At 45.2% G+C, this 62,609-nt stretch overlaps 1 long non-coding RNA gene across 1 annotated transcript; it reads right to left on the bottom strand.

The window, feature by feature from the left end:
* Positions 1-3,648: 3,648 nt before the first annotated feature.
* LOC145864069 (uncharacterized) lies at positions 3,649-18,729 on the bottom strand. The gene is made up of 2 exons (XR_014382642.1): positions 18,171-18,729; positions 3,649-5,768 (listed from the first exon to the last, which is right to left on the bottom strand). It is a non-coding gene; the product is annotated as an uncharacterized LOC145864069 (long non-coding RNA).
* Between the last annotated feature and the right edge of the window lie 43,880 nt (positions 18,730-62,609).

Here is a 62,609-nt window from a genome sequence, read left to right as displayed (position 1 = left end):
TTAGTATGGTGTGGACACCAGGTGAGGCCACACACAGATTCCTGTTGAACACTGTCGCTTTAACTACCTTATTTTCTCAATAACAGTCTCTCTCCTTCACTTCATCCCTCTCTCCCCTTCTCCCTAAATCCTCTAGGTTATATCAGCTGTGTCGGTGAACCCCTCCTGCATCTGAACTGGCTACATAGAGGGCACAGCATGATCAGAGGTGAGAGGTCACTTGGTCAGGTCAACAGGAAGTATTGTTAAAGAGATGCTTTACATTGAAATACATAAAGAGATGCAGTAGTCCCAGAGTTAATGATCCCAGGTCAGTTGATATTATACAGGAAGTATTATTAAAGAGATGCTTTACATTGAAATACAGACAGAGATGCAGTAGTCCCAGAGTTAATGATCCCAGGTCAGTTTATATTATACAGGAAGTATTATTAAAGAGATGCTTTACATTGAAATACAGATAGAGATGTAGTAGTCCCAGAGTTAATGATCCAAGGTCAGTTTTGCATTTCACCTCCTGATTGATGACTAACAATGTCAGAATAAAAAATAATAACACAAGGCTTAAACATGTTCTCTCTCTCCATCTGTCTCTTGTCTGCAGATATGTTTTGATGTGAGAGGATGCCAACCCCCAGTCCCATCATCGCCACCTCACCTGCTTTTAAGATAACCTTTCTGTCCATACACAGATCGGCTAGATAGCTAGCTACACATCCATAGGCATACAGGGATTTTAATCATCCACTGCACAATAAGCAAGAACATAGCTAGCTACGTTATTTCATCTATCTGCATGGCAAATATCAGCAAGGCAAGCTTACAAAATTGTACATTCAATTTGCAGTAAATTCTTCAGCTAGCTAGATTCTATACATCCACTGTTTCACAAAATGACAGCCTGGTTTGCTGGTTGTTTCAGGAGTCCCTAAAACAACCAGAATTACAATTACATACTCATGTCACAACACCCATAAAGCTAGTCAGCCAGCTGGCTAATGTTAGCTAGTCAGCCAGCTGGCTAATGTTAGCTAGTCAGCCAGCTGGCTAATGTTAGCTAGTTGGTTAATGTTAGCTAGTCAGCTAGCTGGTTAATGTTAGCTAGTCAGCTAGCTCGTTAATGTTAGCTAGTCAGCTAGCTTGCTAAATCGCGATTTTCGTGAATGAACTAAATGATAAAAAAAAGCATAATCGTTTGTCTCTACATTAACTAACATTCCTGTCAACTGTACATGTTTTTGGCATGATTCGTTATGACATTATAATCCCTTACATTTGCTTCCATCCTAGTATTTCTGTCCGCCATCTTTGATCCAGTTCAGTTCTGTGTAGGGGTACCCCTCTCTCCTAGTATTTCTGTCTGCCATCTTTGATCCAGTTCAGTTCTGTGTAGGGGTACCCCTCTCTCCTAGTATTTCAGTCCTCCATCTTTGATTCAGTTCTGTGTAGGGGTACCCCTCTCTGCTAGTATTTCTGTCCGCCATCTTTGATCCAGATCAGTTCTGTGTAGGGGTACCCCTCTCTCCTAGTATTTCTGTCCGCCATCTTTGATCCAGATCAGTTCTGTGTAGGGGTACCCCTCTCTGCTAGTATTTCTGTCCGCCATCTTTGATCCAGTTCAGTTCTGTGTTGGGGTACCCCTCTCTCCTAGTATTTCTGTCCGCCATCTTTGATCCAGTTCAGTTCTGTGTAGGGGTACCCCTCTCTCCTAGTATTTCTGTCCGCCATCTTTGATCCAGATCAGTTCTGTGTAGGGGTACCCCTCTCTGCTAGTATTTCTGTCCGCCATCTTTGATCCAGTTCAGTTCTGTGTTGGGGTACCCCTCTCTCCTAGTATTTCTGTCCGCCATCTTTGATCCAGATCAGTTCTGTGTAGGGGTACCCCTCTCTCCTAGTATTTCTGTCCGCCATCTTTGATCCAGTTCAGTTCTGTGTAGGGGTACCCCTCTCTCCTAGTATTTCTGTCTGCCATCTTTGATCCAGTTCAGTTCTGTGTAGGGGTACCCCTCTCTCCTAGTATTTCTGTCCGCCATCTTTGCTGAAGAAAGTCTGTCAGTCACTAGTGCAGCAGCAGCCTCCCCCGGTCCTCGTGCGGCCCGGCAAGAAGTTTAAGATGCGATGGAACGGTTGACGAAAAAAAGAAATCACAGAAAAAATATATTGACTGATTTTGATTTATATCAAAATATTTAGAATATTTTAGGCCTAGCGACGTCTCTGATTCCTACCCTTTAACTTTTTGTCTGAAAATAAAATAAACATTTTTTGGACTAACAGTCTGAAGGACACATCTCGTGTTATTCTGGTTAAACAGTGAGAGACTAGTTGATGAAGGATATGTCATGTTTTACTCGTACCTCAGCCAGCATTGTGAATGGTTAGGAAATAATGTCATGTTTTACTCGTACCTCAGCCAGCATTGTGAATGGTTATGAAATAACATGTCATGTTTTACTCGTACCTCAGCCAGCATTGTGAATGGTTATGAAATAACATGTCATGTTTTACTCGTACCTCAGCCAGCATTGTGAATGGTTATGAAATAACATGTCATGTTTTACTCGTACCTCAGCCAGCATTGTGAATGGTTATGAAATAACATGTCATGTTTTACTCGTACCTCAGCCAGCATTGTGAATGGTTAGGAAATAATATGTCATGTTTTACTCGTACCTCAGCCAGCATTGTGAATGGTTAGGAAATAATATGTCATGTTTTACGAGTACCTCAGTCAGCATTGTGAATGGTTAGGAAATAATATGTCATGTTTTACGAGTACCTCAGCCAGCATTGTGAATGGTTATGAAATAATATGTCATGTTTTACTCGTACCTCAGCCAGCATTGTGAATGGTTAGGAAATAATATGTCATGTTTTACTCGTACCTCAGCCAGCATTGTGAATGGTTAGGAAATAATATGTCATGTTTTACTAGTACCTCAGTCAGCATTGTGAATGGTTAGGAAATAATATGTCATGTTTTACTCGTACCTCAGCCAGCATTGTGAATGGTTAGGAAATAATATGTCATGTTTTACTCGTACCTCAGCCAGCATTGTGAATGGTTAGGAAATAATATGTCATGTTTTACTCGTACCTCAGCCAGCATTGTGAATGGTTATGAAATAATATGTCATGTTTTACTCGTACCTCAGCCAGCATTGTGAATGGTTAGGAAATAATATGTCATGTTTTACTCGTACCTCAGCCAGCATTGTGAATTGTGTCTGAGGCGGTGACATACTAGACCATGGCAGTAAATCTAATACTTAGGTGTTTTTAGTCATGCATGAAAGGTCTGTGTTGGTTCTGTGGTTATAAGTTACATCTGTGGCCATGCTGGCAGGGTCTGAATGAAACCTAATGTCCAGTGGGATTGATCTGTTTGATCCAATTGTTTGTTTCAGTTTTCAGTAGTTGAATCCTTTGACGTATTGTTGATTTCAAAATGTTTAATCTTCAACAAATGAACTGGGTTGGTTGAAAAGTGATACTAAACTTACATACCACAGTGGAAGATATCTTGAATTTATACTGTTTTTCATACTAAGATGGACAAAGATATGTGTTGCTTTTGCACATATTTGTTCAATGGTTTGACAAGAGTCTTGATTGGTCGGTCATTGGGTTCATTTGTTTCACAATATGTTCAAATCAAATCAAGCTTTATTTATACAGCACATTTCAGACATGGATGCAACACAATGGCTTCATAGGAAAAAACAAATAAACAATGAAAATATACAATTATTTACTTCAACAAACATAAGAGGATAAAAAACAGAAGATTAACAACTGAAAGACTAATGAACATTCTAAGGAAAATGACATTGATTAAAATATTAACAATTGGATGCAACATCCAACCCAAAATATCAGCTTGTTTTACTACACTGTATGTTGTTACGTTCCCCAGCAAGAAAACATAAATGGAAAAACCAAAGCCTGTAACACCTTCCCCCTTAATAAGGCTAGGCCTCCCGCTAGCGGGACACCAGTCAACAACATCCGGTGAAATTGGAGGGCGCGCAATTCAAATAAATAATCGTAATATTAAACATTTATGAACATACAAGTATCATTTAAAAGCTTAAATTATTGTTTATCTAGGAAGTAAGGAAGTATGTTCAATAGAAAAGTAAAATTAGCAAGCGCGTGTCCTCTTCATCGCACGCCAACAGACTGATATTGTACCGGGACTCTTTGTACAAAAACTTCAAATCTTGCTAGCTTTTGAAGAAACAAGCCTGAAACAATGAACAAAAACTGTTGACATCTAGTGGAAGCCATAGGAATTGCAATCTGGAAGCTGGAATTACATAGATACATAGAACCCATAGCTTTCTATTATAAGAGCCTAGGAGCTCCGAAAAATTCTGGTTGGATTTTCTCCTGCCATATCAATTGTGTTATAGTCTCATACATTATTTTAACATTTCTACAAACTTCAAAGTGTTACCTATCCAATGCTACCAATTATATGTATATCCTGGCTGGGCCTGAGTAACTTTGGGCACGTCAGTCAGGCGGAGAAAAATTGAGATAAATAGACCCTATCCCTAACTTAAGACAACAAATATATCCTATATTTTTTTCCCCCCACTAGCTTCTAGAACTCTCGTCCCATTGGAACGAGCCCAAACAAAACAAAACTAATCTCCAAAACAGAAAAACGTTAGGCCAAAATCAATTGTGATACTGTTAAAATGAACAGCTCAAAAACCACATGGAATCTGGGAATAATGTGTACATCACTGGTTAGAGGACCATTTGTAGAAAACAGCTAGCTAAATTTTGATTCCAGTGGGTCACCAATGCTGTAAGTGTAACACAGCTCTTGTTTTGTTAGTCACTTTTTGTTAAATCTCATAAATAGTACTCTTTAATTTCAGAGCCTGGATTTTCCCCCTGAGGCTAATATCCATATCATGCTGAAATCAATAGAACAGGGGACAAATGTTTAGGGTTCTACATTGTGACATCATTAAAATACTCCTACTACAATGTTTAAACATTCTACATTGTGAGATTTATTTTCATTGATATGAAACAACTCCTTCATGTATGTTTTTTCTGATGTTTGATCAGAGATCTTTTACTAGAGTATCTCTTGTCACATTGATCACAGCTATAAGGTTTCTCTCCTGTGTGTGTTCTCTGGTGTATAGTCAGACTGCTAGAAGTAACAAAACTCTTCCCACATCGATCACAGCTATAAGGTTTCTCTCCTGTGTGTGTTCTCTGGTGTGATATCAGGCTGAATGACTGACTAAAAGTCTTCCCACATTGTTTACAGTTATATGGTTTCTCTCCTGTGTGTGTTCTCTGGTGTTTAGTCAGACTGCTAGAGGTAACATATCTCTTCCCACATTGATCACAGCTATAAGGTTTCTCTCCTGTGTGTGTTCTCTGGTGTGATTCTAAACATCCTGAAGAAACAAAACTCTTTCCACAGTCAGAGCAGCTTAAAAGTTTCTCTCCTGTGTGTGTTCTCTGGTGTTTAGTCAGACTGCTACATGTAAGATATCTCTTCCCACATTGATCACAGCCAAAAGGTTTCTCTCCTGTGTGGATTCTCTGATGAATTGTAATGCCTGCTGAGGAGGTGAATCTCTTCCCACAGTCAGAGCAGCAGTGAGATTTTTTCCCTGTGGGTCTCTGCAGGTGTTTCTTGAGGTGTTCTGATCTGAAGAGACTCTTCTCTGCCTCGTCAGCATCATGATGTTGTTGATGCTCCCCAGAGGATCCACGACTGTCCCGCCTCTCTCCTGTGTGAACAGAGTCAGACAGATGGTTAAAGGCCCACAACAGCAGTAATCCACTGTAAAAGGTGATGCCAACAGCGTAGCCATGATGTTGTAAAACAATTGACGTCTGTAATGAATGTTAAAATTATTTGACAATTGTCTTAAGACAGTCAAGTGAGAAAGTTCTATTTTGTCTTGTTTTCACATTAGTAGTAACATCGATGATTGTAGGCTAGACATAAGTTAATACAGTTATTGAAATCCTAAGCACTGTGCCAGTCGACTTTTGGTCTCCAATATAGGCCCCTTTCTGTGTTTGGACTATAAGTGCGATGCACACACAATTTGGTTGCAGAAACTCCTCCCTGCTAATGAGGAAACCACTAGTTTTCGATGTAGTATATCTGGTAATGAGGAAACCACTAGTTATGGATGTAGTATATCTGGTAATGAGGAAACCGATAGTTATGGATGTAGTATATCTGCATGGAGCAAAAATGGTGAGCAAAGATTTTAGTTTTTCACAAGGTATTCTGAATATTACAGCGCATTATCAGCGCAAGATCAGGAGTGCTACTCAAGGAAACTCACATTAAGTTCTGTGTCTATTCACTAATTCACCACCGTGGGGGAAAACTCAGGGGAGTTCTCATAGGCTGACAGCAAAAATAGCCTCCATTTATATGTTGCTTATGAGTGCATTTCACACAAGGTGTGGATAATAATTGTAAGGGTCGTTTGAATGTCCTGTGTGTTATTGTGTTATTGTTGCAAATCAACTGCTTTATACTTAAAAAAACACTTCAACCAGTAAAATGCTCTTTGGCTAGCTTTCCCATCAGCCTGAAACTTAGGGTTGGTATACTAAGTGTTTGCCAAATTGGCGCATAACTTCACCAAACAATAACATAGACCTATAGGACCCATAACTTCACCTAACAATAACATAGACCTATAGGACCCATAACTTCACCTAACAATAACATAGACCTGCTGTAGGACCATAACTTCACCTAACAATAACATGACCTACTGTAGGACCAATAACTGCACCTAACAACAACATAGACCTACTGTAGGACCCATAACTTCACCTAACAACAACATAGACCTACTGTAGGACACATAATTTCACCTAACAATAACATGACCTACTGTAGGACCCATAACTTCACCTAACAATAACATAGACCTACTGTAGGACCCATAACTTCACCTAACAACAACATAGACCTACTGTAGGACCCATAACTTCACCTAACAATAACATAGACCTACCGTAGGACCCATAACTTCACCTAACAATAACATAGACCTACTGTAGGACCCACAATAATACAGAACTTGTTTTTTAATAATTAAGAAAAAAAGGCCAATTTTATTGCTTCTTTAATCAGCACAACAGTTTTAAACATAATTGCAAAAGGGTTTTCTAATGATTAATTAGCCTTTTAAAATGATAAACTTGGATTAGCTAACACAACGTGCCATTGGAACACAGGAGTGACGGTTGCTGATAATGGGCCTCTGGTATGTAGATATTCCATAAAAAAATCTGCCATTTCCAGCTACAATAGTCATTTATATACAGTTGAAGTCGTACATTTACATACACTTCAGCCAAATACATTTAAACTCAGTTTTTCACAATTCTTGACATTTAATCCTCGTTAAAATTCCCTGTCTTAGGTCAGTTAGGATCACCACTTTATTTTAAGAATGTGAAATGTCAGAATAATAGTAGAGAGAATGATTTATTTCAGCTTTAATTTCTTTCATCACATTTCCAGTTGAGTCAGAAGTTTACATACACAATTAGTATTTGGTAGCATTGCCTTTAAATTGTTTAACTTGGGTCAAACGTTTCGTGCAGCTTTCCACAAGCTTCCCAAAATAAGTTGGGTGAATTTTGGCCCATTCCTCCTGACATAGCTGGTGTAACTGAGTCAGGTTTGTATGCCTCCTTGCTCGCACACACTTTTTCAGTTCTGCCCACAAATTTTCTATATCATGTAGCTGTATATAATGAACAGACTAGGTCTATACTGATCCTACATGATGTAACAACACAGTGCATTCGGAAAGTATTCAAACCCCTTCACTTTTTCCACATTGTTACGTTACAGCCTTATTCTAAAATGGATTAAAAAATACTCAACGCATACCCCATAATGACATCACAATACCCCATAATGACATCACAATACCCCATAATGACAAACCAAAAACACGGTTTTAGATTTTTTTTTGCAAATGTATTAAAATAAACTGAAGTATTCAGACCCTTTACTACGTACTTTGTTGAAACACCTTTGGCATCGATTACAGCCTCCAGTCTTCTGGAGTATGATGCTACAAGCTTGGCACACCTGTATTTTGGGAGTTTCTCCCATTCTTCTCTGCAGATCCTCTCAAGCTTTGTCAGGTTGGATGGGGAGCGTCGCTGCACAGCTATTTTCAGGTCTCCGATCGGGTTCAAGTCCGGGCTCTGGCTGGGCCACTCAAGGTTATTCAGAGACTTGTCCCGAAGCAACTCTTGCGTTGTCTAGGCTGTGGGCTTAAGGTCATTGTCCTTTTGGTAGGTGAACCTTCACCCCAGTCTGAGGTCCTGAGCTCTCTGTAGCAGGTTTTCATCAAAGATCTCTCTGCACTCTGTTCATCTTTCCCTCGATCCTGACTAGTCTCCCAGTCCCTGCCGCTGAAAAACATCCCCAGAGCATGATGCTGCCACCACCAGGCGAGCCGCTTTGCATTCAGGCCAAAGAGTTCAATCTGGGTTTCATCAGACCAGAGAATCATGTTTCTCATGGTCTGAGAGTCTTTAGGTGCCTTTTGGCAAACTCCAAGCAGGCTGTCATGTGCCTTTTACTGAGGAGTGGCCTCCGTCTGGCCACTCTACCATAAAGGCCTGATTGGTGTAGTGCTGCAGAGATGGTTGTCCTTCTGGAAGGTTCTCCCATCTCCACAGAGGAACTCTGGAACTCTGTCAGAGTGAACATCGGGTTCTTGGTCACCTCCCTGACCAAGGTCCTTCTCCCCCAATTGCTCAGTTTGGCCATGCGGCCAGCTCTAGGAAGAGTCTTGGTGGTTCCAAACTTCTTCCATTTAAGAATGATGGCGGCCACTGTGTTTTTGGGGACCTTCAAATTTGCAGCCATTTTAAGGTACCCTTCCATAGATCTGTGCCTCGACACAATCCTGTCTCTGAGCTGTATGGACAATTTCTTCGACCTTATGGCTTGGAATTTGCTCTAACATGCATTGACAACTGTGGGACCTTATATAGACAGGTATAATCATAAACAATATGATTTCATGTGGCACAAAACAAAAACACAAATTCTCTGTCAAAAATATAAGTCAGAATAAAGCCTTTCTATTCCCTCGTGATTTCAGGTTCTCTGAATGGGAAAATGTCCTTCCACACAGAGAGAGCAGTGGTTGGACTTTTATCGTGTGTGTCCTCTTATGCTCCTTCAGGCTCCTTAACCAGGTAAAACTCTTTCCACACTGGAAACATTGGAAAGACTTTTCTCCTGTGTGTCGACTCATGCTCATTCAGGCTTCCCAACTGAATAAAACTCATTCCACAGTGGGAACAGTGATAAGTTTGATCCCTCTCCTACCAAAGAAAGAGTATTTAGTTAAATACGAAAAAGAGAACTGAATTAAACCTCCATAAAATAAAACTTTCTTCCTGCGAGGCTAGATTCCTCAAAAACCTGAAGTCAGGTCTCAGAACATACCATAATTTTCATAACTTGGTGGCTGCCCTAATAATAATAATAATAATGTAGAACATTAAATATAACCTTGCTTTCATGTTTACAGGCTGAGCAGAGCTCTATAATAGGGAATGGGAAAGGAGGATACCTTGTCAGTTGTACAACTGAATGCATTCAACTGAAATGTGTCTTGCGCATTTAACCCAATCAGAGAGGTGCAGGGGGCTGCCTTAATCGCCATCCACGCCGTCAGTGCTCGGCTTTTCTTCAGTGTGTTTTCTCTCATGCCTTTTCAGGGTAGCTAACACAGTAAAACTCTTTCTACACTGGGAACATTGGAAAGGCTTTTCTCCTGTGTGTATTCTCTCATGCCTTTTTAGGTTACTTAACACGATAAAACTCTTTCCACACTGGGAACATTGGAAAGGCTTTTCTCCTGTGTGTGTCCTCTCATGAGCTTTTAGGTCCCCTACTCAGGAAAATCTATTTTTACACTGGGAGCAGTGTTAAGGCTTTTCTCCTGTGTGTATTCTCTCATGCTCTTTTAGGTGCCCTCTCTGAGTAAAACTGTTTCCACAATGGGAACATTGGAATGGCTTTTCTCCTGTGTGTATTCTCTCATGCCTTTTTAGGTTACTTAACACGATAAAAAACTCTTTCCACACTGGGAACATTGGAAAGGCTTTTCTCCTGTGTGTGTCCTCTCATGAGCTTTTAGGTCCCCTACTCGGGAAAATCTATTTTTACACTGGGAGCAGTGGTAAGGCTTTTCTCCTGTGTGTATTCTCTCATGCCTTTTCAGATTAGCTAACACAGTAAAACTCTTTTAACACTGGGAGCATTGAAAAGGCTTTTCTCCTGTGTGTGTCCTCTCATGAGCTTTTAGGTCCCCTGATCGGGAAAATCTCTTTTCACATTGGAAGCAGTGGTAAGGCTTTAATCCTGTGTGTGTATTTTCATGAGCTTTTAGGTCCCCTACTCGTGAAAACCTATTTTTACACTGGGAGCAGTGGTAAGGCTTTTCTCCTGTGTGTATTCTCTCATGCTCTTGTAGGTGCCCCCTCTGAGTAAAACGCTTTCCACAATGGGAACATTGGAATGGCTGAGAAAAGGACTCTTCCTGCTGTCATAGCGAGAGTCTGGTCTCTCTCCTGCCAAAGACAAACAGTATCTAGTTAAACAGAGACCTGAATGAAACCTCCACATGATAAAACTGTCTTCCTATGAGGTTTAATTTAGACTAGATCCCTCAATAAAAGAGCAGAACTGGTCATCACAGAGTGGCTGTAGTGCTTTGTAGGCTGGGTAAATCCATTTGAATTCAATACATTTTTGACAGCATCCCTTTTGATTTAAAAAAAGCTATCCTTACATGTTGGACTATGGAAGAAGTGGTAAGAAAGGGACTTTGTAAGTGAATGTAAAAACATTCATGAGATATACAGTACCAGTCAAAAGTTTGGACACACCTACTCATTCCAGGGTTTGTCTTTATTTTTTTACTATTTTCTACATTGTAGAATAATAGTGAAGACATGAAAACTATGAAAACACATATGGAATCATGTGGTAAACAAATCAAAAAATATTTTGGATTCTTCAAAATAGCCACCCTTTGCCTTGATGACAGCTTCACACACTCTTGGCATTCTCTCAACCAGCTTCACCTGGAATGCTTTTCCAACAGTCTTGAAGGAGTTCCCACATATGCTGAGCACTTGTTGGCTGCTTCTCCTTCACTCTGCGGTCCAATTCATCCCAAACCATCTCAATTGGGTTGAGGTCGGGTGATTGTCGAAGCCAGGTCATCTGATGCAGCATTCCATCACTCTCCTTTTTGGTCAAATAGCCCTTACACAGCCTGGAGGTGCGTTGGGTCATTGTCCTGTTGAAAAACAAATGATAGTCCCACTAAGCGCAAACCAGATGGGATGGCGTATCGCTTCAGAATGCTGTGGTAGCCAGACAGGTGTGTGCCTTTCCAAATCATCTCCAATCAATTGAATTTACCACAGGTGGACTCCAATCAAGTTGTAGAAACATCTCAACGATGATCAATGGAAACAGTATGCACCTGAGCTCAATTTCAAGTCTCAAAGCAAACGGTCTGAATACTTACGTAAATAAGGTATTTGTTTTATCTTTATAATAAATGTGAATTTTTTTCTAAAAACCTATTTTCGCTTTGTCATTATGGGGTATTGTGATGTCATTATGGGGTATTGTGCGTAGATTGATGAGGATTTGTATTTATTTAATCCATTGTAGAATAAGGCTGTAACGTAACAAAATGTGGAAAGTCTTTAGTGAGATAAATAAGGGGTTAAAAACATTTTTTTTAATATCTCTTAGATACAGGACAGACACTTCAGAACAAATTTCCTTTCGATTTTTTGGTGGAAACAATGTTACTATGGTTACTGTTGTTCCATGTTGTGAATGTTATCCAATGTGTTACTATGGTTACTGTTGTTCCATGTTGTGAATGTTATCTAATGGGTTACAGCTGTATGGACTAATAATTTTGTCTTACAATTCAAAATCAGAAAGACAAATTATCCTTTAATTTAACCTTAAAACCTGTTAGGGCTAGGGGGCAGCATTGACACGGCTGGATAAAAAACATACCCGATTTAATCTGGTTACCACTCCTACTCAGTAACTAGAATATGCATATACTTATTACATATGGATAGAAAACACCCTAAATTTTCTAAAACTGTTTGAATGGTGTCTGTGAGTATAACAGAACTCAAATGGCAGGTCAAAACCTGAGAGATTCCTTTACAGGAAGTGGCCTGTCTGACCATTTCTGGAACTTCTTTGCCATCTCTATCATTTACTAAGGATCTCTGCTCTAACGTGACACTTCCCACGTCGTCCATAGGCTCTCAGAGCCCGGGAAAAAACAGAATGTCGTCATTCCAGCCCCAGGCTGAAACACATTATCGCCTTTCTCAAGTGGCCCATCAAGAGACACTAGCTTATGCGCGTGACCCCGACCGCCCCCGCCTTTGGGATTTTTTCCTCTGTTTGCCGAAAAGGAGATTCCCTGTCGGAATATTATCGCTTTTCTACGAGAAAAATGACGTAAAAATTGATTTTAAACAGCGGTTGACATGCTTCGACGTACGGCAATGGAATACTTTGAATTTTATGGTCAGGAATTGCGCCAAGCGCGCGACACTTCTTTACTATTTCGGATAGTGTCTGGAACGCACGAACAAAACGCCGCTATTCGGATATAACGATGGATTATTTTGGACCAAACCAAAATTTGTTATTGAAGTAGACGTCCTGGGTGTGCATTCTGACGAAGACAACAAAAGGTAATGACATTTTTATAATAGTAAATATGATTATGGTGAGTGCTAAACTTGCCGGGTGTCTAAATAGCGAGCCCGTGATGCCTGGGCTATGTACTTAGAATATTGCAAAATGTGCTTTCACCAAAAAGCTATTTTAAAATCGGACATATCGAGTGCATAGAGGAGGTCTGTATCTATAATTCTTAAAATAATTGTTATGCTTTTTGTGAACGTTTATCGTGAGTAATTTAGTAAAATGTTAGCGAATTCCCCGTAAGTTTGCGGGGGGTATGCTAGTTCTGAACGTCACATGCTAATGTAAAAAGCTGGTTTTTGATATAAATATGAACTTGATTGAACAAAACATGCATGTATTGTATAACATAATGTCCTAGGGTTGTCATCTGATGAAGATCATCAAAGGTGAGTGCTGCATTTAGCTGTCTTCTGGGTTTTGGTGACATTATATGCTGGCTTGAAAAATGGGTGTCTGATTATTTCTGGCTTGGTACTCTGCTGACATAATCTAATGTTTTGCTTTCGTTGTAAAGCCTTTTTGAAATCGGACAGTGTGGTTAGATTAACGAGAGTCTTATCTTTAAATGGCTGTAAAATAGTCATATGTTTGAGAAATTGAAGTAATAGGATTTTGAAGATTTTGAAAATCGCGCCACAGGCTGGCAGTGGCTGTTACGTAGGTGGGACGAATTCGTCCCGCCGGTCCCATAGAGGTTAAAAGCCCTTCATGTCGGAGTGTGTTTCTACAGTACTATACCGGGGAAGCCCTTCATGTTGGAGGGTGTTTCTACAGTACTATACTGGGGAAGCCCTTCATGTTGGAGTGTGTTTCTACAGTACTATACCGGGGAAGCCCTTCATGTTGGAGGGTGTTTCTACAGTACTATACTGGGGAAGCCCTTCATGTCGGAGGGTGTTTCTACAGTACTATACTGGGGAAGCCCTTCATGTCGGAGGGTGTTTCTACAGTACTATACTGGGGAAGCCCTTCATGTCGGAGGGGGTTTCTACAGTACTATACTGGGGAAGCCCTTCATGTTGGAGGGTGTTTCTACAGTACTATACTGGGGAAGCCCTTCATGTTGGAGGGTGTTTCTACAGTACTATACTGGGGAAGCCCTTCATGTCGGAGGGTGTTTCTACAGTACTATACCGGGGAAGCCCTTCATGTCGGAGGGTGTTTCTACAGTACTATACCGGGGAAGCCCTTCATGTCGGAGGGTGTTTCTACAGTACTATACTGGGGAAGCCCTTCATGTTGGAGGGTGTTTCTACAGTACTATACTGGGGAAGCCCTTCATGTTGGAGGGTGTTTCTACAGTACTATACTGGGGAAGCCCTTCATGTTGGAGGGTGTTTCTACAGTACTATACTGGGGAAGCCCTTCATGTTGGAGGGTGTTTCTACAGTACTATATGGTTCCAGTGTGTTAGTACGAGGCGACTGGTTCCAGTGTGTTAGTACGAGGCGACTGGTTCCAGTGTGTTAGTACGAGACGACTGGTTCCAACCGTTACACGTGCTCTGTCTAAGAAAGTCACCGGGAGCAAGTCTAGTGTTGAGGATGTCAGCGATCCCACCATGGTCCATCTGTCTGAGACATTTAGATACTTTTCTAATGAGGAAACGGTGTCCTGATTTCGGTAAACCTCCTGAGTTGACCTCTCCTTTGAAAACCCCAAAGGTGAGAGTTTGTAGAACCTCTGAATGAAGAGAGGATCCCTACAGTTGACACTTGGATGAACAGAGTCAAGAAGCAGCTGATTGATAAACAGAATAAAGATGTGATCCTCGCCCCTCTTTTTGCTGAGATACATCCAGAAGAGGAGTTTGATGAAGTTTGTGTTGGTAATTTTGACAGAGATGGTGTTCTAACGAGGACATGGTGTTCTCGCGCCACTTCTGGACAAGATGATTGGCCCAGTTTATCTCAAATTGTTGCTCCAGGTGCGCTTCGACAAGAGATACTGAGGTTGGCTCACGATGGTAGTATGGCAGGCCATCTTAGGGTCAACAAGATGTCTGACACAGGATGTTGTGGCTCACGATGGTAGTATGGCAGGCCATCTTGGGGTCAACAAGACGTCTGACACAGGATGTTGTGGCTCACGATGGTAGTATGGCAGGCCATCTTAGGGTCAACAAGATGTCTGACACAGGATGTTGTGGCTCACGATGGTAGTATGGCAGGCCATCTTAGGGTCAACAAGATGTCTGAAACAGGATGTTGTGTCTCACTGTAAATCCTGTGGCGTTTGTCAGCGGACAGGTAAACCGAACTAAGCTGTACCGGTTGCACCTTTGCAGCCTATTACTGCTTTAGACAAACCTTGCAGCGGGGTTCTGGTGGACTGTGTTGGTCCTTTGCAGCCTATTACTGCTTTAGACAAACCTTTCAGCAGGGTTCTGGTGGACTGTGTTGGTCCTTTGCAGCCTATTACTGCTTTAGACAAACCTTTCAGCAGGGTTCTGATGGACTGTGTTGGTCCTTTGCAGCCTATTACTGCTTTAGACAAACCTTTCAGCTGGGTTCTGGTGGACTGTGTTGGTCCTTTGCAGCCTATTACTGCTTTAGACAAACCTTTCAGCAGGGTTCTGGTGGACTGTGTTGGTCCTTTGCAGCCTATTACTGCTTTTGACAAACCTTTCAGCTGGGTTCTGATGGACTGTGTTGGTCCTTTGCCCAGCAGGCTAAGTAGTTCTATGCTCAGGTGGGCGCTGCCTCAACATTATCAGAACAGAGAAACCAGACACGCGCCCCCTCAACATGATCAGGACAGAGAAACCAGACACGCGCTCCCTCAACATGATCAGGACAGAGAAACCAGACACGCGCTCCCTCAACATGATCAGGACAGAGAAACCAGACACGCGCTCCCTCAACATGATCAGGACAGAGAAACCAAACACGCCTCCCTCAACATGATCATGACAGAGAAACCAGACACGCCTCCCTAAACATGATCAGGACAGAGAAACCAGACACGCCTCCCTAAACATGATCAGGACAGAGAAACCAGACACGCGCTCCCTCAACATTATCAGGACAGAGAAACCAGACATGCTCATTGCTCACATGGAGCACCCCAAACAAAAAGACAATGGAAAAAAAATGGACAAATCTTGTAAATGATGGTTCTGAAATAAACCAAAACTGGTTTCTCACAAGTGCAGCAGCTTTTGAACAGACAACGTTTTCACTCCGAGAATGACAACGGTAAATGACTGTAATTAATACATTAACAGAAATGAATGTAACCAAATGACAGGAAGTAACAGTACATTTACTACTGGTGACATTTGTTAACTGAAACACAGCTATTTTTTTTCTTCACTCCAGTGTTAACTGCTAAACTGTAATTACCTCTGTAATTACCCATTTATTGCCTTCCCTCCTTACTTCATTTGCACATGACGGCGATGATAGAATTAGCTATTGTGTTATTGACTGTACGTTTGTTTATCACACGTGTAACTCTGTGTTGTTTTTGTCGCACTGCTTTGCTTTATCTTGGCCAGGTCGCAGTTGTAAATGAGAACTTGTTCTCAACTGGCCACCTGGTTAAATAAAGGTGAAATAAATAAATAAACCCTGATTCCATCCCAAATAGGAATAAGCCTACAAGCTTGTGATTTGAAACCAAACACAGCTAAAGAAAAATTATTAAGAAGCTAATGATCCCTGATTCCTCTGTGGCAACATCATGCTTTCTGGTGAAGTATTTTATTTATTTCTGTATAGACAGGAGGAATTATATCATTTGGGACAATTTATTTCAATTTATTTACCTGTTGGACCCACCACTATGTCATTTCTCTCCTGTTCTATTAGACCCACCACTATGTCATTTCTCTCCTGTTCTATTAGACCCACCACTATGTCATTTCTCTCCTGTTCTATTAGACCCACCACTATGTCATTTCCCTCCTGTTCTATTAGACCCACCACTATGTCATTTCCCTCCTGTTCTATTAGACCCACCACTATGTAATTTCTCTCCTGTTCTATTGGACTCACCACTATGTCATTTCTCTCCTGTTCTATTGGACCCACCACTATGTCATTTCTCTCCTGTTCTATAGGACCCACCACTATGTCATTTCTCTCCTGTTCAATAGGACCCACCACTATGTCATTTCTCTCCTGTTCTATTAGACCCACCACTATGTCATTTCTCTCCTGTTCTATTAGACCCACCACTATGTCATTTCTCTCCTGTTCTATTAGACCCACCACTATGTCATTTCTCTCCTGTTCTATTAGACCCACCACTATGTCATTTCTCTCCTGTTCTATTAGCCCCACCACTATGTCATTTCTCTCCTGTTCTATTAGACCCACCACTATGTCATTTCTCTCCTGTTCTATTAGACCCACCACTATGTCATTTCTCAACTGTTCTATTAGACCCACCACTATGTCATTTCTCTCCTGTTCTATTAGACCCACCACTATGTCATTTCTCTCCTGTTCTATTAGACCCACCACTATGTCATTTCTCTCCTGTTCTATTAGACCCACCACTATGTCATTTCTCTCCTGTTCTATTAGACCCACCACTATGTCATTTCTCTCCTGTTCTATTAGACCCACCACTATGTCATTTCCCTCCTGTTCTATTAGACCCACCACTATGTCATTTCTCTCCTGTTCTATTGGTTTTCATATCAACATTATTTTGTTGTTCAGAAGCCAAAGACACAATCCTAGTTGTTGCAGCTTTAGACTCTCCCTCTTTCTAAGTTTCTAACAGAGATTTTCATCTCTGTCAGATATGAACCTCTACCAGGTGGACTGTATAGAACGGTGTGTTCATCTCTGTCAGATATGAACCTCTACCAGGTGGACTGTATAGAACGGTGTGTTCATCTCTGTCAGATATGAACCTCTACCAGGTGGACTGTATAGAACGGTGTGTTCTAATAAAACACTATAGGAGTTGTCTCCAGATCGCTATGCATATTCATGCTAGTAGCTTAGCATCTCTCTCCATTGAATACAGGCGGTTGACAACAACACTCATAGAATATAAACAATAGATTACAATAATAAGATGTATCCACCAATCCAAAGACAGGATATGTGGGGGCGAGACAACCCACAGTGCCGCTTTGTGGACAACGACTCCCCTTGTTAGGGCAGAGAGACATCTTGTCAGTATATCCATAATCTTTGGTGTAGCCAACCCAACTCTCACATGGCTCTATTGGGGGGAACGGTGTGTAGTAAAACATCACTACATTAAAATCACTACATGCCGTGGCCCCCCAGTCTGCGGTCAGCAGATAGACCCTTCTCAAATATATATGTTAAGTCACTTTTTGGAAACGGAACGAATATCCAAAGTTAAACACATTTAAGGAGGTACTTACTGGTGTTAATCAGATCTCCTATCTCTTCATCGTCCAATGTGACAGTAATCTCCCCTTCCTTCTTCACTCCAAAAACGTCATCCTCCTCTTTCACTCTGAAACGTCTTCCTCTTCTTTCACTGTAACAGCCTCACCCTCTACTTCTTGTTTTACTGTAACATCCTCCTCTTCCTTCTCCTCTTTCACGACAATGTTCAGCCCCAGAGCTTCTTTCTCCGTCCAGCAGACCTCCTCTTCTTTAACAGGAGGGGAGTAGTTTAGGGAGCTCATGTTCGGGGATGTTAGCTAGCTAGCTATCATTAGCGACTAGGCTAATGCTAACTTAACCAGCCAGCTACTATAGCTGACTAATAAAAAAATAACGTAATATTAAATTAAATAGGTTAACAAGTTGATACGACAGAAGTGTGTCTAAAACACAGTAGGTAATATAGACCGAAAGCGTATAAACAGCTTGAATCTTTCGGCTATGTTGGCTAGCAAGCTACCGAGGTGGTTGACGAGCTGTTTATGAAGAACCGTCCACTAGATTATACGTCACGCTGGCAGCATCGCCTGAAAGACGCACATCGCCGTCTGCTGACTGGAGGGAAACGCAGTTGAGGATCAGATTTTATTTTCAGACAAAGATTATTTTAAATGTATTTAATTAACTTTTTTAAACTTTAGTTTATACCGTATTCGGAAAGTATTCAGACTCTTTACTTTTTCCAAAAATGTTTACGCTTTATTCTAAAATGGATTTAATAGAAAATGTTCCTCATCAATCTACACACAATACCCCATAATGACAAAGTGAAAGCAGATTTTTAGAAATTATCGGAAATGTATTACAAATAAAAAACAAAAATACCTTATTTACATAATTATTCAGACCCTTTGCTATGAGACATATTACAGACATATTCAATCTCTCCCTATCCCAGTCTACTGTCCCCACATGCTTCAAGATGTCCACCATTGTTCCTGTAACCAATATATATATATATTTTATTTTATTTAACTCGGGCAAGTCAGTTAAGAACAAATTCTTTATTTACAATGATGGCCTACCCTGGCCAAACCCGGATGACGCTGTGACTCCCAATCACAGCCGGATGTGATTCAGCCTGGATTCAAACCAGGGACTGTAGTGACGCCTCTTGCACTGAGATGCAGTGCTGTAAACCGTTGCGCCACTTGGGAGCCCAGAAAGCAAAGGTAACTGAACTAAATGACTATCGCCCCGTAGCACTCACTTCCATCATCATGAAGTGCTTTGAGAGACTAGTCAAGGATCATATCACCTCTACCTTACCTGATACCCTAGACCCACTTCAATTTGCTTACCGCCTCAATAATCCACAGATGATGCAATCACCATTGCACTGCCCTATCCCATCTGGACAAGAGGAATGCCTATGTAAGAATGCTGTTCATTGACTATAGCTCAGCATTCAACACCATAGTACCGTCCAAGCTCTTCATTAAGCTTGAGGCCCTGGGTCTGAAACCCTGCCATGTGTAACTGGGTCCTGGACTTCCTGACGGGCCGCCCTCAGGTGGTGAAGATAGGAGAAAACACCTCCACGTCACTGATACCCACAAGGATGGGTGCTCAGCCCCCTCCTGTACTTCCTGTTCACCATGACTGCGTGGCCACGCACGCCTCAATCATCAAGTTAGCAGAAGACACAACAGTAGTAGGCCTGATTACCAGCAATGATGAGACAGCCTACGGGGTGGAGGTGAGGGCCCTGGGAGTGTGGTGCCAGAAAAATAACCTCTCACCAAACGTCAACAAAACAAAGGAGATGATAGTGGACTTCAGGAAACAGCAGAGGGAGCACCCCCCTATCCACATCGATGGGACGCAGTGGAGAAGGTTGAAAGTTTAAAAATTCTTCGTCGTACACATCACTGACAAACTGAAATGGTCCACCCACACAGAAACGTGGTGAAGAAGGCGCAACAGCGACTCTTCAACCACAGGAGGCTGAAGAAATTTGGCTTGGCACCTAAAACCCTCACAAACTTTTACAGATGCACAATTGAGAGCATCCTGTCAGGCTGTATCACCGCCTGGTACGGCAACTGATACCGCCTGCAACTGCACTATTAGATTCTTTATAGAGGAAAGTATGGAATGGAACACTATTAGATTCTAAATAGAGGAAAGTATGGAATGGAACACTATTAGATTCTAAATAGAGGAAAGGATGGAATGGAACACTATTAGATTCTAAATAGAGGAAAGGATGGAATGGAACACTATTAGATTCTAAATAGAGGAAAGGATGGAATGGAACACTATTAGATTCTAAATAGAGGAAAGGATGGAATGGAACACTATTAGATTCTAAATAGAGGAAAGGATGGAATGGAACACTCAGATTGGAAATAGCAGTGATGTCACAAATATGTCCCATCCTCAAGTCTCTCTCTTTGAAGTGAGTTTGGAAAATCAATATGCAGCATCTTAAAAATAGTTTTCCAAACACACTTTATATGTCCGAACTTAGAATCAAAAAGACTTCCCCAAAAATAGTATGGCATTTACTTTATTTCACTTTTATTTAATCAGATATGTCAATTGAGAACCAATTCACATTTACAATGACAATCTGAATGAAGAAATACTAATATTAATCTATTTAATAATTAACATGTTTGAAATATCCCAATTATATAGTGAACAACATGTAGGGGTTTACACTTGCATTCAATCAATCTTAAATTCATAATCAAAACATAATATCTTTTAAACTATTTTAATCCGATTTTCGACATGATCATTTCTTGAGATGGGAAAAAAATGTTGACCTATTTTTCAGTATGTTTTCATTCATACAATATGATTTAATGTAGCATGAACAAAAACACAATTTCTCAATCAAAAACATAAGTCAGAACACAGCCTCTCTATTCTCTCATGTGATTTCAGGTCCTCTGACTGGGAAAATGTATTTTCACAATGAGAGCAGTGGTATGTCTTCTCCTCCTGTGTATTAGTATGTTGGAAAGGCTTTTCTCCTGCGTGTGTTCTCTCATGCATTTTCAAGCTGAGCAGAGCTCTATAATAATAGATAATGTCATGTTTACAGGCTGATCAGAGCTCTATAATAATAGATAATGTCATGTTTACAGGCTGATCAGAGCTCTATAATAATAGATCATGTCATGTTTACAGGCTGATCAGAGCTCTATAATAATATATATTACTATTCCAGGCTGCAGTTGATCCATTGTTAATAACGTGTTGTTGGTGTCACACTTCATCTCTAAAGTAATAATGGACATTACTATCTTCTCTAAATTATAGTTTTTTGTTTATACACACACCTTTCCTTCAAAATTGTTATTTTGTTTTGAAGAGTTACAAACTCACAGACGTTTGCTAATATGTTCAGTCTCCCCAAAAACCACTGTCCATTTCATGTCAATAATGCTTCTTATTTTATGTATTTCTCCAACATTATTTAGAAATCTGCGTTTTGCGAGTATACACACTCTAAGCAAGGCCTAAAATAGACACACATCAAAAGTTTCATTTATAACTTCTTTGCCATTTTGTGAGACAATTAAGTTGTGATTTTGTGGTGGGAGGGACTCTGATGGTATACACATGTTACAGTTAAGCAATAAGGCCAGAGGAAGTGTGGTATATGGCCAATATAGCACGGTTAAAGACTGTTCTTATGCACAACACAACACAGAGTTCCTGGGTACAGCCCTTAGCCGTGGTATATTGGCCATCTATCACTGAGGTGTCTTATTGCCATTATAAACTGGTTACCAACGTAATTAGAACAGTAAAAATACATGTCATACCCATGGTATACGGCCTGATATACCACGGCTGTCAGCCAATCAGCATTCAGGGCTTTAACCACCCATTTTAAAATGTAGCTTTAACATTATAACATAAACTCCTAGAGTACAGAACAACATTTTCAAGTATAGAATTTCAGTATGCTGCTTTAAAACAACACATTCGTTCAAAACCTTTGGACAGTTAGAGCCCGTTTTTAAGACAGTACTTACTGATGGTAATCAGATCTCCTGCCTCCTCTGTCAATATGACCGTTCTCTCCCTCTTTCTCCTCTTCTTTTACTGTAACATCCTCCTCCTCCTCTTTCACTCTGAACGCATCTTCCTCTTCTTTCACTGAAACGTCTTTCTCTTCTTCTTTCACGGTAACAGCCTCACCCTCTACTTCTTGTTTTACTGTAACATCCGCCTCTTCCTTCTCCTCTTTCACGACAATGTTCAGCCCCAGAGCTTCTTTCTCCGTCCAACAGACCTCTTCTTTAGCAGGCGAGGAATACATCAGTGAGCTCATGGTCAGGGATGTTGGCATGAGCGACTAGTTTAGTGCTACGCTAACTTATCAAGCCAGCTAGTTGACTAACAATGTACCTATAACATTTAAATGGGGGCAATTAACTAGACGTCAGAAGTATATTTAAAACACAGAGGCAAATATGCACAGAAAAAGTCTAAATGTTTCGGCTGTTGGCTACCAAGGTGGCTGACTCGTTGTTGTTGATCCGTTCCGTCCACTAGATTATACGTCACGCTGCAGAATCGCCTGACAGACGCACATCGCCGTCTGCTGACTGGAGAGAAACGCAGTTATGATACGTTTTTTTTTGTTGGACAAAAATGTATTTTTCATTCCTTTCATTAAATAATAATATTATATTGAGACGTTCAAATAGAGCAGTGCATATTTTAATTGAGAATGTAAAACATACTGTCCTTCACATCTGTATTTAAGGCAGTTTCATATTCATTCATTTAAAGAAACCCACTGGTCACACTGGTTGAATTATCTGTCAAACTAGGAACTCTGCAGCCTAGTTTAACAGTGATCTATGTTCTATGAACGCTGCTGGGAGCAAACTGGAGAATAGCTAGAGGAAAACAAACCTAACTACATCCCCAGGCCCTGGTATATCACCAGACTACATACAAACCTAACTGCATCCCCAGTCCCTGGTATATCACCATACTACATACAAACCTAAATGCATCCCCAGTCCCTGGTATATCATCAGACTGCATACAAACCTAACTGCATCCCCAGTCCCTGGTATATCACCATACTACATACAAACCTAACTGCATCCCCAGTCCCTGGTATATCACCAGACTGTATACAAAGCTAACTACTTCCCCAGTCCCTGGTATATCACCAGACTGTATACAAACCTAACTACATCCCCAGTCCCTGGTATATCACCAGACTGTATACATACCTAACTGCGTCCCCAGGCCCTGGTATATCACCAGACTGTACAAACCTAACTGCATCCCCAGTCCCTGGTATATCACCAGACTGCATACAAACCTAACTGCATCCCCAGTCCCTGGTATATCACCAGACTACATACAAACCTAACTGCATCCCCAGTCCCTGGTATATCACCATACTACATACAAACCTAACTGCATCCCCAGTCCCTGGTATATCACCAGACTGCATACAAACCTAACTGCATCCCCAGTCCCTGCTATATCATCAGACTGTATACAAACCTAACTGCATCCCCAGTCCCTGGTATATCACCATACTACATACAAACCTAACTGCATCCCCAGTCCCTGGTATATCATCAGACTGCATACAAACCTAACTGCATCCCCAGTCCCTGGTATATCACCAGACTGTATACAAAGCTAACTACATCCCCAGTCCCTGGTATATCACTTGACTGTATACAAACCTAACTACATCCCCAGTCCCTGGTATATCACCAGACTGTATACATACCTAACTGCGTCCCCAGGCCCTGGTCTATCACCAGACTGTACAAACCTAACTGCATCCCCAGTCCCTGGTATATCATCAGACTGTATACAAACCGAACTGCATCCCATGTCCCTGGTATATCATCAGACTGCATACATACCTAACTGCGTCCCCAGGCCCTGGTATATCACCAGACTGCATACAAACCTAACTGCATCCCCAGGCCCTGGTATATCACCAGACTACATACAAACCTAACTACATCCCCAGTCCCTGGTATATCACCAGACTGCATACAAACCTAACTGCATCCCCAGTCCCTGGTATATCACCAGACTACATACAAACCTAACTACATCCCCAGTCCCTGGTATATCACCAGACTGCATACAAACCTAACTACATCCCCAGTCCCTGGTATATCACCAGACTGCATACAAACCTAACTGCATCCCCAGTCCCTGGTATATCACCAGACTGCATACAAACCTAACTACATCCCCAGTCCCTGGTACATCACCAGACTGCATACAAACCTAACTACATCCCCAGTCCCTGGTAGATCACCAGACTGTACAAACCTAACTACATCCCCAGTCCCTGGTATATCACCAGACTGCATACAAACCTAACTGCATCCCCAGTCCCTGGTATATCACCAGACTGCATACAAACCTAAATACATCCCCAGTCCCTGGTATATCACCAGACTGTATACAAACTTAACTGCATCCCCAGTCCCTGGTATATCATCAGGCTGTACAAACCTAACTACATCCCCAGTCCCTGGTATATCACCAGACTGTATACAAACCTAACTGCATCCCCAGTCCCTGGTATATCACCAGACTGTACAAACCTAACTGCATCCCCAGGCCCTGGTATATCACCAGACTGCATACAAACCTAATTGCGTCCCCAGTCCCTGGTATATCATCAGACTGTACAAACCTAACTACATCCCCAGTCTCTGGTATATCACCAGACTGTATACAAACATAACTGCATCCCCAGTCCCTGGTAGATCATCAGACTACATACAAACCTAACTGCGTCCCCAGTCCCTGGTATATCACCAGACTACATACAAACCTAACTGCGTCCCCAGTCCCTGGTATATCACCATACTACATACAAACCTAACTGCATCCCCAGTCCCTGGTATATCACCAGACTGTATACAAACCTAACTGCATCCCCAGTCCCTGGTATATCACCATACTACATACAAACCTAACTGCATACCCAGTCCCTGGTATATCACCATACTACATACAAACCTAACAGCATCCCCAGTCCCTGGTATATCATCGGACTGCATACAAACCTTACTGCATCCCCAGTCCCTGGTATATCATCAGACTGTATACAAACCTAACTGCATCCCCAGAACCTGGTATATCACCAGACTGTACAAACCTAACTGCATCCCCAGGCCCTGGTATATCACCAGACTGCATACAAACCTAACTGCGTCCCCAGTCCCTGGTATATCACCAGACTGTACAAACCTAACTGCGTCCCCAGAACCTGGTATATCACCAGACTGTACAAACCTAACTGCATCCCCAGGCCCTGGTATATCACCAGACTGCATACAAACCTAACTGCGTCCCCAGAACCTGGTATATCACCAGACTGTACAAACCTAACTGCATCCCCAGGCCCTGGTATATCACCAGACTGCATACAAACCTAACTGCGTCCCCAGTCCCTGGTATATCACCAGACTGTACAAACCTAACTGCGTCCCCAGGCCCTGGTATATCACCAGACTGTACAAACCTAACTGCATCCCCAGGCCCTGGTATATCACCAGACTGCATACAAACCTAACTGCGTCCCCAGTTCCTGGTATATCATCAGGCTGTACAAACCTAACTACATCCCCAGTCCCTGGTATATCACCAGACTGTATACAAACCTAACTGCATCCCCAGTCCCTGGTATATCACCAGACTGTACAAAACTAACTGCATCCCCAGGCCCTGGTATATCACCAGACTGCATACAAACCTAATTGCGTCCCCAGTCCCTGGTATATCATCAGACTGTACAAACCTAACTACATCCCCAGTCCCTGGTATATCACCAGACTGTATACAAACCTAACTGCATCCCCAGTCCCTGGTATATCAACAGACTACATACAAACCTAACTACATCCCCAGTCCCTGGTATATCACCAGACTGCATACAAACCTAACTACATCCCCAGTCCCTGGTATATCACCAGACTGCATACAAACTTAACTACATCCCCAGTCCCTGGTATATCACCAGACTGCATACAAACCTAACTACATCCCCAGTCCCTGGTAGATCACCAGACTGTACAAACCTAACTACATCCTCAGTCCCTGGTATATCACCAGACTGCATACAAACCTAACTGCATCCCCAGTCCCTGGTATATCACCAGACTGCATACATACCTAACTGCCTCCCCAGGCCCTGGTATATCACCAGACTACATACAAAACTAACTACATCCCCAGTCCCTCGTATATCAACAGACTGCATACAAACCTAACTGCATACCCAGTCCCTGGTATATCACCAGACTGTACAAACCTAACTACATCCCCAGTCCCTGGTATATCAACAGACTGCATACAAACCTAACTGCATCCCCAGGCCCTGGTATATCACCAGACTACATACAAACACAACTACATCCCCAGTCCCTGGTATATCACCAGACTGCATACAAACCTAACTACATCCCCAGTCCCTGGTATATCACCAGACTGCATACAAACCTAACTACATCCCCAGCCCCTGGTAGATCACCAGACTGTACAAACCTAACTACATCCCCAGTCCCTGGTATATCACCAGACTGCTTTCAAACCTAACTGCATCCCCAGGCCCTGGTATATCACCATACTACATACAAACCTAACTGCATCCCCAGTCCCTGGTATATCATCGGACTGCATACAAACCTAACTGCATCCCCAGTCCCTGGTATATCATCAGACTGTATACAAACCTAACTGCATCCCCAGTCCCTGGTATATCACCAGACAGTATACAAACATAACTACATCCCCAGTCCCTGGTATATCACCAGACTGTATACAAACCTAACTGCGTCCCCAGGCCCTGGTATATCACCAGACTGTACAAACCTAAGTGCATCCCCAGTCCCTGGTATATCACCAGACTGTATACAAACCTAACTACATCCCCAGTCCCTGGTATATCACCAGACTGTATACAAACCTAACTGCGTCTCCAGTACCTAGTATATCACCAGACTGTACAAACCTAACTGCATCCCCAGTCCCTGGTATATCACCAGACTGTACAAACCTAACTGCGTCCCCAGGCCCTGGTATATCACCAGACTGTACAAACCTAACTGCATCCCCAGGCCCTGGCATATCACCAGACTGCATACAAACCTAACTGCGTCCCCAGTCCCTGGTATATCACCAGACTACATACAAACCTAACTGCGTCCCCAGTCCCTGGTATATCACCAGACTGTATACAAACCTAACTGCATCCCCAGTCCCTGGTATATCACCAGACTGTATACAAACCTAACTACAACCCCAGTCCCTGGTATATCACCAGACTGTACAACCCTAACTGCGTCCCCAGGCCCTGGTATATCACCAGACTGTACAAACCTAACTGCATCCCCAGGCCCTGGTATATCACCAGACTGTACAAACCTAACTGCATCCCCAGTCCCTGGTATATCATCGGACTGCATACAAACCTAACTGCATCCCCAGTCCCTGGTATATCATCAGACTGTATACAAACCTAACTACATCCCCAGTCCCTGGTATATCATAAGACTGTACAAACCTAACTACATCCCCAGTCCCTGGTATATCATCAGACTGTATACAAACCTAACTGCATCCCCAGTCCCTGGTATATCACCATACTACATACAAACCTAACTGCATCCCCAGTCCCTGGTATATCACCAGACTGTATACAAAGCTAACTACATCCCCAGTCCCTGGTATATCACTTGACTGTATACAAACCTAACTACATCCCCAGTCCCTGGTATATCACCAGACTGTATACATACCTAACTGCGTCCCCAGGCCCTGGTCTATCACCAGACTGTACAAACCTAACTGCATCCCCAGGCCCTGGTATATCACCAGACTACATACAAACCTAACTGCATCCCCAGTCCCTGGTATATCACCAGACTGCATACAAACCTAACTGCATCCCCAGTCCCTGGTATATCACCAGACTACATACAAACCTAACTACATCCCCAGTCCCTGGTATATCACCAGACTGCATACAAACCTAACTACATCCCCAGTCCCTGGTATATCACCAGACTGCATACAAACCTAACTGCATCCCCAGTCCCTGGTATATCACCAGACTGCATACAAACCTAACTACATCCCCAGTCCCTGGTACATCACCAGACTGCATACAAACCTAACTACATCCCCAGTCCCTGGTAGATCACCAGACTGTACAAACCTAACTACATCCCCAGTCCCTGGTAGATCACCAGACTGTACAAACCTAACTACATCCCCAGTCCCTGGTATATCACCAGACTGCTTTCAAACCTAACTGCATCCCCAGGCCCTGGTATATCACCATACTACATACAAACCTAACTGCATCCCCAGTCCCTGGTATATCATCGGACTGCATACAAACCTAACTGCATCCCCAGTCCCTGGTATATCATCAGACTGTATACAAACCTAACTGCATCCCCAGTCCCTGGTATATCACCAGACAGTATACAAACATAACTACATCCCCAGTCCCTGGTATATCACCAGACTGTATACAAACCTAACTGCGTCCCCAGGCCCTGGTATATCACCAGACTGTACAAACCTAACTGCATCCCCAGTCCCTGGTATATCACCAGACTGTATACAAACCTAACTACATCCCCAGTCCCTGGTATATCACCAGACTGTATACAAACCTAACTGCGTCTCCAGTACCTAGTATATCACCAGACTGTACAAACCTAACTGCATCCCCAGTCCCTGGTATATCACCAGACTGTACAAACCTAACTGCGTCCCCAGGCCCTGGTATATCACCAGACTGTACAAACCTAACTGCGTCCCCAGTCCCTGGTATATCACCAGACTACATACAAACCTAACTGCGTCCCCAGTCCCTGGTATATCACCAGACTGTATACAAACCTAACTGCATCCCCAGTCCCTGGTATATCACCAGACTGTATACAAACCTAACTACAACCCCAGTCCCTGGTATATCACCAGACTGTACAACCCTAACTGCGTCCCCAGGCCCTGGTATATCACCAGACTGTACAAACCTAACTGCATCCCCAGGCCCTGGTATATCACCAGACTGTACAAACCTAACTGCATCCCCAATCCCTGGTATATCATCGGACTGCATACAAACCTAACTGCATCCCCAGTACCTGGTATATCATCAGACTGTATACAAACCTAACTACATCCCCAGTCCCTGGTATATCATAAGACTGTACAAACCTAACTACATCCCCAGTCCCTGGTATATCATCAGACTGTATACAAACCTAACTGCATCCCCAGTCCCTGGTATATCACCATACTACATACAAACCTAACTGCATCCCCAGTCCCTGGTATATCACCAGACTGTATACAAAGCTAACTACATCCCCAGTCCCTGGTATATCACTTGACTGTATACAAACCTAACTACATCCCCAGTCCCTGGTATATCACCAGACTGTATACATACCTAACTGCGTCCCCAGGCCCTGGTCTATCACCAGACTGTACAAACCTAACTGCATCCCCAGGCCCTGGTATATCACCAGACTGCATACAAACCTAACTGCATCCCCAGTCCCTGGTATATCACCATACTACATACAAACCTAATTGCATCCCCAGTCCCTGGTATATCATCAGACTGTATACAAACCTAACTGCATCCCCAGTCCCTGGTATATCATCAGACTGCATACATACCTAACTGCGTCCCCAGGCCCTGGTATATCACCAGACTGCATACAAACCTAACTGCATCCCCAGGCCCTGGTATATCACCAGACTACATACAAACCTAACTGCATCCCCAGTCCCTGGTATATCACCAGACTGCATACAAACCTAACTGCATCCCCAGTCCCTGGTATGTCACCAGACTACATACAAACCTAACTACATCCCCAGTCCCTGGTATATCACCAGACTGCATACAAACCTAACTACATCCCCAGTCCCTGGTATATCACCAGACTGCATACAAACCTAACTGCATCCCCAGTCCCTGGTATATCACCAGACTGCATACAAACCTAACTACATCCCCAGTCCCTGGTACATCACCAGACTGCATACAAACCTAACTACATCCCCAGTCCCTGGTAGATCACCAGACTGTACAAACCTAACTACATCCCCAGTCCCTGGTATATCACCAGACTGCATACAAACCTAACTGCATCCCCAGTCCCTGGTATATCACAAGACTGCATACAAACCTAAATACATCCCCAGTCCCTGGTATATCATCGGACTGCATACAAACCTAACTGCATCCCCAATCCCTGGTATATCATCAGAGTGTATACAAACCTAACTGCATCCCCAGTCCCTGGTATATCACCAGACTGTATACAAACCTAACTACATCCCCAGTCCCTGGTATATCACCAGACTGCATACAAACTTAACTGCGTCCCCAGTCCCTGGTATATCACCAGACTGTACAAACCTAACTGCATCCCCAGGCCCTGGTATATCACCAGACTGTACAAACCTAACTGCATCCCCAGTCCCTGGTATATCACCATACTACATACAAACCTAACTGCATCCCCAGTCCCTGGTATATCATCGGACTGCATACAAACCTAACTGCATCCCCAGTCCCTGGTATATCATCAGACTGTATACAAACCTAACTGCATCCCCAGTCCCTGGTATATCACCAGACTGTATACAAACCTAACTACATCCCCAGTCCCTGGTATATCACCAGACTGTATACAAACCTAACTGCGTCCCCAGGCCCTGGTAAATCACCAGACTGTACAAACCTAACTGCATCCCCAGTCCCTGGTATATCACCAGACTGTATACAAACCTAACTACATCCCCAGTCCCTGGTATATCACCCGACTGTATACAAACCTAACTGCGTCTCCAGTACCTAGTATATCACCAGACTGTACAAACCTAACTGCGTCCCCAGTTCCTGGTATATCACCAGACTGTATACAAACCTAACTGCATCCCCAGGCCCTGGTATATCACCAGACTACATACAAACCTAACTGCATCCCCAGTCCCTGGTATATCACCAGACTGCATACAAACCTAACTTCATCCCCAGTCCCTGGTATATCACCAGACTACATACAAACCTAACTACATCCCCAGTCCCTGGTATATCACCAGACTGCATACAAACCTAACTGCATCCCCAGTCCCTGGTATATCACCAGACTGCATACAAACCTAACTGCATCCCCAGGCCCTGGTATATCACCAGACTACATACAAACCTAACTACATCCCCAGTCCCTGGTATATCACCAGACTGCATAGAAACCTAACTTCATCCCCAGTCCCTGGTATATCACCAGACTACATACAAACCTAACTACATCCCCAGTCCCTGGTATATCACCGGACTGCATACAAACCTAACTGCATCCCCAATCCCTGGTATATCACCAGACTGCATACAAAGCTAACTGCATCCCCAGTCCCTGGTAGATCACCAGACTGTACAAACCTAACTGCATCCCCAGGCCCTGGTATATCACCAGACTACATACAAACCTAACCACATCCCCAGTCCCTGGTATATCACCAGACTGCATACAAACCTAACTGCATCCCCAGTCCCTGGTATATCACCATACGACATACAAACCTAACTGCATCCCCAGTCCCTGGTATATCACCAGACTGTACAAACCTAACTGCGTCCCCAGTTCCTGGTATATCACCAGACTGTATACAAACCTAACTGCATCCCCAGGCCCTGGTATATCACCAGACTACATACAAACCTAACTGCATCCCCAGTCCCTGGTATATCACCAGACTGCATACAAACCTAACTTCATCCCCAGTCCCTGGTATATCACCAGACTACATACAAACCTAACTACATCCCCAGTCCCTGGTATATCACCAGACTGCATACAAACCTAACTGCATCCCCAGTCCCTGGTATATCACCAGACTGCATACAAACCTAACTGCATCCCCAGGCCCTGGTATATCACCAGACTACATACAAACCTAACTACATCCCCAGTCCCTGGTATATCACCAGACTGCATAGAAACCTAACTTCATCCCCAGTCCCTGGTATATCACCAGACTACATACAAACCTAACTACATCCCCAGTCCCTGGTATATCACCGGACTGCATACAAACCTAACTGCATCCCCAGTCCCTGGTATATCACCAGACTGCATACAAAGCTAACTGCATCCCCAGTCCCTGGTATATCACCAGACTGTACAAACCTAACTGCATCCCCAGTCCCTGGTATATCACCAGACTGTACAAACCTAACTACATCCCCAGTCCCTGGTATATCACCAGACTGTATACAAACCTAACTGCATCCCCAGTCCCTGGTATATCACCAGACTGTACAAACCTAACTGCATCCCCAGGCCCTGGTATATCACCAGAGTGCATACAAACCTAATTGTGTCCCCAGTCCCTGGTATATCATCAGACTGTACAAACCTAACTACATCCCCAGTCCCTGGTATATCACCAGACTGTATACAAACCTAACTGCATCCCCAGTCCCTGGTATATCACCAGACTGTACAAACCTAACTACATCCCCATTCCCTGGTGTTTAACCAGACTGCATACAAACCCAACTGCATCCCCAGGCCCTGGTATATCACCAGACTACATACAAACCTAACTACATCCCCAGTCCCTGGTATATCACCAGACTGCATACAAACCTAACTACATCCCCAGTCCCTGGTATATCAACAGACTGCACACAAACCTAACTACATCCCCAGTCCCTGGTATATCACCAGACTGCATACAAACCTAACTACATCCCCAGTCCCTGGTAGATCACCAGACTGTACAAACCTAACTACATCCCCAGTCCCTGGTATATCACCAGACTGCATACAAACCTAACTGCATCCCCAGTCCCTGGTATATCACCAGACTGCATACAAACCTAACTGCATCCCCAGTCCCTGGTATATCACCAGACTACATACAAACCTAACTACATCCCCAGTCCCTGGTATATCACCAGACTGCATACAAACCTAACTGCATCCCCAGTCCCTGGTAGATCATCAGACTACATACAAACCTAACTGCGTCCCCAGTCCCTGGTAAATCACCAGACTACATACAAACCTAACTGCATCACCAGTCCCTGGTATATCACCATACTACATACAAACCTAACTGCATCCCCAGTCCCTGGTATATCATCGGACTGCATACAAACCTAACTGCATCCCCAGTCCCTGGGATATCATCAGACTGTATACAAACCTAACTGCATCCCCAATCCCTGGTATATCACCAGATTGCATACAAACCTAACTGCATCCCCAGGCCCTGGTATATCACCAGACTACATACAAACCTAACTACATCCCCAGTCCCTGGTATATCACCAGACTGCATACAAACCTAACTGCATCCCCAGTCCCTGGTATATCACCATACTACATACAAACCTAACTGCATCCCCAGTCCCTGGTCTATCACCAGACTGTATATAAACCTAACTACATCCTCAGTCCCTGGTATATCACCAGACTGCATACAAACCTAACTGCATCCCCAGTCCCTGGTATATCACCAGACTACATACAAACCTAACTACGTCCCCAGTCCCTCGTATATCAACAGACTGCATACAAACCTAACTGCGTCCCCAGTCCCTGGTATATCACCAGACTGTACAAACCTAACTGCGTCCCCAGGCCCTGGTATATCACCAGACTGTACAAACCTAACTGCATCCCCAAGCCCTGGTATATCACCAGACTGTACAACCCTAACTACATCCCCAGGCACTGGTATATCACCAGACTGCATACAAACCTAACTGCGTCCCCAGTTCCTGGTATATCATCAGGCTGTACAAACCTAACTACATCCCCAGTCCTGGTATATCACCAGACTGTATACAAACCTAACTGCATCCCCAGTCCCTGGTATATCACCAGACTGTACAAACCTAACTGCATCCCCAGGCCCTGGTATATCACCAGACTGCATACAAACCTAATTGCTTCCCCAGTCCCTGGTATATCATCAGACTGTACAAACGTAACTACATCCCCAGTCCCTGGTATATCACCAGACTGTATACAAACCTAACTGCATCCCCAGGCCCTGGTATATCACCAGACTACATACAAACCTAACTACATCCCCAGTCCCTGGTATATCACCAGACTGCATACAAACCTATCTACATCCCCAGTCCCTGGTATATCACCAGACTGCATACAAACCTAACTACATCCCCAGTCCCTGGTAGATCACCAGACTGTACAAACCTAACTACATCCCCAGTCCCAGGTATATCACCAGACTGCTTTCAAACCTAACTACATCCCCAGTCCCTGGTATATCATCGGACTGCATACAAACCTAACTGCATCCCCAGTCCCTGGTATATCATCAGACTGTATACAAACCTAACTGCATCCCCAGTCCCTGGTATATCACCAGACTGTATACAAACCTAACTACATCCCCAGTCCCTGGTATATCACCAGACTGTATACAAACCTAACTGCGTCCCCAGGCCATGGTATATCACCAGACTATACAAACCTAACTGCATCCCCAGGCCCTGGTATATCACCAGACTGCATACAAACCTAACTGCGTCTCCAGTCCCTGGTATATCACCAGACTGTACAAACCTAACTGCGTCCCCAGGCCCTGGTATATCACCAGACTGTACAAACCTAACTGCATCCCCAGGCCCTGGTATATCACCAGACTGCATACAAACCTAACTACATCCCCAGTCCCTGGTATATCACCAGACTGCATACAAACCTAACTACATCCCCAGTCCCTGGTATATCATAAGACTGAACAAACCTAACTATATCCCCAGTCCCTGGTATATCACCAGACTGCATACAAACCTAACTACATCCCCAGTCCCTGGTATATCATCAGACTGTATACAAACCTAACTGCATCCCCAGTCCCTGGTATATCACCATACTACATACAAACCTAACTGCATCCCCAGTCCCTGGTATATCACCAGACTGTATACAAAGCTAACTACATCCCCAGTCCCTGGTATATCACTTGACTGTATACAAACCTAACTACATCCCCAGTCCCTGGTATATCACCAGACTGTATACATACCTAACTGCGTCCCCAGGCCCTGGTCTATCACCAGACTGTACAAACCTAACTGCATCCCCAGGCCCTGGTATATCACCAGACTGCATACAAACCTAACTGCATCCCCAGTCCCTGGTATATCACCATACTACATACAAACCTAATTGCATCCCCAGTCCCTGGTATATCGTCAGACTGTATACAAACCTAACTGCATCCCCAGTCCCTGGTATATCATCAGACTGCATACATACCTAACTGCGTCCCCAGGCCCTGGTATATCACCAGACTGCATACAAACCTAACTGCATCCCCAGGCCCTGGTATATCACCAGACTACATACAAACCTAACTGCATCCCCAGTCCCTGGTATATCACCAGACTGCATACAAACCTAACTGCATCCCCAGTCCCTGGTATATCACCAGACTACATACAAACCTAACTACATCCCCAGTCCCTGGTATATCACCAGACTGCATACAAACCTAACTACATCCCCAGTCCCTGGTATATCACCAGACTGCATACAAACCTAACTGCATCCCCAGTCCCTGGTATATCACCAGACTGAATACAAACCTAACTACATCCCCAGTCCCTGGTACATCACCAGACTGCATACAAACCTAACTACATCCCCAGTCCCTGGTAGATCACCAGACTGTACAAACCTAACTACATCCCCAGTCCCTGGTATATCACCAGACTGCATACAAACCTAACTGCATCCCCAGTCCCTGGTATATCACAAGACTGCATACAAACCTAAATACATCCCCAGTCCCTGGTATATCATCGGACTGCATACAAACCTAACTGCATCCCCAGTCCCTGGTATATCATCAGAGTGTATACAAACCTAACTGCGTCCCCAGTCCCTGGTATATCACCAGACTGTACAAACCTAACTGCGTCCCCAGGCCCTGGTATATCACCAGACTGTACAAACCTAACTGCATCCCCAGGCCCTGGCATATCACCAGACTGCATACAAACCTAACTGCGTCCCCAGTCCCTGGTATATCACCAGACTACATACAAACCTAACTGCGTACCCAGTCCCTGGTATATCACCAGACTGTATACAAACCTAACTGCATCCCCAGTCCCTGGTATATCACCAGACTGTATACAAACCTAACTACATCCCCAGTCCCTGGTATATCACCAGACTGTACAAACCTAACTGCGTCCCCAGGCCCTGGTATATCACCAGACTGTACAAACCTAACTGCATCCCCAGTCCCTGGTATATCACCATACTACATACAAACCTAACTGCATCCCCAGTCCCTGGTATATCATCGGACTGCATACAAACCTAACTGCATCCCCAGTCCCTGGTATATCATCAGACTGTATACAAACCTAACTGCATCCCCAGTCCCTGGTATATCACCAGACTGTACAAACCTAACTGCGTCCCCAGGCCCTGGTATATCACCAGACTGTACAAACCTAACTGCATCCCCAGTCCCTGGTATATCACCAGACTGCATACAAACCTAACTGCGTCCCCAGTTCCTGGTATATCACCAGACTGTACAAACCTAACTGCATCCCCAGTCCCTGGTATATCACCAGACTGCATACAAACCTAACTGCGTCCCCAGGCCCTGGTATATCACCAGACTGTACAAACCTAACTGCATCCCCAGGCCCTGGTATATCACCAGACTGCATACAAACCTAACTGCGTCCCCAGTTCCTGGTATATCATAAGACTGTACAAACCTAACTGCATCGCCAGTCCCTGGTATATCACCAGACTGCATACAAACCTAACTGCATCGCCAGTCCCTGGTATATCACCAGACTGCATACAAACCTAACTACATCCCCAGGCCCTGGTATATCACCAGACTACATACAAACCTAACTACATCCCCAGTCCCTGGTATATCACCAGACTGCATACAAACCTAACTGCATCCCCAGTCCCTGGTATATCACCAGACTGCATACAAACCTAACTGCGTCCCCAGGCCCTGGTATATCACCAGACTGCATACAAACCTAACTGCGTCCCCAGTTCCTGGTATATCATAAGACTGTACAAACCTAACTGCATCGCCAGTCCCTGGTATATCACCAGACTGCATACAAACCTAACTGCATCCCCAGTCCCTGGTATATCACCAGACTGCATACAAACCTAAATGCATCCCCAGTCCCTGGTATATCACCAGACTGCATACAAACCTAACTGCGTCCCCAGTTCCTGGTATATCACAAGACTGTACAAACCTAACTACATCCCCAGTCCCTGATATATCACCAGACTGCATACAAACCTAACTGCATCCCCAGTCCCTGGTATATCACCAGACTGCATACAAACCTAACTGCATCCCCAGGCCCTGGTATATCACCAGACTTTACAAACCTAACTGCATCCCCAGTCCCTGGTATATCACCAGACTGCATACAAACCTAACTACATCCCCAGTCCCTGGTATATCACCAGACTGTATACAGACCTAACTGCATCCCCAGGCCCTGGTATATCACCAGACTGTACAAACCTAACTGCATCCCCAGTCCCTGGTATATCACCATACTACATACAAACCTAACTGCATCCCCAGTCCCTGGTATATCATCGGACTGCATACAAACCTAACTGCATCCCCAGTCCCTGGTATATCATCAGACTGTATACAAACCTAACTGCATCCCCAGTCCCTGGTATATCACCAGACTGTACAAACCTAACTGCGTCCCCAGGCCCTGGTATATCACCAGACTGTACAAACCTAACTGCATCCCCAGTCCCTGGTATATCACCAGACTGTACAAACCTAACTGCGTCCCCAGGCCCTGGTATATCACCAGACTGTACAAACCTAACTGCATCCCCAGTCCCTGGTATATCACCAGACTGCATACAAACCTAACTGCGTCCCCAGTTCCTGGTATATCACCAGACTGTACAAACCTAACTGCATCCCCAGTCCCTGGTATATCACCAGACTGCATACAAACCTAACTGCGTCCCCAGGCCCTGGTATATCATCAGACTACATACAAACCTAACTGCATCCCCAGTCCCTGGTATATCACCAGACTGTACAAACCTAACTGCATCCCCAGGCCCTGGTATATCACCAGACTGCATACAAACCTAACTGCGTCCCCAGTTCCTGGTATATCATAAGACTGTACAAACCTAACTGCATCGCCAGTCCCTGGTATATCACCAGACTGCATACAAACCTAACTGCATCGCCAGTCCCTGGTATATCACCAGACTGCATACAAACCTAACTGCATCCCCAGGCCCTGGTATATCACCAGACTACATACAAACCTAACTGCATCCCCAGTCCCTGGTAGATCACCAGACTGCATACAAACCTAACTACATCCCCAGGCCCTGGTATATCACCAGACTACATACAAACCTAACTACATCCCCAGTCCCTGGTATATCACCAGACTGCATACAAACCTAACTGCATCCCCAGTCCCTGGTATATCACCAGACTGCATACAAACCTAACTGCGTCCCCAGTTCCTGGTATATCACAAGACTGTACAAACCTAACTACATCCCCAGTCCCTGATATATCACCAGACTGCATACAAACCTAACTGCATCCCCAGTCCCTGGTATATCACCAGACTGCATACAAACCTAACTGCATCCCCAGGCCCTGGTATATCACCAGACTTTACAAACCTAACTACATCCCCAGTCCCTGGTATATCACCAGACTGTATACAAACCTAACTACATCCCCAGTCCCTGGTATATATCCAGACTGTATACAAACCTAACTGCGTCCCCAGGCCCTGGTATATCAGCAGACTGTACAAACCTAACTGCATCCCCAGTCCCTGGTATATCACCAGACTGTACAAACCTAACTGCGTCCCCAGGCCCTGGTATATCAACAGACTGTACAAACCTAACTGCATCCCCAGTCCCTGGTATATCACCATACTACATACAAACCTAACTGCATCCCCAGTCCCTGGTATATCATCGGACTGCATACAAACCTAACTGCATCCCCAGTCCCTGGTATATCATCAGACTGTATACAAACCTAACTGCATCCCCAGTCCCTGGTATATCACCAGACTGTACAAACCTAACTGCGTCCCCAGGCCCTGGTATATCACCAGACTGTACAAACCTAACTGCATCCCCAGTCCCTGGTATATCACCAGACTGCATACAAACCTAACTGCGTCCCCAGTTCCTGGTATATCACCAGACTGTACAAACCTAACTGCATCCCCAGGCCCTGGTATATCACCAGACTGCATACAAACCTAACTGCGTCCCCAGTTCCTGGTATATCATAAGACTGTACAAACCTAACTACATCCCCAGTCCATGGTATATCACCAGACTGCATACAAACCTAACTGCATCGCCAGTCCCTGGTATATCACCAGACTGCATACAAACCTAACTGCATCCCCAGTCCCTGGTATATCACCAGACTGTACAAACCTAACTGCGTCCCCAGTTCCTGGTATATCACCAGACTGTACAAACCTAACTGCATCCCCAGTCCCTGGTATATCACCAGACTGCATACAAACCTAACTGCGTCCCCAGGCCCTGGTATATCACCAGACTGTACAAACCTAACTGCATCCAAAGGCCCTGGTATATCACCAGACTGCATACAAACCTAACTGCGTCCCCAGTTCCTGGTATATCATAAGACTGTACAAACTTAACTGCATCGCCAGTCCCTGGTATATCACCAGACTGCATACAAACCTAACTGCATCGCCAGTCCCTGGTATATCACCAGACTACATACAAACCTAACTGCATCCCCAGTCCCTGGTATATCACCAGACTGCATACAAACCTAACTACATCCCCAGTCCCTGGTATATCACCAGACTGCATACAAACCTAACTGCCTCCCCAGTCCCTGGTATATCACCAGATTACATACAAACCTAACTACATCCCCAGTCCCTGGTATATCACCAGACTACATACAAACCTAACTACATCCCCAGTCCCTGGTATATCACCATACTACATACAAACCTAACTACATCCCCAGTCCCTGGTATATCACCAGACTGCATACAAACCTAACTGCATCCCCAGTCCCTGGTAGATCACCAGACTGCATACAAACCTAACTACATCCCCAGGCCCTGGTATATCACCAGACTACATACAAACCTAACTACATCCCCAGTCCCTGGTATATCACCAGACTGCATACAAACCTAACTGCATCCCCAGTCCCTGGTATATCACCAGACTGCATACAAACCTAACTGCGTCCCCAGTTCCTGGTATATCATAAGACTGTACAAACCTAACTACATCCCCAGTCCCTGATATATCACCAGACTGCATACAAACCTAACTGCATCGCCAGTCCCTGGTATATCACCAGACTGTACAAACCTAACTGCATCCCCAGTCCCTGGTATATCACCAGACTGCATACAAACCTAACTGCATCCCCAGGCCCTGGTATATCACCAGACTGTACAAACCTAACTGCATCCCCAGTCCCTGGTATATCACCAGACTGCATACAAACCTAACTACATCCCCAGTCCCTGGTATATCACCAGACTGTATACAAACCTAACTGCATCCCCAGGCCCTGGTATATCACCAGACTGCATACAAACCTAATTGCGTCCCCAGTCCCTGGTATATCATCAGACTGTACAAACCTAACTACATCCCCAATCTCTGGTATATCACCAGACTGTATACAAACATAACTGCATCCCCAGTCCCTGGTAGATCACCAGACTGCATACAAACCTAACTACATCCCCAGGCCCTGGTATATCACCAGACTACATACAAACCTAACTACATCCCCAGTCCCTGGTATATCACCAGACTGCATACAAACCTAACTGCATCCCCAGTCCCTGGTATATCACCAGACTGCATACAAACCTAACTGCGTCCCCAGTTCCTGGTATATCACAAGACTGTACAAACCTAACTACATCCCCAGTCCCTGATATATCACCAGACTGCATACAAACCTAACTGCATCCCCAGTCCCTGGTATATCACCAGACTGCATACAAACCTAACTGCATCCCCAGGCCCTGGTATATCACCAGACTTTACAAACCTAACTACATCCCCAGTCCCTGGTATATCACCAGACTGTATACAAACCTAACTACATCCCCAGTCCCTGGTATATATCCAGACTGTATACAAACCTAACTGCGTCCCCAGGCCCTGGTATATCAGCAGACTGTACAAACCTAACTGCATCCCCAGTCCCTGGTATATCACCAGACTGTACAAACCTAACTGCGTCCCCAGGCCCTGGTATATCAACAGACTGTACAAACCTAACTGCATCCCCAGTCCCTGGTATATCACCATACTACATACAAACCTAACTGCATCCCCAGTCCCTGGTATATCACCATACTACATACAAACCTAACTGCATCCCCAGTCCCTGGTATATCATCGGACTGTACAAACCTAACTGCATCCCCAGTCCCTGGTATATCACCAGACTGCATACAAACCTAACTGCGTCCCCAGGCCCTGGTATATCACCAGACTGTACAAACCTAACTGCATCCAAAGGCCCTGGTATATCACCAGACTGCATACAAACCTAACTGCGTCCCCAGTTCCTGGTATATCATAAGACTGTACAAACTTAACTGCATCGCCAGTCCCTGGTATATCACCAGACTGCATACAAACCTAACTGCATCGCCAGTCCCTGGTATATCACCAGACTACATACAAACCTAACTGCATCCCCAGTCCCTGGTATATCACCAGACTGCATACAAACCTAACTACATCCCCAGTCCCTGGTATATCACCAGACTGCATACAAACCTAACTGCCTCCCCAGTCCCTGGTATATCACCAGATTACATACAAACCTAACTACATCCCCAGTCCCTGGTATATCACCAGACTACATACAAACCTAACTACATCCCCAGTCCCTGGTATATCACCATACTACATACAAACCTAACTACATCCCCAGTCCCTGGTATATCACCAGACTGCATACAAACCTAACTGCATCCCCAGTCCCTGGTAGATCACCAGACTGCATACAAACCTAACTACATCCCCAGGCCCTGGTATATCACCAGACTACATACAAACCTAACTACATCCCCAGTCCCTGGTATATCACCAGACTGCATACAAACCTAACTGCATCCCCAGTCCCTGGTATATCACCAGACTGCATACAAACCTAACTGCATCCCCAGTCCCTGGTATATCACCATACTACATACAAACCTAACTGCATCCCCAGTCCCTGGTATATCATCGGACTGTACAAACCTAACTGCATCCCCAGTCCCTGGTATATCACCAGACTGCATACAAACCTAACTGCGTCCCCAGGCCCTGGTATATCACCAGACTGTACAAACCTAACTGCATCCAAAGGCCCTGGTATATCACCAGACTGCATACAAACCTAACTGCGTCCCCAGTTCCTGGTATATCATAAGACTGTACAAACTTAACTGCATCGCCAGTCCCTGGTATATCACCAGACTGCATACAAACCTAACTGCATCGCCAGTCCCTGGTATATCACCAGACTACATACAAACCTAACTGCATCCCCAGTCCCTGGTATATCACCAGACTGCATACAAACCTAACTACATCCCCAGTCCCTGGTATATCACCAGACTGCATACAAACCTAACTGCCTCCCCAGTCCCTGGTATATCACCAGATTACATACAAACCTAACTACATCCCCAGTCCCTGGTATATCACCAGACTACATACAAACCTAACTACATCCCCAGTCCCTGGTATATCACCATACTACATACAAACCTAACTACATCCCCAGTCCCTGGTATATCACCAGACTGCATACAAACCTAACTGCATCCCCAGTCCCTGGTAGATCACCAGACTGCATACAAACCTAACTACATCCCCAGGCCCTGGTATATCACCAGACTACATACAAACCTAACTACATCCCCAGTCCCTGGTATATCACCAGACTGCATACAAACCTAACTGCATCCCCAGTCCCTGGTATATCACCAGACTGCATACAAACCTAACTGCGTCCCCAGTTCCTGGTATATCATAAGACTGTACAAACCTAACTACATCCCCAGTCCCTGATATATCACCAGACTGCATACAAACCTAACTGCATCGCCAGTCCCTGGTATATCACCAGACTGTACAAACCTAACTGCATCCCCAGTCCCTGGTATATCACCAGACTGCATACAAACCTAACTGCATCCCCAGGCCCTGGTATATCACCAGACTGTACAAACCTAACTGCATCCCCAGTCCCTGGTATATCACCAGACTGCATACAAACCTAACTACATCCCCAGTCCCTGGTATATCACCAGACTGTATACAAACCTAACTGCATCCCCAGGCCCTGGTATATCACCAGACTGCATACAAACCTAATTGCGTCCCCAGTCCCTGGTATATCATCAGACTGTACAAACCTAACTACATCCCCAATCTCTGGTATATCACCAGACTGTATACAAACATAACTGCATCCCCAGTCCCTGGTAGATCATCAGACTACATACAAACCTAACTGCATCCCCAGTCCCTGGTATATCACCAGACTGTATACAAACCTAACTACATCCCCAGTCCCTGGTATATATCCAGACTGTATACAAACCTAACTGCGTCCCCAGGCCCTGGTATATCAGCAGACTGTACAAACCTAACTGCATCCCCAGTCCCTGGTATATCACCAGACTGTACAAACCTAACTGCATCCCCAATCCCTGGTATATCATCGGACTGCATACAAACCTAACTGCATCCCCAGTACCTGGTATATCATCAGACTGTATACAAACCTAACTACATCCCCAGTCCCTGGTATATCATAAGACTGTACAAACCTAACTACATCCCCAGTCCCTGGTATATCATCAGACTGTATACAAACCTAACTGCATCCCCAGTCCCTGGTATATCACCATACTACATACAAACCTAACTGCATCCCCAGTCCCTGGTATATCACCAGACTGTATACAAAGCTAACTACATCCCCAGTCCCTGGTATATCACTTGACTGTATACAAACCTAACTACATCCCCAGTCCCTGGTATATCACCAGACTGTATACATACCTAACTGCGTCCCCAGGCCCTGGTCTATCACCAGACTGTACAAACCTAACTGCATCCCCAGGCCCTGGTATATCACCAGACTGCATACAAACCTAACTGCATCCCCAGTCCCTGGTATATCACCATACTACATACAAACCTAATTGCATCCCCAGTCCCTGGTATATCATCAGACTGTATACAAACCTAACTGCATCCCCAGTCCCTGGTATATCATCAGACTGCATACATACCTAACTGCGTCCCCAGGCCCTGGTATATCACCAGACTGCATACAAACCTAACTGCATCGCCAGGCCCTGGTATATCACCAGACTACATACAAACCTAACTGCATCCCCAGTCCCTGGTATATCACCAGACTGCATACAAACCTAACTGCATCCCCAGTCCCTGGTATGTCACCAGACTACATACAAACCTAACTACATCCCCAGTCCCTGGTATATCACCAGACTGCATACAAACCTAACTACATCCCCAGTCCCTGGTATATCACCAGACTGCATACAAACCTAACTGCATCCCCAGTCCCTGGTATATCACCAGACTGCATACAAACCTAACTACATCCCCAGTCCCTGGTACATCACCAGACTGCATACAAACCTAACTACATCCCCAGTCCCTGGTAGATCACCAGACTGTACAAACCTAACTACATCCCCAGTCCCTGGTATATCACCAGACTGCATACAAACCTAACTGCATCCCCAGTCCCTGGTATATCACAAGACTGCATACAAACCTAAATACATCCCCAGTCCCTGGTATATCATCGGACTGCATACAAACCTAACTGCATCCCCAATCCCTGGTATATCATCAGAGTGTATACAAACCTAACTGCATCCCCAGTCCCTGGTATATCACCAGACTGTATACAAACCTAACTACATCCCCAGTCCCTGGTATATCACCAGACTGCATACAAACTTAACTGCGTCCCCAGTCCCTGGTATATCACCAGACTGTACAAACCTAACTGCATCCCCAGGCCCTGGTATATCACCAGACTGTACAAACCTAACTGCATCCCCAGTCCCTGGTATATCACCATACTACATACAAACCTAACTGCATCCCCAGTCCCTGGTATATCATCGGACTGCATACAAACCTAACTGCATCCCCAGTCCCTGGTATATCATCAGACTGTATACAAACCTAACTGCATCCCCAGTCCCTGGTATATCACCAGACTGTATACAAACCTAACTACATCCCCAGTCCCTGGTATATCACCAGACTGTATACAAACCTAACTGCGTCCCCAGGCCCTGGTAAATCACCAGACTGTACAAACCTAACTGCATCCCCAGTCCCTGGTATATCACCAGACTGTATACAAACCTAACTACATCCCCAGTCCCTGGTATATCACCAGACTGTATACAAACCTAACTGCGTCTCCAGTACCTAGTATATCACCAGACTGTACAAACCTAACTGCGTCCCCAGTTCCTGGTATATCACCAGACTGTATACAAACCTAACTGCATCCCCAGGCCCTGGTATATCACCAGACTACATACAAACCTAACTGCATCCCCAGTCCCTGGTATATCACCAGACTGCATACAAACCTAACTTCATCCCCAGTCCCTGGTATATCACCAGACTACATACAAACCTAACTACATCCCCAGTCCCTGGTATATCACCAGACTGCATACAAACCTAACTGCATCCCCAGTCCCTGGTATATCACCAGACTGCATACAAACCTAACTGCATCCCCAGGCCCTGGTATATCACCAGACTACATACAAACCTAACTACATCCCCAGTCCCTGGTATATCACCAGACTGCATAGAAACCTAACTTCATCCCCAGTCCCTGGTATATCACCAGACTACATACAAACCTAACTACATCCCCAGTCCCTGGTATATCACCGGACTGCATACAAACCTAACTGCATCCCCAGTCCCTGGTATATCACCAGACTGCATACAAAGCTAACTGCATCCCCAGTCCCTGGTATATCACCAGACTGTACAAACCTAACTGCATCCCCAGGCCCTGGTATATCACCAGACTACATACAAACCTAACCACATCCCCAGTCCCTGGTATATCACCAGACTGCATACAAACCTAACTGCATCCCCAGTCCCTGGTATATCACCATACGACATACAAACCTAACTGCATCCCCAGTCCCTGGTATATCACCAGACTGTACAAACCTAACTGCGTCCCCAGTTCCTGGTATATCACCAGACTGTATACAAACCTAACTGCATCCCCAGGCCCTGGTATATCACCAGACTACATACAAACCTAACTGCATCCCCAGTCCCTGGTATATCACCAGACTGCATACAAACCTAACTTCATCCCCAGTCCCTGGTATATCACCAGACTACATACAAACCTAACTACATCCCCAGTCCCTGGTATATCACCAGACTGCATACAAACCTAACTGCATCCCCAGTCCCTGGTATATCACCAGACTGCATACAAACCTAACTGCATCCCCAGGCCCTGGTATATCACCAGACTACATACAAACCTAACTACATCCCCAGTCCCTGGTATATCACCAGACTGCATAGAAACCTAACTTCATCCCCAGTCCCTGGTATATCACCAGACTACATACAAACCTAACTACATCCCCAGTCCCTGGTATATCACCGGACTGCATACAAACCTAACTGCATCCCAAGTCCCTGGTATATCACCAGACTGCATACAAAGCTAACTGCATCCCCAGTCCCTGGTATATCACCAGACTGTACAAACCTAACTGCATCCCCAGGCCCTGGTATATCACCAGACTACATATAAACCTAACCACATCCCCAGTCCCTGGTATATCACCAGACTGCATACAAACCTAACTGCATCCCCAGTCCCTGGTATATCACCATACGACATACAAACCTAACTGCATCCCCAGTCCCTGGTATATCACCAGACTGTACAAACCTAACTACATCCCCAGTCCCTGGTATATCACCAGACTGTATACAAACCTAACTGCATCCCCAGTCCCTGGTATATCACCAGACTGTACAAACCTAACTGCATCCCCAGGCCCTGGTATATCACCAGAGTGCATACAAACCTAATTGTGTCCCCAGTCCCTGGTATATCATCAGACTGTACAAACCTAACTACATCCCCAGTCCCTGGTATATCACCAGACTGTATACAAACCTAACTGCATCCCCAGTCCCTGGTATATCACCAGACTGTACAAACCTAACTACATCCCCATTCCCTGGTGTTTAACCAGACTGCATACAAACCCAACTGCATCCCCAGGCCCTGGTATATCACCAGACTACATACAAACCTAACTACATCCCCAGTCCCTGGTATATCACCAGACTGCATACAAACCTAACTACATCCCCAGTCCCTGGTATATCAACAGACTGCACACAAACCTAACTACATCCCCAGTCCCTGGTATATCACCAGACTGCATACAAACCTAACTACATCCCCAGTCCCTGGTAGATCACCAGACTGTACAAACCTAACTACATCCCCAGTCCCTGGTATATCACCAGACTGCATACAAACCTAACTGCATCCCCAGTCCCTGGTATATCACCAGACTGCATACAAACCTAACTGCATCCCCAGTCCCTGGTATATCACCAGACTACATACAAACCTAACTACATCCCCAGTCCCTGGTATATCACCAGACTGCATACAAACCTAACTGCATCCCCAGTCCCTGGTAGATCATCAGACTACATACAAACCTAACTGCGTCCCCAGTCCCTGGTAAATCACCAGACTACATACAAACCTAACTGCATCCCCAGTCCCTGGTATATCACCATACTACATACAAACCTAACTGCATCCCCAGTCCCTGGTATATCATCGGACTGCATACAAACCTAACTGCATCCCCAGTCCCTGGGATATCATCAGACTGTATACAAACCTAACTGCATCCCCAATCCCTGGTATATCACCAGATTGCATACAAACCTAACTGCATCCCCAGGCCCTGGTATATCACCAGACTACATACAAACCTAACTACATCCCCAGTCCCTGGTATATCACCAGACTGCATACAAACCTAACTGCATCCCCAGTCCCTGGTATATCACCATACTACATACAAACCTAACTGCATCCCCAGTCCCTGGTCTATCACCAGACTGTATATAAACCTAACTACATCCTCAGTCCCTGGTATATCACCAGACTGCATACAAACCTAACTGCATCCCCAGTCCCTGGTATATCACCAGACTACATACAAACCTAACTACGTCCCCAGTCCCTCGTATATCAACAGACTGCATACAAACCTAACTGCGTCCCCAGTCCCTGGTATATCACCAGACTGTACAAACCTAACTGCGTCCCCAGGCCCTGGTATATCACCAGACTGTACAAACCTAACTGCATCCCCAAGCCCTGGTATATCACCAGACTGTACAACCCTAACTACATCCCCAGGCCCTGGTATATCACCAGACTGCATACAAACCTAACTGCGTCCCCAGTTCCTGGTATATCATCAGGCTGTACAAACCTAACTACATCCCCAGTCCTGGTATATCACCAGACTGTATACAAACCTAACTGCATCCCCAGTCCCTGGTATATCACCAGACTGTACAAACCTAACTGCATCCCCAGGCCCTGGTATATCACCAGACTGCATACAAACCTAATTGCTTCCCCAGTCCCTGGTATATCATCAGACTGTACAAACGTAACTACATCCCCAGTCCCTGGTATATCACCAGACTGTATACAAACCTAACTGCATCCCCAGGCCCTGGTATATCACCAGACTACATACAAACCTAACTACATCCCCAGTCCCTGGTATATCACCAGACTGCATACAAACCTATCTACATCCCCAGTCCCTGGTATATCACCAGACTGCATACAAACCTAACTACATCCCCAGTCCCTGGTAGATCACCAGACTGTACAAACCTAACTACATCCCCAGTCCCTGGTATATCACCAGACTGCTTTCAAACCTAACTACATCTCCAGTCCCTGGTATATCATCGGACTGCATACAAACCTAACTGCATCCCCAGTCCCTGGTATATCATCAGACTGTATACAAACCTAACTGCATCCCCAGTCCCTGGTATATCACCAGACTGTATACAAACCTAACTACATCCCCAGTCCCTGGTATATCACCAGACTGTATACAAACCTAACTGCGTCCCCAGGCCCTGGTATATCACCAGACTATACAAACCTAACTGCATCCCCAGGCCCTGGTATATCACCAGACTGCATACAAACCTAACTGCGTCTCCAGTCCCTGGTATATCACCAGACTGTACAAACCTAACTGCATCCCCAGGCCCTGGTATATCACCAGACTGCATACAAACCTAACTGCATCCCCAGGCCCTGGTATATCACCAGACTGCATACAAACCTAACTACATCCCCAGTCCCTGGTATATCACCAGACTGCATACAAACCTAACTACATCCCCAGTCCCTGGTATATCAACAGACTGCATACAAACCTAACTACATCCCCAGTCCCTGGTATATCACCAGACTGCATACAAACCTAACTACATCCCCAGTCCCTGGTATATCATCAGACTGCATACAAACCTAACTGCATCCCCAGTCCCTGGTATATCACCATACTACATACAAACCTAACTGCATCCCCAGTCCCTGGTATATCACCAGACTGTATACAAACCTAACTACATCCCCAGTCCCTGGTATATCACCAGACTGTATACAAACCTAACTACATCCCCAGTCCCTGGTATATCACCAGACTGTATACATACCTAACTGCATCCCCAGGCCCTGGTATATCACCAGACTGTACAAACCTAACTGCATCCCCAGGCCCTGGTATATCACCAGACTGCATACAAACCTAACTGCATCCCCAGTCCCTGGTATATCACCATACTACATACAAACCTAACTGCATCCCCAGTCCCTGGTATATCGTCAGACTGTATACAAACCTAACTGCATCCCCAGTCCCTGGTATATCATCAGACTGCATACAAACCTAACTGCGTCCCCAGGCCCTGGTATATCACCAGACTGCATACAAACCTAACTGCATCCCCAGGCCCTGGTATATCACCAGACTACATACAAACCTAACTGCATCCCCAGTCCCTGGTATATCACCAGACTGCATACAAACCTAACTGCATCCCCAGTCCCTGGTATATCACCAGACTACATACAAACCTAACTACATCCCCAGTCCCTGGTATATCACCAGACTGCATACAAACCTAACTACATCCCCAGTCCCTGGTATATCACCAGACTGCATACAAACCTAACTGCATCCCCAGTCCCTGGTATATCACCAGACTGCATACAAACCTAACTACATCCCCAGTCCCTGGTATATCACCAGACTGCATACAAACCTAACTGCATCCCCAGTCCCTGGTATATCACCAGACTGCATACAAACCTAACTACATCCCCAGTCCCTGGTATATCACCAGACTACATACAAACCTAACTGCATCCCCAGTCCCTGGTATATCACCAGACTGCATACAAACCTAACTGCATCCCCAGTCCCTGGTATATCATCGGACTGCATACAAACCTAACTGCATCCCCAGTCCCTGGTATATCATCAGACTGTATACAAACCTAACTGCATCCCCAGTCCCTGGTATATCACCAGACTGTATACAAACCTAACTGCGTCCCCAGGCCCTGGTATATCACCAGACTGTACAAACCTAACTGCATCCCCAGGCCCTGGTATATCACCAGACTGCATACAAACCTAACTGCATCCCCAGTCCCTGGTATATCACCAGACTGCATACAAACCTAACTGCGTCCCCAGTCCCTGGTATATCACCAGACTGTATACAAACCTAACTGCATCCCCAGTCCCTGGTATATCACCAGACTGTATACAAACCTAACTACATCCCCAGTCCCTGGTATATCACCAGACTGATACAAACCTAACTGCGTCCCCAGGCCCTGGTATATCACCAGACTGTACAAACCTAACTGCATCCCCAGTCCCTGGTATATCACCAGACTGCATACAAACCTAACTGCATCCCCAGTCCCTGGTATATCACCGGACTGCATACAAACCTAACTGCATCCCCAGTCCCTGGTATATCATCAGACTGTATACAAACCTAACTGCATCCCCAGTCCCTGGTATATCACCAGACTGATACAAACCTAACTGCGTCCCCAGGCCCTGGTATATCACCAGACTGTACAAACCTAACTGCATCCCCAGTCCCTGGTATATCACCAGACTGCATACAAACCTAACTGCGTCCCCAGTCCCTGGTATATCACCAGACTGCATACAAACCTAACTGCATCCCCAGTCCCTGGTATATCACCAGACTGCATACAAACCTAACTGCGTCCCCAGGCCCTGGTATATCACCAGACTGTACAAACCTAACTGCATCCCCAGGCCCTGGTATATCACCAGACTGCATACAAACCTAACTGCGTCCCCAGTCCCTGGTATATCACCAGACTGTACAAACCTAACTGCATCCCCAGTCCCTGGTATATCACCAGACTGCATACAAACCTAACTGCATCCCCAGTCCCTGGTATATCACCAGACTGCATACAAACCCAACTGCATCCCCAGGCCCTGGTATATCACCAGACTACATACAAACCTAACTACATCCCCAGTCCCTGGTATATCACCAGACTGCATACAAACCTAACTGCGTCCCCAGTCCCTGGTATATCACCAGACTGATACAAACCTAACTGCATCCCCAGTCCCTGGTATATAACCAGACTGCATACAAACCCAACTGCATCCCCAGGCCCTGGTATATCACCAGACTACATACAAACCTAACTACATCCCCAGTCCCTGGTATATCACCAGACTGCATACAAACCTAACTACATCCCCAGTCCCTGGTATATCAACAGACTGCATACAAACCTAACTACATCCCCAGTCCCTGGTATATCACCAGACTGCATACAAACCTAACTACATCCCCAGTCCCTGGTAGATCACCAGACTGTACAAACCTAACTACATCCCCAGTCCCTGGTATATCACCAGACTGTACAAACCTAACTGCGTCCCCAGGCCCTGGTATATCACCAGACTGTACAAACCTAACTGCATCCCCAGGCCCTGGTATATCACCAGACTGTATACAAACCTAACTGCATCCCCAGTCCCTGGTATATAACCAGACTGCATACAAACCCAACTGCATCCCCAGGCCCTGGTATATCACCAGACTACATACAAACCTAACTACGTCCCCAGTCCCTGGTATATCACCAGACTGCATACAAACCTAACTACATCCCCAGTCCCTGGTATATCACCAGACTGCATACAAACCTAACTACATCCCCAGTCCCTGGTAGATCACCAGACTGTACAAACCTAACTACATCCCCAGTCCCTGGTATATCACCAGACTGCATACAAACCTAACTGCATCCCCAGTCCCTGGTATATCACCAGACTGCATACAAACCTAACTGCATCCCCAGTCCCTGGTATATCACCAGACTGCATACAAACCTAACTACATCCCCAGTCCCTGGTATATCACCAGACTGCATACAAACCTAACTGCATCCCCAGTCCCTGGTATATCACCAGACTGCATACAAACCTAACTGCATCCCCAGTCCCTGGTATATCACCAGACTGCATACAAACCTAACTGCATCCCCAGGCCCTGGTATATCACCAGACTGCACACAAACCTAACTGCATCCCCAGTCCCTGGTATATCACCAGACTGCTACAAACCTAACTGCATCCCCAGGCCCTGGTATATCACCAGACTGTATACAAACCTAACTGCATCCCCAGTCCCTGGTATATAACCAGACTGCATACAAACCCAACTGCATCCCCAGGCCCTGGTATATCACCAGACTACATACAAACCTAACTACGTCCCCAGTCCCTGGTATATCACCAGACTGTATACAAACCTAACTGCGTCCCCAGGCCCTGGTATATCACCAGACTGTACAAACCTAACTGCATCCCCAGGCCCTGGTATATCACCAGACTGCATACAAACCTAACTGCGTCCCCAGTCCCTGGTATATCACCAGACTGTACAAACCTAACTGCATCCCCAGTCCCTGGTATATAACCAGACTGCATACAAACCCAACTGCATCCCCAGGCCCTGGTATATCACCAGACTACATACAAACCTAACTACATCCCCAGTCCCTGGTATATCACCAGACTGCATACAAACCTAACTACATCCCCAGTCCCTGGTATATCACCAGACTGCATACAAACCTAACTGCATCCCCAGTCCCTGGTATATCACCAGACTGCATACAAACCTAACTGCATCCCCAGTCCCTGGTATATCACCAGACTGCATACAAACCTAACTGCATCCCCAGTCCCTGGTATATCACCAGACTGTACAAACCTAACTGCATCCCCAGTCCCTGGTATATCACCAGACTGCATACAAACCTAACTGCGTCCCCAGTCCCTGGTATATCACCAGACTGTACAAACCTAACTGCATCCCCAGTCCCTGGTATATCACCAGACTGTATACAAACCTAACTGCATCCCCAGTCCCTGGTATATCACCAGACTGCATACAAACCTAACTGCATCCCCAGGCCCTGGTATATCACCAGACTGCATACAAACCTAACTGCGTCCCCAGTCCCTGGTATATCACCAGACTGCATACAAACCTAACTGCGTCCCCAGTCCCTGGTATATCACCAGACTGTACAAACCTAACTGCATCCCCAGTCCCTGGTATATAACCAGACTGCATACAAACCCAACTGCATCCCCAGGCCCTGGTATATCACCAGACTACATACAAACCTAACTACATCCCCAGTCCCTGGTATATCACCAGACTGCATACAAACCTAACTACATCCCCAGTCCCTGGTATATCACCAGACTGCATACAAACCTAACTACATCCCCAGTCCCTGGTATATCACCAGACTGCATACAAACCTAACTACATCCCCAGTCCCTGGTAGATCACCAGACTGTACAAACCTAACTACATCCCCAGTCCCTGGTATATCACCAGACTGTACAAACCTAACTGCGTCCCCAGGCCCTGGTATATCACCAGACTGTACAAACCTAACTGCATCCCCAGGCCCTGGTATATCACCAGACTGTATACAAACCTAACTGCATCCCCAGTCCCTGGTATATAACCAGACTGCATACAAACCCAACTGCATCCCCAGGCCCTGGTATATCACCAGACTACATACAAACCTAACTACGTCCCCAGTCCCTGGTATATCAACAGACTGCATACAAACCTAACTACATCCCCAGTCCCTGGTATATCACCAGACTGCATACAAACCTAACTACATCCCCAGTCCCTGGTAGATCACCAGACTGTACAAACCTAACTGCATCCCCAGTCCCTGGTATATCACCAGACTGCATACAAACCTAACTGCATCCCCAGTCCCTGGTATATCACCAGACTGCATACAAACCTAACTGCATCCCCAGTCCCTGGTATATCACCAGACTGCATACAAACCTAACTGCATCCCCAGTCCCTGGTATATCACCAGACTGCATACAAACCTAACTGCATCCCCAGTCCCTGGTATATCACCAGACTGATACAAACCTAACTGCATCCCCAGTCCCTGGTATATCACCAGACTGCATACAAACCTAACTGCATCCCCAGGCCCTGGTATATCACCAGACTGCATACAAACCTAACTGCGTCCCCAGTCCCTGGTATATCACCAGACTGCATACAAACCTAACTGCATCCCCAGTCCCTGGTATATCACCAGACTGCATACAAACCTAACTGCATCCCCAGGCCCTGGTATATCACCAGACTGCATACAAACCTAACTACATCCCCAGTCCCTGGTATATCACCAGACTGCATACAAACCTAACTACATCCCCAGTCCCTGGTATATCACCAGACTGTACAAACCTAACTGCGTCCCCAGTCCCTGGTATATCACCAGACTGCATACAAACCTAACTGCATCCCCAGGCCCTGGTATATCACCAGACTGCATACAAACCTAACTGCATCCCCAGTCCCTGGTATATCACCAGACTGCATACAAACCTAACTGCATCCCCAGGCCCTGGTATATCACCAGACTGCATACAAACCTAACTACGTCCCCAGTCCCTGGTATATCAACAGACTGCATACAAACCTAACTACATCCCCAGTCCCTGGTATATCACCAGACTGCATACAAACCTAACTACATCCCCAGTCCCTGGTATATCACCAGACTGCATACAAACCTAACTGCATCCCCAGTCCCTGGTATATCACCAGACTGCATACAAACCTAACTGCATCCCCAGTCCCTGGTATATCACCAGACTGCATACAAACCTAACTGCATCCCCAGGCCCTGGTATATCACCAGACTACATACAAACCTAACTACATCCCCAGTCCCTGGTATATCACCAGACTGCATACAAACCTAACTGCATCCCCAGTCCCTGGTATATCACCAGACTGCATACAAACCTAACTGCATCCCCAGTCCCTGGTATATCACCAGACTGCATACAAACCTAACTACATCCCCAGTCCCTGGTATATCACCAGACTGCATACAAACCTAACTGCATCCCCAGTCCCTGGTATATCACCAGACTGCATACAAACCTAACTGCATCCCCAGGCCCTGGTATATCACCAGACTGTACAAACCTAACTGCATCCCCAGTCCCTGGTATATCACCAGACTGATACAAACCTAACTGCATCCCCAGTCCCTGGTATATCACCAGACTGCATACAAACCTAACTGCATCCCCAGTCCCTGGTATATCACCAGACTGTACAAACCTAACTGCATCCCCAGTCCCTGGTATATCACCAGACTGTACAAACCTAACTGCATCCCCAGGCCCTGGTATATCACCAGACTGCATACAAACCTAACTGCATCCCCAGTCCCTGGTATATCACCAGACTGCATACAAACCTAACTGCATCCCCAGTCCCTGGTATATCACCAGACTGCATACAAACCTAACTGCATCCCCAGTCCCTGGTATATCACCAGACTGCATACAAACCTAACTGCATCCCCAGTCCCTGGTATATCACCAGACTGTATACAAACCTAACTGCGTCCCCAGGCCCTGGTATATCACCAGACTGCATACAAACCTAACTACATCCCCAGTCCCTGGTATATCACCAGACTGATACAAACCTAACTACATCCCCAGTCCCTGGTATATCACCAGACTGCTACAAACCTAACTGCATCCCCAGGCCCTGGTATATCACCAGACTGCATACAAACCTAACTGCATCCCCAGTCCCTGGTATATCACCAGACTGCATACAAACCTAACTGCATCCCCAGTCCCTGGTATATCACCAGACTGCATACAAACCTAACTACATCCCCAGTCCCTGGTATATCACCAGACTGTACAAACCTAACTGCATCCCCAGTCCCTGGTATATCACCAGACTGTACAAACCTAACTGCATCCCCAGTCCCTGGTATATCACCAGACTGCATACAAACCTAACTGCATCCCCAGTCCCTGGTATATCACCAGACTGCATACAAACCTAACTGCATCCCCAGTCCCTGGTATATCACCAGACTGCATACAAACCTAACTGCATCCCCAGTCCCTGGTATATCACCAGACTGCATACAAACCTAACTACATCCCCAGTCCCTGGTATATCACCAGACTGTATACAAACCTAACTGCATCCCCAGTCCCTGGTATATCACCAGACTGCATACAAACCTAACTGCATCCCCAGTCCCTGGTATATCACCAGACTGCATACAAACCTAACTGCATCCCCAGTCCCTGGTATATCACCAGACTGCATACAAACCTAACTGCATCCCCAGGCCCTGGTATATCACCAGACTACATACAAACCTAACTACATCCCCAGTCCCTGGTATATCACCAGACTGCATACAAACCTAACTACATCACCAGTCCCTGGTATATCAACAGACTGTATACAAACCTAACTGCATCCCCAGTCCCTGGTATATCACCAGACTGCATACAAACCTAACTGCATCCCCAGGCCCTGGTATATCACCAGACTACATACAAACCTAACTACATCCCCAGTCCCTGGTATATCACCAGACTGTATACAAACCTAACTGCGTCCCCAGGCCCTGGTATATCACCAGACTGTACAAACCTAACTGCATCCCCAGGCCCTGGTATATCACCAGACTGCATACAAACCTAACTGCGTCCCCAGTCCCTGGTATATCACCAGACTGTACAAACCTAACTGCATCCCCAGTCCCTGGTATATAACCAGACTGCATACAAACCCAACTGCATCCCCAGGCCCTGGTATATCACCAGACTACATACAAACCTAACTACATCCCCAGTCCCTGGTATATCACCAGACTGCATACAAACCTAACTACATCCCCAGTCCCTGGTATATCACCAGACTGCATACAAACCTAACTACATCCCCAGTCCCTGGTATATCAACAGACTGCATACAAACCAAACTACATCCCCAGTCCCTGGTATATCACCAGACTGCATACAAACCTAACTACATCCCCAGTCCCTGGTAGATCACCAGACTGTACAAACCTAACTACATCCCCAGTCCCTGGTATATCACCAGACTGTACAAACCTAACTGTGTCCCCAGGCCCTGGTATATCACCAGACTGTACAAACCTACCTGCATCCCCAGGCCCTGGTATATCACCAGACTGTATACAAACCTAACTGCATCCCCAGTCCCTGGTATATAACCAGACTGCATACAAACCCAACTGCATCCCCAGGCCCTGGTATATCACCAGACTACATACAAACCTAACTACGTCCCCAGTCCCTGGTATATCACCAGACTGCATACAAACCTAACTGCGTCCCCAGTCCCTGGTATATCACCAGACTGTACAAACCTAACTGCATCCCCAGTCCCTGGTATATAACCAGACTGCATACAAACCCAACTGCATCCCCAGGCCCTGGTATATAACCAGACTACATACAAACCTAACTACATCCCCAGTCCCTGGTATATCACCAGACTGCATACAAACCTAACTACATCCCCAGTCCCTGGTATATCAACAGACTGCATACAAACCTAACTACATCCCCAGTCCCTGGTATATCACCAGACTGCATACAAACCTAACTACATCCCCAGTCCCTGGTAGATCACCAGACTGTACAAACCTAACTACATCCCCAGTCCCTGGTATATCACCAGACTGTACAAACCTAACTGCGTCCCCAGGCCCTGGTATATCACCAGACTGTACAAACCTAACTGCATCCCCAGGCCCTGGTATATCACCAGACTGTATACAAACCTAACTGCATCCCCAGTCCCTGGTATATAACCAGACTGCATACAAACCCAACTGCATCCCCAGGCCCTGGTATATCATCAGACTACATACAAACCTAACTACGTCCCCAGTCCCTGGTATAGCAACAGACTGCATACAAACCTAACTACATCCCCAGTCCCTGGTATATCACCAGACTGCATACAAACCTAACTACATCCCCAGTCCCTGGTAGATCACCAGACTGTACAAACCTAACTACATCCCCAGTCCCTGGTATATCACCAGACTGCATACAAACCTAACTGCATCCCCAGTCCCTGGTATATCACCAGACTGCATACAAACCTAACTCCATCCCCAGTCCCTGGTATATCACCAGACTACATACAAACCTAACTACATCCCCAGTCCCTGGTATATCACCAGACTGCATACAAACCTAACTGCATCCCCAGTCCCTGGTATATCACCAGACTGCATACAAACCTAACTGCATCCCCAGTCCTTGGTATATAACCAGACTGCATACAAACCCAACTGCATCCCAAGGCCCTGGTATATCACCAGACTACACACAAACCTAACTACATCCCCAGTCCCTGGTATATCACCAGACAGCATACAAACCTAACTACATCACCAGTCCCTGGTATATCAACAGACTGTATACAAACCTAACTGCGTCCCCAGTCCCTGGTATATAACCAGACTGCATACAAACCCAACTGCATCCCCAGGCCCTGGTATATCACCAGACTACATACAAACCTAACTACATCCCCAGTCCCTGGTATATCACCAGACTGTATACAAACCTAACTGCGTCCCCAGGCCCTGGTATATCACCAGACTGTACAAACCTAACTGCATCCCCAGGCCCTGGTATATCACCAGACTGCATACAAACCTAACTGCGTCCCCAGTCCCTGGTATATCACCAGACTGTACAAACCTAACTGCATCCCCAGTCCCTGGTATATAACCAGACTGCATACAAACCCAACTGCATCCCCAGGCCCTGGTATATCACCAGACTACATACAAACCTAACTACATCCCCAGTCCCTGGTATATCACCAGACTGCATACAAACCTAACTACATCCCCAGTCCCTGGTATATCAACAGACTGCATACAAACCAAACTACATCCCCAGTCCCTGGTATATCACCAGACTGCATACAAACCTAACTACATCCCCAGTCCCTGGTAGATCACCAGACTGTACAAACCTAACTACATCCCCAGTCCCTGGTATATCACCAGACTACATACAAACCTAACTACGTCCCCAGTCCCTGGTATATCAACAGACTGTATACAAACCTAACTGCGTCCCCAGGCCCTGGTATATCACCAGACTGCATACAAACCTAACTACGTCCCCAGTCCCTGGTATATCACCAGACTGTATACAAACCTAACTGCATCCCCAGTCCCTGGTATATCACCAGACTGTACAAACCTAACTACATCCCCAGTCCCTGGTATATCACCAGACTGTACAAACCTAACTGCATCCCCAGGCCCTGGTATATCACCAGACTACATACAAACCTAACTACATCCCCAGTCCCTGGTATATCACCAGACTGCATACAAACCCAACTGCATCCCCAGGCCCTGGTATATCACCAGACTACATACAAACCTAACTACATCCCCAGTCCCTGGTATATCACCAGACTGCATACAAACCTAACTACATCCCCAGTCCCTGGTATATCAACAGACTGCATACAAACCTAACTACATCCCCAGTCCCTGGTATATCACCAGACTGCATACAAACCTAACTACATCCCCAGTCCCTGGTAGATCACCAGACTGTACAAACCTAACTACATCCCCAGTCCCTGGTATATCACCAGACTGCATACAAACCTAACTGCATCCCCAGTCCCTGGTATATCACCCGTCTGCATACAAACCTAACTGCATCCCCAGTCCCTGGTATATCACCAGACTGTACAAACCTAACTGCGTCCCCAGGCCCTGGTATATCACCAGACTGTACAAACCTAACTGCATCCCCAGGCCCTGGTATATCACCAGACTGCATACAAACCTAACTGCGTCCCCAGTCCCTGGTATATCACCAGACTGTACAAACCTAACTGCATCCCCAGTCCCTGGTATATCAACAGACTGTATACAAACCTAACTGCGTCCCCAGGCCCTGGTATATCACCAGACTGCATACAAACCTAACTACGTCCCCAGTCCCTGGTATATCACCAGACTGTATACAAACCTAACTGCGTCCCCAGGCCCTGGTATATCACCAGACTGCATACAAACCTAACTACATCCCCAGTCCCTGGTAGATCACCAGACTGTACAAACCTAACAACATCCCCAGTCCCTGGTATATCACCAGACTGCTTTCAAACCTAACTGCATCCCCAATCCCTGGTATATCACCAGACTGCATACAAACCTAACTGCATCCCCAGTCCCTGGTATATCACCATACTACATACAAACCTAACTGCATCCCCAGTCCCTGGTATATCACCAGACTGTATATAAACCTAACTACATCCTCAGTTCCTGGTATATCACCAGACTGCATACAAACCTAACTACATCCCCAGTCCCTGGTATATCACCAGACTGCTTTCAAACCTAACTGCATCCCCAGTCCCTGGTATATCACCATACTACATACAAACCTAACTGCATCCCCAGTCCCTGGTATATCATCGGACTGCATACAAACCTAACTGCATCCCCAGTCCCTGGTATATCATCAGACTGTATACAAACCTAACTGCATCCCCAGTCCCTGGTATATCACCAGACTGTATACAAACCTAACTACATCCCCAGTCCCTGGTATATCACCAGACTGTATACAAACCTAACTGCGTCCACAGGCCCTGGTATATCACCAGACTATACAAACCTAACTGCATCCCCAGGCCCTGGTATATCACCAGACTGCATACAAACCTAACTGCGTCCCCAGTCCCTGGTATATCACCAGACTGTACAAACCTAACTACATCCCCAGTCCCTGGTATATCATCAGACTGATACAAACCTAACTACATCCCCAGTCCCTGGTATATCACCAGACTGCATACAAACCTAACTACATCCCCAGTCCCTGGTATATCACCAGACTGCATACAAACCTAACTACATCCCCAGTCCCTGGTATATCACCAGACTGTACAAACCTAACTACATCCCCAGTCCCTGGTATATCACCATACTACATACAAACCTAACTGCATCCCCAGTCCCTGGTATATCACCAGACTGCATACAAACCTAACTGCATCCCCAGTCCCTGGTATATCATCAGACTGCATACAAACCTAACTGCATCCCCAGTCCCTGGTATATCACCAGACTGCATACAAACCTAACTACATCCCCAGTCCCTGGTATATCACCAGACTACATACAAACCTAACTGCATCCCCAGTCCCTGGTATATCACCATACTACATACAAACCTAACTGCATCCCCAGTCCCTGGTATATCATCGGACTGCATACAAACCTAACTGCATCCCCAGTCCCTGGTATATCATCAGACTGTATACAAACCTAACTGCATCCCCAGTCCCTGGTATATCACCAGACTGTATACAAACCTAACTACATCCCCAGTCCCTGGTATATCACCAGACTGTATACAAACCTAACTGCGTCCCCAGGCCCTGGTATATCACCAGACTGTACAAACCTAACTGCATCCCCAGGCCCTGGTATATCACCAGACTGCATACAAACCTAACTGCGTCCCCAGTCCCTGGTATATCACCAGACTGTACAAACCTAACTGCATCCCCAGTCCCTGGTATATCAACAGACTGTATACAAACCTAACTGCGTCCCCAGGCCCTGGTATATCACCAGACTGCATACAAACCTAACTACGTCCCCAGTCC

This window comes from Salmo salar, chromosome 02 (assembly GCF_965601325.2).
Source record: "Salmo salar chromosome 02, fSalSal1, whole genome shotgun sequence".
Classification (NCBI taxonomy): domain Eukaryota; kingdom Metazoa; phylum Chordata; class Actinopteri; order Salmoniformes; family Salmonidae; genus Salmo; species Salmo salar.
Note: the sequence above shows the minus strand (reverse complement) of the source record. Positions and strands in the feature narration are given on the sequence as shown.